General features: G+C 38.0%; 2 protein-coding genes across 2 annotated transcripts; one reads left to right on the top strand and one right to left on the bottom strand.

The window, feature by feature from the left end:
* Positions 1–25,967: 25,967 nt before the first annotated feature.
* Positions 25,968–32,945, top strand: LOC114688672 (odorant-binding protein-like). Its single transcript, XM_028863213.1, has 6 exons — positions 25,968–26,024; positions 26,473–26,612; positions 27,522–27,592; positions 29,359–29,469; positions 30,155–30,256; positions 32,917–32,945. The coding sequence occupies exons 1-6, from the start codon at positions 25,968–25,970 to the stop codon at positions 32,943–32,945; spliced, it is 510 nt and encodes a 169-aa protein (XP_028719046.1).
* Positions 32,946–38,468: 5,523 nt separating this feature from the next.
* LOC114688671 (odorant-binding protein-like) lies at positions 38,469–42,735 on the bottom strand. Its single transcript, XM_028863212.2, has 6 exons — positions 42,641–42,735; positions 42,051–42,190; positions 41,074–41,144; positions 39,514–39,624; positions 38,738–38,839; positions 38,469–38,485 (listed from the first exon to the last, which is right to left on the bottom strand). Exons 1-6 carry the CDS (start codon positions 42,695–42,697, stop codon positions 38,469–38,471), a joined length of 498 nt encoding a protein of 165 aa, XP_028719045.1. The 5' UTR covers positions 42,698–42,735.
* Between the last annotated feature and the right edge of the window lie 29,354 nt (positions 42,736–72,089).

Raw genomic sequence — 72,089 nt, 5'->3', positions numbered from 1 at the left:
GGTGGGTAGTCTGTCACTGAGAAGGGAGAAAGTGAAACCAGAAAGGCTGAAGAGGAAGAGAAGGGACTGTGGGTTAAAGCTTGTTAGTGGGATCAAAAATAGTGGAGGAATCATCTGGTTTGGACCTCATGGCAAGGAGTTGTTTTTCCTTGGATGACTTATGTCATGTGGTCACTTTTATCAAGATGGGAGGTGAGGTCACATGGTAAAGTCCATCCTTTCCAACCCTAGAAAAGATGGCTGCCAACCACATGACTACCTCCATCCCAGTGGAAGAACAGCAGCTAAAGTGGCAGCAAGACATGTTTCCTTTAAGTTTAACTATGTATAGATTTCTAACTATCATTCCCAGTGTTATGAGTTTTAAATTAACACTGTTACAGATTTTACAGGGTTTTAATCAGACCTAATATTCTTACAAATCTTGAGGTACTGAAAGTTCACACAATAGTTTTACAAATCTTGAGATAAAATTCATACCTTAGTAAAATTTTTTAGAGTTAAAGCAAAGCCAAAAGGTTATGAGATGAGTAGCAATAGTCTCTATTGGGAATGGTCTATCCCTTTATTTTGTTTTGTCCTCATTTCTCTGTCACACAGCAGGTGGCTCACCTGATATGGGAAAGAGATTTTGGAAGAAACATTTAAACAAGCATATTTGGGTCTAGAGGGGTGGAGTCATACCCTAACTTTAGAATCAGATTTTAACCCAAGTGGGATAGCATACAACAATAGTCTAATGCCACTCATCCCCAAAAGACACCTGAATCCCTCTAAAACTGAATCTAGTAAGCTGAGAACAAAGAAGGCTTAGAGATAGGAAATTTTTGACTCCTGGTTATAGAGAAAGGATGCTGCAGGAGGGAGCTGAGTCACCAGCCAGTGAAGAATGTGTACAGAGTGTGTGCACATTGCTGCTGGCCTACTCCTTTACTTCCTCCCTTTCCTGTGAGATCTCATTCCTAGCACCCACTTTGCAACAAACTTCCAGATTCATCTATGGTAACTAAAAAGACAGGACATTTACTCACTGGAGGGGCAGGGAGGGGAACTTAGCAAAAACAAACAGGACTTAGAGCAAATAAACAGGGAGTGGGGGACTCTTTCCATTTCCCTGATCACTCACAGTATTTGTAAAGGTCCCAAATAGTATTAAGATCTAAGGTGCCACTAGGTAGCCCTTTGGATTGATTATCTAAAGGATATTTGTTAGTAAATTGCACCAAAAATGTTAGTAAACTGGTTGCAAAATGTGCAACTCTGTGGGTTTGGTGTCCTGACTACCTGGGGAGTCAGGCAACACCTTGAGCTGTGTAGCACAACTGTGATGGCTGAAACTGCAAGGAGACAGTTCAGCCCTGGAGGGCAAGGTATCCCGGACACCTCGAGCTGCTCAGAACAACAGCTCTGCCCTGAAGGTGTCCCAGACACCTAGAGCTTTTTAGCACAGCTCTGACAGCTGGGACTGCAAAGAAACAGCCCAACCCTGGAAGGGAAATTTTTCTGACTTATCCGGAGAGTCAGGCCTGAAACTGCTTTAGCAGGGAAGGGTATCCTGACTCTTCCAGAAAGTCAGAGTATCCTGACTCTTTGGGAAAGTCAGGCTATACCTGGTGTGATGGGGGATGGTCTCCCTGCAGGATACAGCAATCCTGCACCTCTCCTGGAGAGCCGCAATCTCTGGCTCAGTGTTACCAGCTCTCTTTTGCTCAGTCCACTATGGGATGTCTTAGCAAGGTTCTTCTGTTCAGCTCCCCCTTGCTCAATTCACTATGGGATGTCTTATCAAGGTTCTTCTGTTCAGCTCCCACTTGCTCAATCCACTATGGGATGTCTTAACAAGGTTCTTCTGTTCAGCTCCTCGTTTGCTCAATCCATGGAGGGATGGCCAAGCAAGGTTCTTCTATGCACCAGTGAATGAAGGTCTTGACCCAAAACTCTTTTGAGAAAGAGATTTATTTGAGAAGGAGGAATCCAGGAGAGTAGCTGCCTCTACCAGGGTGGAGAGAACAGCTCACAACTGACCAGGCAGGGTGGTTTATATAGGACGTCCAGGGGGCAGAGTCAACTGTGATTGGTTAGTTTTTTCCTGCCCAAGGATTGGCCAGTTTTGTGGGCAAGGGGCAGAGATGGCCCTGATTTCAGGGCCAAATTGTGTTTCTTTCACTGGCCTTTTCTGGCTTTTTGACACTACCTCTAAGGCCAGGGCACATTTCTTTCACTGACTCTAATTCTAGGGGCCAATTGTGTTATTTTGGTACTAGTTTCAGAGTCAGGGCATATTTCCTTGGTTCTGGGTTTAGGGATAAAGTGTTCATTTTTCTGGCTCAGGTCCCAAACACAGGCTGTGTTTCTTTCCCTGGTCCTGGGTCCTAGGGCCAGGATTCTGCTGTCCTGCTCTGTGATTGGTTGGTTTCACAAGTCAGTTGGACAGGGGCAGAGATGACTCTGATCTGAGCTAAACTGTGTTTCTCTCACTGGCCTTACTTAGGTTTTTGACACTACCTCTAAGGCCAGGGCACATTTCATTCACTGACTCTGATTCTAGGGGCCAAGAGTATTTCTTCGGTACTGATTTCAGAGTCAGGGCATGTTTCCTTGGGTCATTTCTCTGGCTCAGGTCCCCAACACAGGCTGTGTTTCCTTCCCTGGTCCTGGGCCCTAGGGCCAGGATTCTGATGTCCTGCTCTGTGATTGGTTGGTTTCACAAGTTAGTTGGACAGGGGCAGAGATGGCTCTGATCTGATCTGAACTGTTTCTCTCACTTATCTGAGCCATCCTTTCCTAATTCTGGGCTCCAGGGTCAGGGTGGGTTTCTTTAGCCAGCCCCTTTTTCCCTACAGTATTGAAGCTAAATTTGATTGAAAAAGTGAATAAATTTAGTGCCCTTCAGGTCAGGTGTCAGGTGGAGAGGCTGGAGATTTTCTAAGAGGCATCCAAAGGGGGAATGAGAGGGTATAGAAGACACATTCCCATGGATGAGAGAGGTTAGGAAAAAAGTTATTGCAGGCTGTAGTCTGTGGCATCCCCTGGACTCAGGGAGGACCGAATGAGGACCAAGTCATTCAGTTGGTTGTCACCACACTTACCGGGGGTCAAACTTAGCCTGGCTAAACCAGCAAAGAGACTCATTGCCTGGTACCAGGACTTCCTTAGATGCAAGAAGGCAAGAAAAAAACCAAGCTCTAAGGGGAGGGTCTCATCCACAGGAAAGTGTTGGGATTGGGGTCACATAAGTCATGAGGACCTAAAGGAGCTGTGTGATTATGGGCAGCTTCGAGAAGAATGTGGGAGAAGAGGGCAGGAAGGGGCACAACAGCCTGGTTTAGCTTAAGGAAACTGCAGGATTGCAGCTCCAAGGGAGGGGGACTGGAGTCAGGTAAAGAGGGCCAGTCAGCCTTAAAGACAGCGGCTGAGGGTACCTCTGCCTCCAAGAGTACCAGAGGGGTGCCGGACACTCAACAGTCACTTCCTCAGACTCAGAGGAACATTTACCTGGACCAAAGGGGCAATGTACCTAATTGCTGCTGGTGGATGGGGTGCTGAGCAATTGGTGAGCCAGAAGGTGAGTGAGTCTGTTGTGGGTGGACTGGAGATAAGGGATAGGGCTCCAGTGCAGCTTAGACCATGAGGGAAAATGCAGGCATTAGGAGAGCCTATCAAAGTCACAGCACCAAATATAAGCAAGGTATCCTTGCAGCTAGAAGCCAAGGTACACCACAAAGTCACACAGCACAGAAAACCTCACACAAGAGATTTATTGAGAGGGAAAAAAAAACCCAGAAGGGCAACTGCCTCTGCCCAAGCAAGAAACATCAACAAGATGAATAGGATACAGGGTTTATTTAGAGCTTTGGGGGAAGTGGTTGGAACTTTTGAGGGTGGAGCTTTACAGGATGGAAATTGGTGGGGTTTTATGCCCAGAGATTGGGTTTTTCACTCTGTAGGATGGGTATAGGATCTACCAGTTAGGGCAGCTGGAATATACTGGAGTCTGACAGTCAGAGGTCCCCAGGAGAGGAGCCTAGCCACTCATGTGGCTTGAGGGACTTGCAAATAGTTTCAGCACATGATTCTTTACCTCTCTTGCAGTCTTATATTAATAAAATAGGCCTCATTTTGTCACAAGTAAAAAAAAATACTCCTCTAACAGATGAGGAAAGATTCAGACTCAACTGTATTGCCATTAACACTTAAGTAAATAAAAAATTCTCTCCAAATTGTTCAATAATAAATTTCATGTTCAGATCATCCTGGTAAACATGATTGCCTTTATCCCTTTGGAAAAAAAAGTTTACATTTTTAAAACACACTCAATGGATCCTCCCTTCTAAACCTGCTGCTTCTCCTATTATTAATATTCATTTCACAGATTAAACAAAAAAAATCATTACTTCATGAATCTGATCAATCTGTTTTTTGTACTAATTATTCCTCAGCCCTTCAAAATAAATTATATACAAGAAAAGTGTTCTTAGAGAATCACCCTTTTCCAGAAAATATTTTCACTGATTCCACTTATATAGCCATTACTATTCTTATGTTAAAAAGTACCTATATACCACAAACTAATAAGGTTATATATAAACTTTTTCTCCAGGCTCAACAAGTAATTCATTCCAAGTCTTTATAACTCATGTACATTACTATTCATGATTGCCTGAGCTCTTGCCACACATGAATGCTCAGATACTTTAGTTTCCCCTCTCTCTTTACTGTTACCTATTCAAAAGGCCACTGATGGACACACTCTTATTCACAGTCCTGTGCAATTTCTTCAAAATTTCATCTATCCAAAAGCAGACTAAAAAAAAAAAGAAATACAAAAAGACAAATAGATCTACAATGTCATGAACAAACCAAATAATATTTGACAAACACACAATATCAGGATGCTATATAACTTTCCAAGACAAGCCATTGTAAATCACAAACACTATACCATTAAATGATATTTGCAAAAACAAAAAGGGAAATTAATTAGACTGTAGAACACAACTATAGACATTTGTAGTATTAGACACATAAACATATTATTTAGGAAAATGGCCTTTCTCCAACAGAGATTCACTATTTTAGTAACTCAAAATTCCTGATTATCAAGTGCTATAGAGGGCCAGCCTCAATGCCCTCTCAGGGTTCAGAGGGAAGGTTATAGCCAGCGTAGGGCTCAAAGGATCTGAGGGCAAAGAAATCTCTCACCCAGTGCTTCTTAGTGCCAATTTCTTTATTCTCTTCTTTTTGCTGCAAAGTTTTTCAGTTTATATATATATACACAAAACAAAGGCAGTTCTCTGATAACCACAAAGTTACTGAACTAGTTTTTTTTTAATTTTTAAAATTCTCTTAAAATATTTTTTTTCTTTTTTTCTTTATTAAGAAATTTTTTTATTCATTTTACATACCAATTACAAGTCTTCTTCTCATCCCTCCTCCCAATCAACCCCCAGCCTTCCCCCTCCCCCACCTTATCCCCCGTCCCCTTTTCTGAAAACATGTCCTCCCATGGGGAGTAAGCAAAGCCTTGTATATTCAGGTCCAAGCCCCTCCCCCCTGCATAAAGGATGAATAAGGTATCCCACCATAGGTAATGGGCTCCAAAACGCCCACTCTTGCATCAGGGATAGATCCCTTAAACAGACCAAGCTACACAACTGTCTCACTTATGCAGAGGGCCCAGTCCAGTCCCATGAAGGCTCCACAACTGTTGGTCTAAAGTTCATGAGTTCCCACTAGTTTGGTTCAGTTGTCTCTGTAGATTTCCCCATCATGGTCTTGATCCCCTTGCTCATAGAATTCCTGTGAGGTATCTTTCTCTCACCACAGTCAATCTGACTGCCACGGTTGTCATCTGAGGTCCATGATGGTTTGGATGTAGTGAGAGCATCAACATCTTGGTCATCGTAGCTATTTTTCCACCTATTCAGAGGGCCTGATCCAGCTGGGGGCCCCTCAGCCTTTGGTTCATAGTTCATGTGTTTCCATTCATTTGGCTATTTTTTTCAATAATTGAGTAAAACTGAAATTTATTATAAGCCACAGTCGTCCTAGGGACCTCCATGCTATATATATAGCCTCTATGGTTCTATGGGTTGTGGTCTGATTGTTCTTTATTTTATATCTAGAATCCACCTATGAGTGAGTACATACCATAACTGTCTTTCTGTATTTGGGTTACCTCACTCAGGATGATTTTTTCTAGTTCCATCCATTTGCCTGCAAATTTCATGCTTTCATTGTTTTTCTCTGCTAAGTAGTACTCCATTGTGTATATGTACCACATTTTTTTCATCCATTCTTCCGTTGATGGGCATCTAGGTTGTTTCCAGGTTCTGGCTATTACAAATAGTGCTGCTATGAACATAGCTGAGCATGTATCTTTATGGTATGAATCAGCATTCCTTGGGTATATGTCCAAGAGTGGGATGGCTGGGTCTTGAGGAGGTTCGATTCCTAATTTTCTGAGAAACCGCCATGCTGATTTCCACAGTGGTTGTACAAGTTTATATTCCCACCAACAGTGGAGGAGTGTTCCCTTTGCTCCACATCCTCTCCAACATTGGTTGTCATTGGTGTTTTTGATCATAACCATTCTAACAGGTGTAAGGTGGTATCTCAGAGTCGTTTTGATTTGCATTTCTCTGATGATTAAGGATGTTGAGCATTTCTTTAAATGTCTTTCAGCCATTTGTAGTTCTTGTTTTGTGAATTCTCTGTTTAGCTCTTTAGCCCATTTTTTAATTGGACTGTTCAGTATTTTGATGTCTAGTTTCTTGAGTTCTTTATATATTGTGGAGATCAATCCTCTGTCAGATGTGGGGTTGGTGAAGATCTTTTCCCATTCTGTTGGCTGTCTTTTTGTCTTATTGACTGTGTCTTTTGCCCTGCAAAAGCTTCTCAGTTTCAAGAGTTCCCATTTATTAATTGTTGTGCTCAGGGTCTGTGCTGTTGGTGTTTTATTTAGGAAATGGTCTCCGGTGCCAATGCGTTCAAGAGTGCTTCCTATTTTCTTTTCTATTAAGTTTAGTGTAACTGGATTTATGTTTAGGTCTTTGATCCACTTGGACTTGAGTTTTGTGCATGGTGACAGATATGGATCTATTTGTAATCTTTTACATATTGACATCCAGTTATGCCAGCACCATTTGTTGAAGATACTTTCTTTGTTCCATTGTATAGTTTTGGCTCCTTTGTCAAAAACCAGGTGTTCATATGTGCATGGATTAATGTCAGGGTCTTCAATTCGATTCCATTGGTCCGTATGTCGGTTTTTATACCAGTACCAAGCTGTATTTATTACTATAGCTCTATAGTAGAGTTTGAGGTCAGGGATGGTGATGCCTCCAAGGGTTGCTTTATCGTATAGAATTCTTTTAGCTATCCTGGGTCTTTTGTTTTTCCATATAAAGTTGAGTATTTTTCTTTCCAAGTCTATGAAGAATTGTGTTGGGATTTTGATGGGGATTGCATTGAATCTGTAGATTCTTTTGGTAAGATTGCCATTTTTACTATGTTAATCCTACCTATCCATGAGCATGGGAGATCCTTCCATTTTCTGATATCTTCTTCAATTTCTTTCTTTAGAGATTTAAAGTTCTTATCAAAAAGGTCCTTCACTTGTTTAGTTAGTGTTATCCCAAGGTATTTTATATTATTTGTGGCTATTGTAAAGGGTCATGTTTCTCTGATTTCTTTCTCAGCCCTTTTACCATTTGTGTATAGGAGGGCTACTGATTTTTTTGAGTTGATCTTGTATCCTGCAACTTTACTGAAGGAGTTGATCAGTTGTAGGAGTTCCCTGGTAGAGTTTTTGGGGTCACTTATGTATACTATCATATCACCACCACTGGGCCTACCTGCCTCTGCCTGTCACCACCGCTGGGCCTGTCTACTTCTGCGGGCTGCCGCTGGGCCTATATGTCTTTGCCTACCACTGCTGGGCCTACCTGCCTCTGCCTGTCATGGCCACCGGGCCTGTCTCCAGAATTCTTACAACTGATGAAAACATCCTAGAGCCTTGTGGTGGAGAGGAATGAATATTTCCAGAAAGCCTTGGCTAGGAGGCAAAAACTTGGAGTCTTTAAGGAAGAGAAGAACAGTCCTGGATCCCAAGTACCAAATAGCAAAGATTCTAGAGAAAATCTCTGAGGCAGTTGCAAATTTTTGACAATCCACTGAGTGGGAAGAAAATAAACTTTCCTATTCAAATTGCAAAGATGTCAGAGAACCTTTGGAAAGAAAGAATAATCCTGAGTGCCACAGGAAGATGTCAAGTGTTCTATAGTGTTGAATGTTCCAGAGATCTTTGTGTAGATGATAATGGTTCTAGGGTTCCCTTATAAGATAATAAAATATAGAATTCCTGGGAAAGAAAATGATCTTTCTAACACCACTGGATGGGAGAAAAGAAATCTAAAATCTCTAAGAAAGTTTTATAAGTTAACATAGACCAGTAAACATATGAAAAACATTTTATAGGTATTAGTGCGGAGGTATAGAGTCTGAGAAACTGATTAGAAAGAAGGGAATGTCTGACAGACAATTGGTTAGATGGGAAATGCTAGAGATTCTTTGGAAGGAGGGAAATGTCAATAAAATCTATATGCAGATGTAAACTTTCCCAGGAACCATAGGCCTGATAGTTAATGTCTCAAAGATCCAGCTGGAAAAAAAAAGAATATCCAACAAATGCAGAAGTCCCTTGATTTGACTCCAAAGATGTATATGGTTCCAATATTGCCTGAGAAGGAATGGTAGGGCTCATAACCGTGGAATAGATTGTAAAAGATGCATACTACTGAATGACAAAGTGAAAATTCTAGAAGAACTGAGGAATACAGGAAAGTTTAGAGAAGGCCTTAAGAATATAGCAAAGGTCCTCAATACTCCTAAAAGAAATGTTGATATAAGATATTTTGGTCAGCTGATGATGTGGTCAAGAACACTATTTGGAGGGAAATATTACAAACTACTTTTCTTTATTTTTCTTCTTTTTTTTAGAATTTTATGTTCTCTTTATTTTATTGGTAATGAAAAATAATCTGCATATTTTACACCGAATTAAGAATTAGTGTCATTAAAATGCCTTCTTATTAACTTCTTTTTGAGATAGCCTCTGAATTTAAAATATAATTTATTTACTTGAATTTCCCTAAAAAATGACATGCCATAATCATAATTATCACAATCATGCCGATATTATCTTAACAGTACATTTCTATTACACTGAATAGATAATAGTGTTTGTGAGGGTTATTGTTAATTGTCAAATTGACAGAATCTAGAGTCATCTGGATGATAGGTCTCTGGAATGCCTGTTAAGGAATACCCCAGTTGTGTTTTTTTTTTCTTTTTTTAAATTTTATTTTATAATTTAATTTAATTTTACATATCAACCTCGGATTCCCTTGTTCTGCCCCTCCCAGCCCCCCCCGCCTGCCCCCCAGCTCACCCCCCCCCATTTTCATATCCTCCAGGGCAAAGACTCCCCTGAGGATTGAGTTCAACTTGGTAGATTCAGTCCAGGCAGGTCCAGTCCCCTCTTCCCAGTCTGAGCCAAGTGTCCCTATTGATGTAACCAACCGTCTTATTAAATAAGAAACACAGAAACAATGTAAAGGAGAAAGCCGAGAGGTCAGAGCTCAGAGCTAAAATCTCACCCTTCTGCCTGCGGTGTCCCAGCTTCCCGAAAGAGAGCTATTTCCTGTCTGTTCGTCTATTTATAGTATTTTGTTCTGCCTTCTCATTGGTTGTAAACCCAAACACGTGACTGCCTCGTCACTGTCTGAATGTACAGCCCCCTAGGTCTTAAAGGCATATGTCTCCAATGCTGGCTGTATCCCTGAACACACAGAGATCTATGGGATTAAAGGCATGTGCCACCACCGCCACACTCTTGCTATGGCTCTAATAGCTCTGACCCCCGGGCAACTTTATTTATTAACATACAATCAAAATCACATTTCAGTACAATTAGATTACCACCACATTTCCCCTTTTCTATTTTAATAAAAAGAAAAAAAGCAAAAGGTTATAACTAACAAAAGAAAAACTATATACAAAAGTACAATAACTATATACAATATATACAAGTAATAAATACCTAAACAGGTATTTGACAAATCAGAGAAAATAATTCCATTATCTATCCTATTTTGGTAAATCCAAAATGTATCTAATGCACTTTCTATCCTAATTAATTTTCAACTATAACTAACTAATCTTCAACCATAACTAACTAATCTTCAACTCCCTCAGAGACCCAAGAAGGGAATAATATTACTAACAAAAATAAAAACAGGAAGTGCATGCAAGCAACTTCCAAAAAATTTTGTGAGTTGACAGAAACAGTCAGCTGCCTGGGCAGTCACCTGAGGTTTCTCCGCAGTGTTGGGGCATCATCTTCAGCCTATAGGCTTAGTGTATCTGACAGACTCATTTGTGAAGTAGGATGTACACAAGGTCAACAGTTCAACCTCACATTGGATGAGAGCAGTCCATGTACCAGAAACACCTGAATTCCACTAGTGTCCTGTCATGATTCAGGATTTTAAATTCTGGAAATTGTTGACAGTTTTTTAATTCAGCTGTCCATTCTTCTTGGCTGTGTATATATGGCTTCATCTCAGCATCCCCTTCTTCTCCACATCCCTCTATTAAATGCCAGTCTACTTTCGAGAGGCATGAGCTTTCAGCTGCTGTTCCATTGCACAACAAAAGCCATCGGCCCTCTGCCTGTTAAGCTGCCTTCGAAGAAAAGGGCACCGTACCTTTTCCGGATGCAAAGGCCACTTCAGGGATGGGGCCATATTGTCCTGGCCTCAGAAGATGCCTTTTGATAAAGCCATAACCACACTTGTTTTGGCAAGAATCAGTAGTCCCTTGTTTCATGTTCTGTCTGTCCATTTTGTCCTGTTGATTCGAGGATACTTTGTTGTCCAGTGGCTAACTTTTGCCACAATGAAAGTTGACTCCATATGCAGTTTCTTCAATGCCCATATTTTCTCTGAAGTAGATTGGTACTGCCAGGAGCCGACATGTCTCAAAAAAGAAAAATTTTCTAAGTTATTAAAACATTTTAAATGCCATATTCTGTAGATCTCTGAAGGGTTTGAAGATGACCTGTCTAAAATATCTCTGCTCAATTTTTAAAACATATCTAATATGACTACAAGTTCTATTGTAATGTCTAACTACTAACTTTAATTTCTTTATATCCTAAGAGTTGGTAATAATAACATTCAAGGATCAGAAATTTGCATTACATTGTTAAATGAATGGTATACATACAATTAGAAATATACATATAGCATTTTCTAACAATATCAGTTTCAAATTTGTATACAATATAAAACAATCCAATCCAATGTAAAGTATTTAAAACTAGTAATTGTTTTTTTCTTTTCTTTCTTTCTTTTCCTTCCTTTTTTTTAAATAAGAACCTTAAATCTAATCTCCTTTGCTTAGCCTTTTTCCTAACCCTTGACAACAACTTGTAACCAACCCCCCTAAATACTGAAAATTATCCCAGACCCAAAACCCATTAAAAAGACCAAAAAACCCTCTTCCCCACACCACCTCTTTGGGAATGTGGGCGTCGTATTCTTAAAATTGCTTCCTGCTGGGTATGGGCGAAGTTTTCTTTATCCTGAAAGAAAAATTTTAGGTTAATTGTCAAATTCTAGGAGAGGTAACTATATCCTTCATTATCCAGTCTGTGTATAATGCCAAAGTTCAGGGTTTATCTCAAGACCTTATTCAAGTAGTCTTTGAGACTGGATCATCTCAGCTAGTCATCTCAAAATTGCTCTGAGCACCTTGTAGTTCAAAGCTGATCTGTGGATGATGTTTGTCAGCTTAATGATATTATTATTGTCCACGTGGAATTGTTGTTGTTGTGGGGCCCCATCTTCTTCCTGGAGACATCAGTTGATGTTAGGCCTGGCCGTGATTTCCTGTAGAAAACTGATAAGAGACTCGAACACAAAAACATATATATGCAATTAGCCTTTTTTCTAGAATTAGCTAGTACTCTATATGGCCATTCATATCTTAACAAAGTTTAAAATGTATATATATATATATTAATCTTGTAAATTTTGATATAAAATTTATACTTTAAGAAAAGCTTAAAGAATTAGAATAGAATCAAAAGAGTTGAGATTAGTAATAGAATAGTCCCTTAATTAATTTTGCCTTTGTCCTGTACCATAGCAGAAGATGGCTCTTTTATTCTGGCATGATACAGGGAGTTTGCATTTTCCTTTTAACAACATGCTTGATTTTAAAGAAGGAGAGAGCCATTCTCCAACTCCAAAGTCAGCTTTAAATTTTAATTGAACTGGGACTATTAGAAGACCAATAGTGTTAAATCTTTAGAGAAAAGCAGAAACAAATATTTAGGAAGACATAAAATTTTTTAGATAATATATACCCATACACCGTTTCATTCTGTTTCTTGGGATAGATGATTTGTCCCTTTTCTTCAGTTGTCTCATTTGTCCAGTGTTCTTCAAATTCCTTAACCTTCATTCTCCTAAAAGACAAAAACAAAAACCTTTCCCCAAGACTAATTTTGGGGATGTTTCCTTTTGGCAAGTTATTATCTGGTTAAATGAAAAGGCATGTGTTACTGGTACAAGTTAGTTTAAATTGGATGTTCATGCTGGTTGATGAGCTATCACCTCCTCTAATTAAGAGGTCTCTCTTGTTCAAATCGAACCTTTATCAATTTTGATGGTACCCACAGCTTATCTTCTCCTGTAGAAACAAAAGCAAAACCTCGTCCCCAATGTAATACATACCCTGGTTTCCATTCTGAGGTCAGCACATCCTTAAAGTATATAAGCTGATTTAATTCTGTAGTTTTTTCTATTATGCAGTATCTCTCTGCAGCTGTTGTTCCTTTCTCATTGGCATTCAGAAAATTCAAAGTAAGAAGAGCATTATGCAGTCTATTTCTGGGGGTTTTTGTTACCCATTTCTGTTTATTTAGCATATCTTTTAGAGTTCTGTTTGATCTTTCTATAACTGCTTGACCTGTAGGATTATGTGGTATACCTGTAATATGCTTTATATTGTAATAAGCAAAAAACTGTTTCATTTTAACAGAGACATATGATGGAGCATTGTCAGTTTTGATTTGTGCAGGTATACCCATGATGGCTATAACAGAATCAGCTTTTTCAGAACTCAAAGCAGTTGCCCATTGAAATCCTGAATAAGTACCGATAGTGTGGTGTACATATTTCAATTTTCCAAATTCTGCAAAGTGAAACACGTCCATCTGCCAGATTTCATTTCTCTGAGTACCCTTTGGGTTACATCCTACTGGTAATGGCGTTTGATTGTAGAAGGAACAAGTAGGACATTTCTTTACTATTTCTTTGGCTTGTTGCCAGGTTATGGAAAAATCCTTTTTTAAACCTTTACTATTGACATGATGTTTTTTTATGAAATTCTGAGGCCTCCAGCACATTTCCTATCAATAATTTATCAATCTCATCATTGCCTTGTGCTAGAGGGCCTGGCAGACCAGTATGGGATCGAATGTGAGTTATATATAAAGGATGATTCCTTTTCCTGATTGTATCTTGTAATTGAATAAATAGTGAAGTTAATTCTGAAGCATCAGGGATAAATTCTGCAGTCTCAATATGTAACACCACTCTTTCAGCATACTGAGAGTCAGTTACTATGTTGAGAGGTTCTGAAAAATCCATTAATACCAATAGAATAGCATACAATTCTGATTTTTGAACTGAATTATACGGACTTTGAACCACTTTACTTAAATTTTCTGATTTGTAACCTGCCTTTCCTCTTTTGTTGGTATCTGTATAAAATGTATGAATTCCAGATATGGGTTTTTGCCGTACAATTCGAGGCAAGATCCAATCAGCTCTCTTTATAAGATCAGTTCTATTGCTTTTGGGATATTTGCTGTTAATTTCTCCCAAAAAATTACTGCAAGCTCTTTGCCAAGGTTCACTTTCTGTCCATAATTTTTCAATGTCCTCCTTAGTTAATGGTATGACAATTTCTGCTGGGTCTATGCCTGCTAATTGACGAAGTCTCAATTTTCCTTTGTAAATCAAGTCAGAGATTTTTTCCACATAAGTTTTTAATTTTTTATTTGGTTTATTTGGTAAAAATATCCATTCCAATATAATATCTTCCCTCTGCATTAATATTCCAGTAGGAGAACGCCTAGAAGGTAAAATAACCAAAATGCAATCCAGCTTTGGATCAATACGATCCACGTGTCCTTCATGCACTTTCTTTTCTACCAAGGCCAATTCTTTCTCAGCTTCAGGTGATAATTCTCTTGGACTATTTAAGTCCTTGTCACCTTCTAAGGTTTTGAACAAATTAGTCAGTTCATCATTTTTTACCCCAACAATAGTTCATAGATGAGAAATATCTCCAAATAATCTTTGAAAGTCATTAAGAGTCTGTAGTCTATCTCTCCTAATTTGCACCTTTTGGGGTCTAATTTTTTGTAGCTCTATTTTATATCCTAAATAATTAATAGAATCTCCTCTTTGTATCTTTTCAGGAGCAATTTGTAATCCCCAGCAAGGCAAAATTTTCTTTACTTCTTCACACATTCTTTCTAAAGTATCTGCATTTGAGTCAGCTAGTAAAATATTGTCCATATAATGATAAATTATAGATTTAGGAAATTTTTTACGTATCACTTCCAATGGCTGTTGTACAAAGTATTGGCACAGAGTTGGGCTATTCAACATTCCCTGTGGGAGGACCCTCCATTGAAATCTTTTAACTGGTTGAGAATTATTATAAGTAGGTACTGCAAAAGCAAATCTTTCTCTGTCTTTTTCTTGTAAGGGTATTGAAAAGAAGCAGTCTTTTAAATCAATAACTATGAGAGGCCATCCTTTTGGTAACAGAGTAGGCAAAGGCATCCCAGATTGTAGAGAGCCCATTGGCTGAATTACTTTGTTAATTGCTCTAAGGTCTGTTACCATTCTCCATTTACCAGATTTCTTTTTAACAACAAATACAGGAGAATTCCAAGGGCTGGTTGATTCTTCAATATGCTGAGCATTTAACTGTTCTTCTACCAGCTCTTCTAAAGCCTGGAGTTTCTCTGTTGTTAAAGGCCATTGTTGGACCCATACAGGCTTGTCTGTTAACCATTTTAAAGGTAGAGCTGTTGGTGTCTTTGGAAGATCATCAGTTATTGTGCCCTGTTCTTGTATAATATGGATGGCTGGTGACCACTCATTTGAACAATATCTTCTAATATTTCTCTCAGTAACATGTGCTAGTTTATGATTTGTTTCTGAGATTGGAGGGATGTTAATCTAAGTATTCCATTGTTGCAACAAGTCATGACCCCACAGGTTCATAGTTATGTTAGCCACATATGGTTTTAATTTTCCTCTCTGTCCTTCTGGACCTATACATTCGAGCCATCTTGCACTCTGTTTCACCTGAGATAATGTCCCAATTCCTAACAGTTGAACGTTTACCTCCTGAAGAGGCCAAGTTGGATGCCAAAATTCTGGTGCAATTATGGTAATGTCTGCACCTGTGTCTACCAGACCAGACAACAAAACACCATTTATTTTTATCGTTAATTTTGGTCTTTGTTCATTAATAGAAGTTTGCCAAAAAATTTTCTTTATGTTTTCTCCTGAATTTGCTATTCTCTCTGTTTCATCATCCTGACCAGCATGATTTATTCCAATAGGCATTTGGTTATTTAATCGCTCAGAGCAGGGATTTCCTCTATGGCTGCAGGAAAGGTTTGAACTGGATTTGCAACCGGGGCCTGCGTGAGGCCCCTCTGGGAGTTTCCCGAAGACTGAGGCAAAGGATTACCCTGTCTGTCCTTTGTTGATCTACATTCGTTGGTCCAGTGTTTTCCCTTACCACACCTTCTGCATACTCCAGAAGGAAGGGGCATTCTGTTGCCATTGTTCCTTGAAGAAACATTTTTTCTAGGAATGACCTGTCTACAGTCCCTTTTCAAATGTGCTTGCTTTCCACATCCAAAACATCTAACACTCCTCAAAGCTTTTGAAATTACTTCTCCTACCCACATATCATCATGCTCATCAGCCTCAACATTAATTGTTTCTCTAATCCAATCTTCCATAGGTGCAGATCTTGCCCTTAATGGCTTGATTATTCTTTTGCATGCTGCATTTGCATTCTCAAAGGCCAAAGATTCAATTATTGCCTTACCAGCTTCTGAATCCGAGACCATTCTCTTTACTGCTGAAGCCAGTCTTTGTAAAAAATCTGTAAAAGACTCTTTTGGGCCTTGCATCACCTTTGTAAATGACTCAGATTTTTTTCCTGGTTCCTCAACTCTGTCCCATGCATTCAAGGCTGCCGTTTGACATAAAATTAGGGTTTGGACATCATATAAACATTGTGTTTGTACTGAAGCATATTGGCCTTCTCCAATAAGCTGATCCTGGCAAACTTGTATTCCTTTATCCCTCCATTGTTTTTCTATGTTTTTAGCCTCCTCCTTAAACCAGGTCAGAAATTGAAGTCTCTGGCTGGGTTCCAGAACACCTTGTGCAAGGTCAAGCCAGTCCTGTGGTACTATCCTATTATATGTTGACCAAGAGTTTAACATTTGCTTTACATATGGGGAATGCATGCCATAAGATACTATTGCCTCCTTAAACCTTTTTAAATCCAACATTTCAATTGGAGCCCAAATATTTTGTGTAGCCATTTGATCAGGCATCTGCTGTATGGTTACAGGATAAATTAAGGGTGACTGTGTGAAAACAGGCTTTCTTTCTGCAACCTTATGATCCCGACTTGAAACAACTTCACTGTTAATTTCTTCTGTCTGAATTTTTACAGGTTTAACAAGTTCTTCTAAAGCTGTTATCCTGGCACTTAAATTGACTATCTTTTTAAATATTAAAATGTGGATTAGCATAGTGATAAGCTGCATAATTCCACCAATACTAATATTATATAGTTGTTCCATTGTCAGACTGCCTAAAATTTCAAACAAAAACCAATTTTCTTCCAATGTACACATAAAACCCATTTGTTTTTTAATGTGGAAAAAAAATTCTCTTTTAGATAGTTTCCTTTAAAATATCTGATATGTTATGACTTACCAAATCTGCGTAGAACAGTAGAAATCCGAGGGGATTTTCAAAGCAGCCACCTTGTGTCCCACATGTAAATCCAGAGAGAGAGAGACAGAGAGAGAGAGACAGAGAGAGAGAGAGAGAGAGAGAGAGAGAGAGAGAGAGAAGAGAGAGAACGCACAAAAAGCGTAGCCAGCTAAAGCTTAAATCCAGCCACGAGTTCCCTCTTGTGCCGAGTCAAGGCTTGGGTCTGGCTTAATCTCCTTATGTTGTCTTATTGCTCTGGATAGAACTTCAAGTACTATATTGAATAAGTATGGGGAGAGCGGACAGCCTTGCCTCGTTTCTAATTTTAGTGGAATCACTTTGAGTTTCTCTCCATTTAATTTGATGTTGGCTGTTGGCATGCTGTAAATTGCCTTTATTATGTTTATGTATGTTCCTTGTCTTCCTAATCTCTCCAAAACCTTTATCATGAAGGGGTGTTGGATTTTGTCAAATGCCTTTTTTGCATCCAGTGAGATGATCATGCTGTTTTTTTCTTTGTGTTTGTTTATATGGTGTATTACATTGATGGACTTTCGTATGTTGAACCACCCTTGCATCCCTGGGATGAAGCCTACTTGATCATGGTGGATAATTGTTTTGATGTGTTCTTGGAGTCTGTTTGCCAGTATTTTATTGAGTATTTTTGCATCAATGTTCATGAGGGAGATCAGTCTATAGTTCTTTCTTTGTTGCATCCTTGTTTGGTTTAGGAATCAAGGTAATTGTAGCCTCATAGAAGGAGTTTGGTGATGGTCCTTCTATTTCTATTGTGTGGAACAATTTAAAGAGTATTGGTATTAACTCTTCTTTGAAGATCTGGTAGAATTCTGCACTGAAACCATCTGGTCCTGGCCTTTTTTGGTTGGGAGACTTTTAATGACTGATTCAATTTCCTTAGGGGTTATTGGACTATTTAAATAGTTTATCTGGTCTTGATTTAACTTAGGTATGTGGTACCAGAAAATTATCCATTTCTTTTAGATTTTCCAGTTCTGTGGAGTACAGGTTTTTGAAGTATGACTTGATCATTCTCTGGATTTCCTCAATGTCTGTTGTTATGTCCCCCTTTTCATTTCTGATTTTGCTAATTTGGATGCTCTCTCTCTTTTGGTTAGTTTAGATAAGGGCTTGCTGTTAAGTCACTAGTGCAGCATTTTTCCAACTTCTTTATGTGGACATTTAGTGCTATGAATTTCCCTCCTAGCATTGCTTTCATATTTTCCCATAAGTTTGGGTATTTGCTGTCTTCATTTTCATTGATCTCTAGGAAGACTTAATTTCTTTCTTTATTTTATTTATTTATTTATTTATTTATTTATTTATTTATTTGGTTTTTCAAGACAGGGTTTTTCTGTGTCGCTTTGCACCTTTCCTGGAACTCACTTTGGAGTCCACGGTGGCCTCGAACTCATAGAAATTCCCCTGCCTCTGCCTCCCGAGTGCTGGGATTAATGGCATGTGCCATCACTGCCTGGCTATTTATTTCTTCCTTAACCCATTGGTGATTCAGTTGAGCATTTTTCATTTTCCATGAAATTGTAGGTTTTCTGTAGTTTTTGTTGTTGAAATCTAACTTTAAACCATGGTAGTCTGATAGAAATGCAGGAGGTTATTCCAATTGTTTTGTATCTGTTGAGATTTGCTTTGTGGCCAAGTACGTGGTCGATTTTAGAGAAGGTTCCATGGGGTGCTGAGAAGAAGGTATATTCTTTTTGTTAGGATGGAATGTTCTGTAGATATCGATTAAGTCCATTTGAGTCATGACATCAGTTAAGTCCTTCATTTCTCTGTTAAGTTTCAATCTGGCAGATCTGTCCAGTGGTGAGAGTAGGGTGTTGAAATCTCCTACTACTAATGTGTGGGGTTTTATATGTGGTTTAAGCTTTAGTAATGTTTCTTTTACATATGTGGGTACCCTTGTTTGGGGCATAAATGTTCAGCATTGAAACTTCATCTTGGTGGATCTTTCCTGTGATGAATATGTAATGTCCTTCTTGATCTCTTTTGATTGATTTTAGTTTGAAATCTATTTTGCTGGATATTAGGATCGCTACACCTGCTTGCTTCTTAAGACCATTTGGAAAGTATTTTCCCAGCCTTTTATTCTTAGGTAGTGTCTATCTTTGAATTTGAGGGATGTTTCTTGTATGCAGCAGGAAGATGGGTCCTGCTTTCATATCCACTCTGTAAGCCTGTGTCTTTTTAATGTGTGAATTGAGTACATTGATATTAAGGGATATTAATGAGCAGTAATTGTTCATTCCTGTTATTTTTGGTGGTAGTGTGTGTGTACATCTCTTCTTTGGGGTTTACTGTGTGGCATTATCTATTGCCTGTGTTTTTGAGGGTGTATCCGACTTCCTTAGGTTGGAATTTTCCTCCTAGTGCTTTCTGTAGGGCTGGGTTTGTGGATAAGTCTTATTAAATCTGGCTTTGTCTTGGAATGTCTTATTCACTCCATCTATAATGATTGAAAGTTTTGCTGGGTATATTAGTCTGGGCTGACATCCATCTCTTTGTTTGCATTACATCTGTCCAGGTTCTTCTGACTTTCAAAGGCTCCATTGAGAAATCGGGGGTTATTCTGACGGGTTTGACTTTATAAGTCACTTGGCCTTTTTCCTTTGCTGCTCTTAATATTCTTTCTTTATTCTGTACATTTAGTTGTTTAATTATTATGTGGTGTGGGGACTTTTTTGGGGGGTCTAGTCTGTTTGGTGTTCTATAGGCTTCTTGTGTCTTCATAGGCATTTCCTTCTTTAAGTTGGGAAAGTTTTCTTCTATAATTTTGTTGAATATATTTTCTGTGCCTTTGAGTTGGTATTCTTCACCTTCTTCTATCCCTATAATTCGTAGGTTTGGTCTTTTCATGGTGTCCCAAATTTCTTGGACATTTTGGTTCATGACTTTGTTGGCTTTAGTGTTTCCTTCGACTGATGAATCTATTTCTTCTACTGTATCTTCAACGTCAGAATTCCCCTCTTCCATCTCTTGCATCCTGTTGGTTATACTTGCATCTAAAGTTCCTGTTTGTTTACTCAGATTTTCTATTTCCAGCGTTCCCTCTGTTTGTGTCTTCATCATTTTTTCTATTTCCCTTTTCAGGTCTTGGACTGTTTCCTTCAACTGTTTCATTGCTCTTTCATGATTTTCTTTCAGGGATTTATTTTTTTTCTTTTACTTTATTTGTCCTTTCCTCTAGTTTTTTTTATAGCATTCTTCCCATTTTTTATTTGTCTTTTCCTCAGTTTCATTTGTGATTCCTTCTATATAATCCTCTACCCTCTTCATGTTGTTATTCATAAGGTTGATTTATTCTGCTTCTTCCATTTGTGATGTTCATGTCTAGCTGTTGGAGGAGGGCTAGGTTCTGGTGATGCTGTATTGATCTTCGTTTTGTTGTATGTACTTCTGCCTTGACACCTGCCTATCTCCTTGTGGATTCATTCTTGGTCTTATTAGTGTTCTTGGTCCAGACAGGGCTGACAGATTCAGGAAGCCTCTCTTTCTTGTCCAGAGCTCAGGGCAGGATGGGAGCTGGGGGCTGGTCTCTAAGTCTCAGTAAGTAGCTGGGGTCTCAGGCAGATGGGTGTGAGGGCAGGGGGGTGGAGATTGCAGGATCTGCTGGGGGTCTTGGAGAAGGGGAGCCTTCCCAGCAGGAGTGGAGGGGATCCCGCCAGATGGCCAGAACCTGGGGCCAAGTTGGGCAGGTCTTCCTCCAAATGGCTGGTGCCCAGGGATGGGATCTAGGGCCAGGTCTCTCTGGGTCTGAGCCCATACACTCACCTCTTTTCCAGATGGGAGGTCCAGGGCAGGACTTAACTTCAATCTTAATAAAAGAGACAATTTGCCTTGTACTGTGGAAGAAGCCAAAGTCAAAGACATTGCAGGAGGTTGGAGACTCTCAGGGGATTTGTCACTCAAGTGAAATGAAAGTATATTAACTTTCTTGACTTGTCATGGTTGATTTGTCTTGGTTGTGTTTAAACCTTATTTTTGTCAAACAGAATTCATCTAAAGAAGTGTGCTGTCAGTAGATGTTTTATGAAGAAGGATTTTCCTAAGTATGAGTTCAATAAATCTTAGTCTTTACAAGAAGAGCTGTTTTGTTGTTGTTGTATGCTATTTTTTTCTTTTCTGGTAAATTGAAGACCTATAAGAAGAGATATTTCCCAGAGTATAGTAGAGTTGTATTGTATACAGGCATGCCATAGACTTGAATAGTTAATAAGAAATCTAGAGAAGCTTTAGTAGAAATGATAACATTTGACTTTAAGAAATTCAAATAGAAGAAATTTTTAGGGAAAATATTAAAGAGTTAATGCATTAAGTTAATGTACTAAAGCTGCCCTCTTATGACACTACTAAGCCTGAGTATCAAGCCAAGAAATACATCTGCATAGTTTTTGAGGACAAGTAGTGAGTGTTTCTTCCTTTTACTTTGAAAAGGTCAACAACCCTAAAAATACATCCATCGGTTATTAATCCAATGGTAATTTGGCATTTGAATCCCTGATTATTACTCTCTGATAGACGTAAATCAGCCTTTCAAAGGCCATGGGAGACAAACCACAGAAAACTGTGCTACATGGTTAAATATTGAAATTAATCACCCTTGCACTAATAACTCTAGAATTTTTGAAACAAACAAACATCAAGTTTTAACAAACCATATGATGTGTTCCTCAGGCAGGATGGAGGGATTTCCTGGATTCCATGTGAGTCATGTGCCATTTCCATGAATTTGAAAGCATAGAATATCTCAATGTTTCATACATTATTCAGGACTCTACAATTATTTTCTTATTTGTAAAAATACATGGTTTGTTGTGTATACCCCCAGTAATATGTATTGATTAAATAAAATTGTTCATTGACAGTTTTCTACACAGACAGATAGGCAAAGACTCACATACATATATACAGAAACAGAGACACAGACAAAAACACAAACTAAACACACACACACACACACACACACACACACACATACACACAAAGAATATTCTTTTTCTGTTTGCTATGAACTCACACTTTTCAGAACTCTATGCCAAGATAATCAAAGCTACCCCAACCAACAGGTCCCTTTCAGAGATCCGTATTTATTTTTTTTTGATTTTTAAAATAATTTCTGTCTGTCTCTGTAAATTTATCCCATCATTGTGATTATGTATAGCTTTGGAAACTAGTCGGACTCCAGGGGCCTCATCATTGGGTACAATGGTGAAGGCAATATCTCCCTACAGAAAAATCTTTCAATGACCTGTAGTTCAGAATGGAAGGGTAAAATCACATAACTGAGCCCCTCATCTAGAACTCCCCACTTATGGGAATAAGTTGAAGGCTACTGAAAACAAGAAAATGTATCAACATAGCACCTGATATGTAAAGAACACAGTTAAATATTTGACTTTTGAGTTGGGATTTTCTTTCTATTACAAAAGAGCATTGAACTTCATATATTTTACAGTCTGGACCATATGTCACTTGACTATGATTCATTTGCATCTTCTCTATATTTACTATGTCATTTTTCTCTTTGCTGAGGACTATTTACTCTTATTTCCATTACATGTCTTGAAGATTGTTTAAGGTAGTTCCATGCATACAAGAATTTCAATTGAGTCACTCCCAACTGCCTCCTTTCCTCAAAGCTGAGGCTTAGGAAGTTGTGTCTGCCAAATTTATTTGGAGAAAAGAGAAAATAGAAAGACAAGAAGAAAGTATAGAGCAGTACACTGTTTTCAGTGTGGCATGTGTGTGTGAACCAATGAACAAAACATGCAAGAAAGAGGGCAATAGCTTCATGTGTATAAAGTTGTGTATTCCATGAAAGCTACTGCCTGGGGTTTTCTCCTTCTAGCCAAAACCTTAGTATAACATCTGTCATCAGAGTGAGAGAAGGCTCTGAGAATGCAACATGTCCTTAGATAAAGACCTCATGTGTAAATATCCTGGGTGCTTTTACTCTGTGACAATGTAATTCATAGTTACTACTCTTGGATGAATTCTGAATACAATATCAAAATAAGCCCTGAAGGCTTGTCACTCATAAGATTAACATAAAATAAAAATCAGGGAATGTGAAAGAAATGAAAAAATGGATTTCAGACTGTTCAAAATAACCATAGGATTATATTTATAACAGATATTAATTTAAAATTGTGAAATCCTTTCATTTCTTCCATTTTAAGATATTATATTATAATCACATCATTTGCTCCTTACCTTTCCTCTTTCAGAAAGAACCTCAATTTCCCTCTTGTCTTCATCATTACTAAGGACTTCTTTTAAAATTGATTGTTCTCACATCAAAATTTGATGAACTAATAAGACTGTTTTATGAGTATAGATATAAACAAGGGAATAAGAATGAATGAATTTGTTTGGTGTTCCATAAAGCTTTTCAGAAAAACAACTCCTTAACTAAGTTTGTGCACATGCTTACACTCAAGCAAAGATAGGGTATTTCCTGGCACATTAATGTCAGAAGAACATTAAGATGACAGAAGAAGGAAATGTTTAAAAGCTATCCTGATTTAACCTCAACCTGAACAGATGAGGCAAATCGCCTAGGATTCAACATGAAGCCAAAACCACAGGGAACTGTTGAGGTTGGGGACTCTGAGGAGACTTGTCACTCAAATGAAAATAAAGGCTTTCATAGTTAATTCCACTTTGTACTCTTCAGTACATTTTTAAAATAATTCATGTTTCTTAAAAAAAATGGTTAGAAAAGAAGTGTACAAACACATGAGCTAGATCCTCTTCCATAATCTTGAGAAGTCAGGAAAAGGCTAGTTTATGTCTAGAATAAGCAAACATGCCAGCTTCAAATGAATACCCTGAAAATCTGACAAATTTAAAATGAAACATATAAGAAGAGAGACAATCCAGTCAAAATGTGTCCGGACAAGAAGAGAGTCATTTGAAACACACACACACACACACATACACACACACACACACACACACACACACACACACACAGAGAGAGAGAGAGAGAGAGAGAGAGAGAGAGAGAGAGAGAGAGAGAGAGACAAACACACACACAAACACACACACACTTGTACACACACAGAACAGAAAGACTACCATACAGAGCATAAGAGAGAGAGAGAGAGAGAGAGAGAACAACAAGGCCAGAGACATCCTTTGTTGGGATCACAAAATTGTATCCAATTCTGGAAAACAGTGTGGAGAATTTTTAGTTTTCTCAAAATAAATACATACCATGTGATTCAGTTATATAGCTCCTTGGAATTTGCCTACATGACTTGATATTCTGTTTCACAGATACTTTCTCATCCATGTTCAATGCTACTCTATTCACAACATAAATCATAAATGTTCTACAGCTGTCTAATGGATAATGAAATAGTGGTACTTATACACTATGTGATAATATTCCAAAGTAAAGGAAAATGAATTCATGACATTTGCAGGTAAATGGCATGCACTACAAAAGATCCTACTGGGTGAGGTGACCCAGATCTAAAAAGACAAACGTGGCATGTTAGGTCTCTTCTGTTATTCTGAGCTCCAAATCTTCAGATAAAAGTTAGCACTCACTTGTGCCCACTCAAACTCATATGCATATAACAACATTTAGTGAAGAAAGAGTCCACAAAATTGAAATAGATGAAGTAGGTACATATTGGAGAGTTTAGAGGGGAGAAAGGGGACTGCAGAATGATGTTATTATGGAATAATCTCAAAAACTGAAAAAATAGAGATAATAACAGGATATAATCTAAAGAAAATGTCATAAATTACAGACTAACTCTTTGTAGTGGTGTAGTCAGAAACCGTGGGTTGTCAAACAAAATTACCAAAGTGCTAACTGTAGGTTATTTGATGTGTTAGAGAGGGAGGCCCCAGAGGAGAAACAATAACTGCAGAGTCCTGATATTCTTCTTGGGGGTTCCTAGAAATGAATGACAAGATCCTATGGCTAAGCACAACACAGACCTTGGTTTTGATGTGTAAAGAAGTCAACTGGTTGGGGAGGATCATTGCACTAGGAAATGTAAAGCATTATTTTCAGCTTGAATGAAGGGTCCCTTTGCACAATTATAAAATTTCTCTGAGGACATTATAGGCTGATTCACTTGATTGTGTTTATTTAATCAGTGATACTTGTCTTTATTACCAGTGGACATCTAGCAGCATCTTTCCTAGTATTCACACAGTTAAGCTTTGATGATAGCTCTTGTAGCTCTGTACCATGGTAGCTGAAATGAATATATTGGAAGGCTACAGTAGTCAATGTATGGAAAGACTTAAAAGTAGCACAAGGCATATCAACACCCTTATAGGAAATCCTCTTTAAATTTAAACATCTTATTGTTTCAGAGTGTGGTTAGTCTCAAACATATGGCCCTGCCCACAGTTTTAATTCATTTAACTACACAGTATTATGCTTATATTTGGAATGTATTTTAAGTCCATGTCATGTTGGTTAAATAAATCATATAAGACATATGCATTGTGACCTTTACCCACCAGTATAGTTCTAGAGGCAAAGCCATTCCTTAATGCTCTCACAGGGATAGCCCTTTCTTTATGACAGAATGCTCAATTAATCATCCCAACATAACCTGACCTTAAGGCTAATCTTCTTAGTTTAGGGATATGAGATCATAAACCATTCAGCAGAGCCAAAGAGGAAATATTGGACAGATGTACGTTGTTGTGGTACAGAACCATTGGTTGATTCCATGAAACTCCCTCTAACTAGCTGTCTTAAAAGCTTTGTCAGTTCAGTTCCTTCACATCCACTGACCTACTTTGAGCTTCTGCAGAAGACCAAAGACAGGTGCCACCATGGTAAAGTTTCTGCTGCTGGCATTGGCATTCGGACTGGCTCATGCTTATGATGAGGTAAATTCATTTGGTCTGTGCCTATGTCTGAGGTTCCTCAATAGAGTATTTCTGTGGATGTGATTTGTCATTCAGTTAGTCCATGCAAGTTAATATCCAAGAAATAATCTTTCTGACTTTCATTCAGGTACACTTTTCCAGTCATATTTCTCTAGGATGAAACAAATGAAATAAGCAAACAATGGGTTCAATTCACAGAGTCTGAGGCCAAAACATGAGCAGTTCCACAAAGTCTCAAGTCCAAAATGCTTTGTGGAGTCATCTTATTACCCTGCATTATTCTACAGCCCTAGAAAGAGATTCTTGAACTAATATTCAAAATATTATTGATTGGTAGTTTCAGTTTGTATATATATTTCCAAGGACTGGGATCAGATATGTGAAAACCAACTCACATTCTGATGGCCTGTTTTTTCTCTTCCTTTATTTGCGTTTGTTGTTTTTTCAGCTTCAAGGAAAATGGGATACCATTGTCGTCGCTGCTAACAATGTTGAAAAGATAGAATTAGGTGGAAATCTGAGACTCTACGTACGTGAAGTTACTTGTAACAATGATTGTACTGAAATGTACATCACATTTTATGTCAAGTAAGTAAACTGTCAACCATGTAAACCGAGTAGACTATGTTTCTCAGCCTTTTAGTTGTTAAATTTACAGGGGAATGTTCTGTTTCTGGTCATGAAATCACATCTTTTAGCAATGTGATTATACTATTCCATGATGGGGTAGCTTTGGACACCACACAGAGGTTAGACACTGTCTCCAATTCCATGAGTGTTTCCTTAGAAATCCTTTTGGTTGGAGGCTTGTGGTTGAATTTCTTTGCTCTAATATAAGATGCAGGAGATTCTAAGGTTCTCATTTCTAGTAAGTCAAAAAGTATGTGTGAGCATTTGTGTCAAAGTCATACATGTTATCTTATCCAATCAATGATGTCATTAAAAAGTCTTCCACTAACAAGTCAGATAAATCTAACTTATGAATCCCTTTCTCTGAAGCTTTAGGTTCAAAGACTTTCTCTGGCATTTGGATGACTGTGTTCAATGACCGACTACATAACACCATAAGGACTAAAATGATTAGAACCATTTCTCTCTTATAGCCACAATTGTATGTTTTAGGTTACAAATAAAAGCACTTAAAACACATGCATATAAACTGGTGTCCATATTATTGCTGGACTACAACGAGAGAGTTAGCGTAATGAAAATCATACTCAGTACCTAGTGAAGTTTGGATAAGGAAGGCATCAGAACCTACAGAGCACTTGCCAAAATTGGCACAAATAAAGGAAGTCATCTGTACAATTACAAACAGGATGATATTTTCTAAACAAGAATTAGGAATAGCGAGGTAAGCATAGCAACTTCAGTCCTAGCTCTGTACACTGTTCATAGATACTATTACTCCCTCAAGTTCAATATAACACTTGAAGATTTTATCATGAATTTCAAGGTTATAAAGATTAAACTATGGTTTCTCTGTTTGATATTTAGTTTGAATGGCCAATGCTCAAAGACCACAGTCACTGGGTATAAGCAAGCCGATGGCACCTACAGAACCCAATGTAAGTACAGGATCTGGGAGTTTCCTCTATGAACAAAAGCAATGTGAGTGTGCACATTCATGCTAATACTTCAGCTACCCATAGGGACATGGATCTAGAATAATTTTGGCTACTCAGAAAGTTATCAATCCTTCCAATGAACTGAGATATGCTACAAAGTCAGATTACATTGTAGGCCATCTGAACTTTACTCGGAGAACACTATTACCTAAAAATGTAAATAATTCTAGCAAAATGTCTTCAAATAGTTTTTCTGCATGAAAATTTATTTCTAGTTAATATTCATTGTTTTTTCTTTCATACAGTGTCTCAGTTTGTTGTCGGACAGGCCTGCCACTCACCAATAGGTCTCAGTGGCCTCAAACACCTTTGTAAACTTCATGCCTCAAGCTCTCAAGTACTTACATTGCAGACATGATGTGTCATCCTTGATTCATGGACAATTTAAATTAACAGTGCTATTTCAAAGTTTCCTTTCTCATATTTTGGAGAGATCACAATGTTTAGATTATTGGATGATAAACTTCAGTTTTTAAAAACAGTTATGGGAAAAATATGTTTTAAGAATTTCAGACTGACTACTCCAATTGTATCAGAATTGCTAAAGGAATAGCAACACAATTCCACTGATTTATACATAGTTTGACTTTTGGTTTGATGTAGCTGAAAGTTTTCCTGTGTCCCCCAGCCTGGCCCGCTGTCAGGACAAATCTCTCTTAAACCCTGCTCCCTCAGCCGCTTGGACCGAAATGAACACACAAGGCTAATATTATTTTTAAACTTTGGCCATGGCAGGCTTCTTATGATCTAGTTCTTATATCTCAAATGAGCCCATTTCTATAAATGTATACCTTGCCACATGGCTTGTGGCTCACCAGGATCTTTACATCTTACTTCTCTTGGCAGTGCCTAGCAGCATCTCCTCTGTTGTCTGTCTCTTTCTTCCTCCTATCTGTTTGGATTTTCTGCCCATCTCTAAGTTGCCTTGCCATTATTTATTAACCAATCAAAGCAACATATTTTCACAGCAGTTTGATCCTAAATGAACAGAGGACACATTATTCTGGCAAGCGTAATGTTTTTCCTAACTTAACATGGGTATTAAAAAGCAGTCCTGTAATAGAAAAATGACCAGATCCTAAAATCTTTAATCTTCCCATGAACCACTTTTATCATTTAATAAGTGTCAGTAAGTAGAAATACCATACACACACACACACACACACACACACACACACACACACACACACACACCATAATATGAATGTCTGGTATACTCAAAATATTCATTTTTATATTTTTTTATAAATAATATTACAAGGTGATAACTTGTGCATATTACTAATTAGTATGGTCTATTTTTGCACATGTACTCATTTGCTCACCAAGTATTACCATGATGTGACACCAGTGTAATATACTTTCAGGAAATTGACAAATGGGCTTTAGGATCTGGTTGAAAGGGAAAGGAATAACCAAGTGACTGGCCACACATGTCTTGACAAAAGGATTTCAGAGGAAAGAGAAAGTGTCTGTACTTAAGATTCACTATCAGGTTTGAAGAGCAGAAATGATTGTTCACCATACAGTGCTGGGACATGCAAAATGAATGACTACAGGAACACCTTTGCACACATGTGTCATATGATAGTGAATCAGAGATGATTGCTAGAGTCAGAGTCAATATTATTGTTTAGCAAATAGGTGACATCAAGTAAAGTAGAAAAATGGCTGACACTGAGTTTTTAAATATTTTCATTTTACAGATGAAGGTGACAATATATTTCAACCTGTGTATGCAACATCAAAGAATTTAGTCTTCACTGGTAAAAATACGGATAGAGCTGGCAAGGAAACCAAATTGATTTTCGTTCTTGGTAAGAATGATAGTGCATTCTCTGAAATCATAGCAAAATTATCACTGTCCAAAAAAGGATTAAATCAGATTCACCCCCCAATACAGTATCATGGGATTTCCAAACTTACGTCCACTAACTAAATGGTAGTCCTGTTGTTGTGTGGACCAACTCTAACATCACATTGTAATTCAAGTAGCATGGTCATTGATGACTAGGGACTGTGGGGGAGGCTATTGGAAGAGTTTATCTTCATGTATCCTCACTGGAAAAACAGAAGCAAATATTGTTTTCCCAAAGTTCAGACCATTTTGAGTGTCATTTGATCAAGTGTTTGCAAAATTAAAACATAAACTCTCGAGTATAGACTCAGGAGAAATGTGAAGGTTCCATTGAGAGGCATTCATGACTCCCTAGTGTTATGTTTTTAAAAGTGGATAGGATTGAGATACATGAATTCTCTAGAGAAGAGTTTTTATTTTTGATGCATCATGGAACACTGGAAAGTGATGTCATACCACTATTTAGATTTCATTAAATGGAACATGGGTAAATTATTATTGATTGTATTGACCCACCCAGCATAGATGAATTTGGAGAAGTTGAGATTTTCTGCTGCATACCATGGTGGGACACTAAGGAAGCAATGCAAGTTTTATAGAATTCTACCAAACATGTCTCTGACATTGTCATTCATGAAATGTAGGAAAAAGTAAGACTTTGAGTCAAGAAGAAAATGAAAAACTTGAGGCATTGACTGAGAAAGAGGACATTCCAAAAGAAAACATTCGAGATGTTCTGGCCACAGGTAACCTCAATGAAATTTTTTTGGGCTATAGCATATATGTATGTATATATATATATATATATATATATATATATATATATATATATATTCATTAAAATACATTTCTTCAAATACTGTATCTATCTACCTATCAATCTATCTATCTATATTCCATCTACCTAATTATTAAGATCCATGATTCAGATCATATCTAGTCATATGCTATCTTTCAGTTGCCGTTTCAAGTAATAATCATTGGGAAGCTGTTATTATATTCTTTTGATAACATTTCTGTCACTCATTACCCCACTCATAATCTTTTACAGATACTTGTCCTAAGTAAAGACCTTCTGTAGGTGAGTAGAAACAGAAGTCATGCTTAATCATCTTGACATTTGAATGTATTTGTGCTTATTACATAAACAATTAGAAATAAGTCTGTGACAAAGGAAAAGAACTAAAAATTGGGCAAAATCGGGACAGAATATTATTTGCTTTTTAAAGCTGAAAATTTTACAGTGACAAAAATGAAGGATAGAATATATTTATTTATAAAACAATATGAAAGATTTTTCTCTCATTCAGAATTGCCAATATTTTTACATTGAGGAATATTATATCAAGAAAATGTGTCTTGTCATTTGAAAAATCTCAGTTGATTTATGATTGTGGAATATTATTTGCCACAGATATGGTAAAAGCCTGCTGAATTTTTCTATGTATTCTTTGAATCCTCTCAATCTCAACTTTCATGTGATGTCACAGAATGTCATTATTTCCTGTAGGCAGTGCTCCTATGGAATCCAAAGTATAAGATACTTGTAGTTTTTTAGGAAAGGAACAGTTTGTGTATAATCCCTTCTCTATACTCTATATTGTTATATTTAATTTTGTGTTCATGCACTCTCAAGGATAAAATCTTTCCTGTCCTTTCAACTATGTTTTCATTTTTGCTTTCATGTTTGCACAGAGGACAACCGGATGACAATTATACAACATATCCTCTTTACCATGGAATCAGTATCACATATAAATCACCATTTCTTTCTGAATGAATTGTCCCCTCTCTTGTGAAGTCAGCATACCACATTCCAAATTCCTGACTTACCTCTCCTTTCCTTTTTCGTGATCTATGAGCTGTTCTTACTTTTCTGAATGATTAAATAAAGTGATTCAAGAAGCAATAAGATTGTGTGAAAATGATCTCATTCAAAAAGCACATAAATATCCACTAAGCTAATTAAAATAATTAGTATAACAAATGATATCTGTGGTTTTTTTCATTTTTCTTTATTATGAAATTTTCCACTCACTCTACATACCACCCACAGATCCCCACTCTTCCCTCCTCCCACCCCACAGCCCTCCCTCCCAAGCCACTCCACATCCCCACATCCCCCAAGTCAAGGTCTCCCATGGGGAGTCAGCAGAGCCAGGCACACTGAGCCTAGGCAGGTCCAAGCCCCTTCCCACTGCACCAAGACTGCACAAGGCTTTAAACCACAGGCACCAGATTCCCAGAAGCCTGCCCTTGCACCAGGGTTGGACCCCGATCCCCCTCCCTGGGTGCCCCCCCCCCAAACAGTACAAGCCAAACAACCATCTTCCATATACAGAGAGCCTAGTCTGGTCCCATGGGGGCTCCACAGCCACCAGTCCACAGTTCATGGGCTTCCACTAGTGTGGCCGGTCATCCCTGCATGTCTTCCCATCATGATCCCTGAAGTGCCCTGCCTGCAGAATCCCTCCTCTCTCTCATCGATTGGATTCCAGGAGCGCAGCCTGGACCCTGGTCGTGGATCTCTGCATCTGCCTCCATCAGTCACTGGACAAAGACTCTATGATGACAGTTAGGGTATTTGTTAGACCAGTCACCAGAGAAGACCAGTCCAGGCACCCTCTGGACCACTGACAGCAGACCAAAGTGGGGTCATCCTTGTGGATTCCTGAGAGCCTCCCCAGCACCCAGCCGCTTCCTATTCCCATGGTCTCCTCATATATCATGGTATCTTCCTCCCTGCCTTCCCACTCTGTCCCTGCTCCAGCTTGATCCTCCCATTTCCCTATGTTCTCATCTCCCAATCCTCGCCCTCTGCTACCCCCACACACCCAGTCCACTCATGTAGACCTCATCCACTTCTCCTTCTCAGGGTCTTCCATGTGTCCCTCCTAGGGTCATTCCCTGTTAGCTAGCCTCTCTGGAGCTGTGGGGTGCAGTCTGGCCATCACCTCCCTCATATCTAGTATCCACTTTTGAGTGAGTACATACTATGTTTGTCCTTCTGAATCTGGGTTACCTCACTCAAGATGATATTTTCTAGCTCCATCCATTTGACTGCAAATTTCATGATATCATATTTTTTTTTTTACTGCTGAGTAGTACTCCATTGAGTGCCACATTTCTTAATCCATTCTTCAGTTGAGGGGCATGTAGGTTGCTTCCAGGTTCTTGCTATTACAAATAATGCTGCTATGAACATAGTTGAGCATGTGTCCTTGTGGTAAGATTGAGCATTCCTTGGGTATATGCCCAAGAGTGGTATAGCAGTATGGAAGATTTTTAGTTTTATGATGTCACAGTTTCAATTCTTGGACTCTAATTCTTGACAAATAGAATCCTGTTTGGAAAAACCCTGCCATACACTTGTAGCTTGAAAGATACTGCCTATGTTGTTTTCTAGGGTGTCCAGCGTTTCAGGAGTCAGATTGAGGACTTTGACTCACTTGTATTTAATTTTGTGAAAAGTAATAGATTGGAATTAGTTTTAATGTACTGCAAGTAGACACCTAGGTTCCTAAGGGACATTCTTTGAAGACACTGTCTTTTCTCCAGGGTAGGCGTTTTGACATTTGCTAAGGTCCACTTAGCCATAGTAATGAGTACTTGTACTTAGGTCTTCTACTTGATTCTATTGGTCTATAAGTCTATTTTTGCGCCTGTACCAGATTGCAATATTTTATTATTCTCTTTATGTTTTCACATAATGATAGTATTACTTCACTTCCCCTTCCTTTTTTCCCATCTAAACAATCCCATATGCCCTTTGTGCTCTTTTCCAAATTCATAGCTTCTTTTTTCTGGAATTGTTGTCACATAAATATATGTGTGTGTTTATTCCTATGATTTTTCCACATAGGAAAATACAAACTGTTCAGTACGTATAATGTTACTTATGTGTTTACAAGCCTACTATTTGGTATTGAATAACCAATTACTATGCTCCTCAATAGAAAGATTATATCTCCCACCCATGGCTTTCATCAGTTGCTTGTGAGTTTTATCTGTAGGACTGAGGCCTCATGATGTTTCCCCAGTCTACTCTGGCATGCCTATTGTTGTTGTCATCCTTATTCTGCTGCTATTGAGACAGTCATATAGATGACACCTTGTGGGTATAGCTTCTGATATTACTAGGATAAAGAATCTCATACCAAACTCCCTGACCCTCTGGCTCCTTCTATCTTTCTGGCCCCCCTTACACAATGTTCTCTGAACTTTAGGTATGGGGATGTTTTTAAATATATCCTTTGGGACTAGGCTCCACATCTCTGCCATCTGATTGGTTGTGGTTTTCTGTAATCATTCAGTATGTTGAAAACAGAAGTTTGATTTAAGAGAGGTGAAGAATACACTTTTCCATGGGTATAAGTACAAAATTGTGGTTGTTTTTGTGTTTATCATTGTTGTTGTCATTGGTGCTGTTAAGGGCTATGCTGATTTAATAATGTGGCAGTTATTTGTACTGTACATCACATCATTAGCGTGGGTAGTTAGCTAGGTTTTTTAACCTTCTAGCTCTATAAGGTATCTTAAACACAGCAATGATAATACCTCCTGTATTCTTCATTTATCACAGGATTCGTCATAAAATCTAGAGTCATTTCTGGTTCCATATGAAAATTAGGATGTATATTCTTTCCTATTTGTGTGAAGAATGTTATGTTTTTTGTTGTTTTTTTAATTTTGCATTGCATTATATCTGTGAATTGGGTTTTTTTGCTGGATGATCATTTCTCCAATATATGTTCTACCATTTTATGATTATTAAATGCCTTTTCACTTAGTAGGATTTTTTTCAAAACCTTTCTCCTGAGATTGGAAGTTTACTTTCTTCTTCTTGGTTATGTAACACCCAAAATATTTTCTTTTAAAGAAAGATGCTCTTTTAAATGGGATTCTGTTCATGATAACTTCCTAAGGTGGCCTTATTTTTGGTATACAAAAAGGCTGTTGATTATTGTAAACTGATTCTTTCCTTGTCATGTTGTTTAAATTGTTGAATTTACTAGACGAGTTCTGGGACAGTTTGCCTATATCTTAGGTATAATAGCGTGTCACCTGAAGTTGGAGATATAGTAAGTTCATCTTTTCATAGATCTGTGATTTTAATTTCCTTCACTTCCTGTATTGCTCGGTGTAATACCTCCAACACAATATTGTAAAGGAGTGGGGATAGTGGGCACCCTGTCTTCTTCAAGATTTTAGTAGGTTTCCCTTTCAGTATTTCTACATATAGGATGGTGTTGGCAAGTATGTTTGTCAGAGATAGTTTGTAATATTTTGAAATATGTTCCCTACATTAATACTCTCTCTTGGAGTCCTATTTATAAAGCATGAGATATGCTGTCTAAGGCTTTTTCTTCATCTATTGAGTTAATCCTGTACTTTTTTGCCTTGATTACATTTTATGATTTATTGAATTCTGTATGTTGAACCATGCCTGAACCTCTAGAATAAAGACACTTTAATCATTTAGAAGATCTTCTTGAAATGGGCAAGTATTCATTTTTCTAGTTTCTCTGTTCTTGGGCATCTCTCTCTCTCTCTCTCTCTCTCTCTCTCTCTCTCTCTCTCTGTGTGTGTGTGTGTGTGTGTGTTTTCTATGGTGGGTATTAAATTAAATGGCTCTTTATAATATATTTTGATGTGATTCTTTGTATTCTATGTTGAAAATAAAATGCTATGAGTTAGGTTGTAATTCTTCTTTGAAGGAATTGTGGTATGAATGGTGTCTTTTTTATGAGTCTCCCCATTAATTTTAAGAGCAACTGAACAAGTTTTCACTTTCACCAATAAGGAACAAATGCAGCCCTTTGTATCCTCATCAGCTTGGGATATCATATCTTGGTTATTCTGACTGCAGTAAGACAAAATCTCTAAGGAGTTTTACTTTTTTTCCCCTGATGGCTAAGACTTTTATGTTTTTCTCAGCCATTTGTATTTCACTTTCTGAAAACATCCCTTTTAGCTCTATAATCCATACTTTGAAATAGAGTCATTTGTTTTCTGAAGTTCATTTTGCTGGCGGGGCAGAGAAAGGAGGTTCGGTGGGCATTGTTAACTTGCAAAACTGGCACCTTTGGGAGGCTTCAGGTTGGTATGAGAACTCATCTGCAAAAAAAAAAATCTGCATTGTGATGCATGAAGATTATCCCTGACCACCATAAAAGTACTACCAACTAAGACTGGTATTTAAATCATCTCTCTAGTATTCTTGATTTAGAAATTACAATTCAGGATACACTTAGAAATTATACTGCTTGATGAACAGAACATTGGTAGTTGGATATGTTCATGAAACCAAGCATGATTTACCTTCTATAACTCAGGACATAAGTTCAACTAATCACCTTTGAGTTACTTCTAAGAATGGGCATACTTTACCCATGTGGTCACTATGTAAATGCTGTGCATTATAACTTCCATGCCATTTGAAGACTTAGCAGCTTAGATAGCAACTTTTGATAGTAAAAGAAGTAGTCATATTCCATTTACCTCTAAAATGACCACTTATAAGTAATTGAAGACCAAGGGGCCAGGACTGAACATGAATGCATATTAGAAGCATCAACAGGACACAGTTGGGCTACAAATTTCTGGGTAAATCTCTCACTCTCAACACACACACATACACACACACATTCAAGTAAATATGAAATTTCATGATGAAGATGGAAAAATGGAAGATTTTGAGGGTACAGAAATAGTAGTTATTAGTTGGAGGATAATGGTAAAATTGATGCAAATAGACACTGAATATACAAAATTTTCAAAGAAACAGTCAGTATTTTTTCTAAAGTAACATGGTTTTACAAGTCAAACAACAAAAGATTAAATAACAGGAGTGTTTGGATTTTTTTTACAACAAAAACAAGGTCATTGTTCCTTATTCAATCTTTTGCTGATAAATATTGAATGTAATTTGCATCTGTTATATATTTACACTTCAAGAAACTGGATGTAGCAACACTGTCAAAAATTTTTTCTTTTTCTTTCTTCCAAGCCCTTTTAAAAAGATTGCATCTGTCTTTTCTATTTTGATAGCTAGCTACATTCTAAGGAATCATTTTAATACAAACAGAAAATTATAATATATACACAAATATTTGTAGGGCTTGGTATCTATGGAATATACTTCTCATGAATTTACTCTATTCTTCAAATGTGAATGACTCATGTGTACCCTAGTAAAGCATATCCAGATTAATTTGCTTACTGAAGTCATTTAACAAAAGATAATCTCCTCACATGTACTTTTGAAAACAGATTTCATCCTCTTTTTTAAATAATGTGGAACACAGAGGCAGACCCAAAGAGTTTGTTATGTGAAACCTTTTATTGTGTTAGGACCATTCAAACACAAATCACAATTTACAGCTGAAAGAGGAAATATGAAGCATAACATAAAATTCACTTCTGCAGTGTTCTTGTCCATGGTTCCAGTAATTGTGACATTTCCAAATATCACAATAGTTTTCAGTAATGCAAATATTATATTGCAGAAATCTACGGCCAGGGGCCAGGCTACACTCTTGGAATCCAATCAATGAGAGAGAGGAGGGATTCTGCAGGCATGGCACTTCAGGGATCATGATGGGAAGATAAGCAGGGATGACCGGCCACACTAGTGGAAGCCCATGAACTGTGGACTGGTGGCTGTGGAGCCCCAATGGGACTAGACTAGGCTCTCTGGATATGGAAGATAGTTGTTTGGCTTGTACTGTTTGGGGGGGCACCCAGGGAGGGGGATCGGGGTCCAACCCTGGTGCAAGGGCAGGCTTCTGGGAATCTGGTGCCTGTGGTTTAAAGCCTTGTGCAGCCTTGGTGCAGTGGGAAGGGGCTTGGACCTGCCTAGGCTCAGTGTGCCTGGCTCTGCTGACTCCCCATGGGAGACCTTGACTTGGGGGATGTGGGGATGTGGAGTGGCTTGGGAGAGAGGGCTGTGGGGTGGGAGGAGGGAAGAGTGGGGATCTGTGGGTGGTATGTAGAGTGAGTGGAAAATTTCATAATAAAGAAAAATGAAAAAAACCACAGATATCATTTGTTATACTGATTATTTTAATAAGCTTAGTGGATATTTATGTGCTTTTTGAATGAGATCATCTTCACACAATCTTATTGCTTCTTGAATCACTTTATTTAATCATTCAGAAAAGTAAGAACAGCTCATAGATCATGAAAAAGGAAAGGAGAGATAAGTCAGGAATTTGGAATGTGGTATGCTGACTTCACAGGAGTGGGGACAATTCATTCAGAAAGAAATGGTGATTTATATGTGATACTGATTCCATGGTCAAGAGGATATGTTGTATAATTGTCATCCGGTTGTCCTCTGTGCAAACATGAAAGCAAAAATGAAAACATAGTTGAAAGGACAGGAAAGATTTCATCCTTGAGAGTGCATGAACACAAAATTAAATATAACAATATAGAGTATAGAGAAGGGATTACACACAAACTGTTCCTTTCCTAGAAACCACAAGTATCTTATACTTTGGATTCCATAGGAGCATTGTCTACAGGAAATAATGACATTCTGTGTCCTCACATGAAAGTTGAGATTGAGAGGATTCAAAGAATACATAGAAAAGTTCAGCATGCTTGTAGCATATCTGTGGCAAATAATATTCAACAATCATAAATCAACTGAGATTTTTCAAATGACAAGATACATTTTCTTGATGTAATATTATACAATATGAATGTATTAGTAATTCTGAATAAGATAAAATTCCTTCATATTATTAAAAATATTCTATCCTTTACTTTTGTCACTAAGATGTTTAGTTTAAAAAGACAGATATTATGCTGTCCTGATTTTGTCTAATTTTGTGTTCATTATTTTTCTTTGTCACAGACTTATTTCTAACTGTTTATGTAATAAACACAAATACATTCAAATATCAAGATGATTAAGCATGACTTCTGTTTCTACTCACCTACAGAAGTACTTTACATGGGACAAGTATCTGTAAAAGAAAGGGAATGGGGTAAGGAGAGACAGAAATGTTATCATAAGAATATAAGAACAGCTCCCCAATGATTATTGCTTGAAATAACAACTGAAAGATAACATGTGACTAGATATAATCTGAATTAGGTGTCTAATTGAGTATATATATATATATATATATATATATATATATATATCAACATACATATATACACATATATATATATATATCTATGCTATAGCCAAAAAAAAAATTCATCGAGGTTACCTGTAGCCAGAACATCTTGAAGGTTTTCTGATGGAATGTTGTGTTTCTCAACATAAGCCTCAACTTTTCTATGTGCTTCTTCAGTCAAAGGCTCACCTTTTCCTACATTGCATGAATGACAATGTCAGAGACAAGTTGAGTAGAATTCTGCAGAATTTACATTGCTTCCTTAGTTTCCCAACATGGTATGAAACAGAAAATCTCAACTACTCCAAATTCAATTTTACTCGGTGGATCCAGACAATCAATAATAATTTTCCCCATGTTCCATTTAATGAAGTCTGAATGGTGGTATGATATCACTTTCCAGTGTTTCATGATACATCAAAAGTAAAAACTCTTCTCTAGAGTATCCATGCATCTCAATCCTATCCACTTTTAAAAACATAAAACTAGAGAATCATGAATGCCTCTCAATGGAACTTTCACATTTCTCCCAAGTCTGTACTTCATATTTTAATTTCATACACTCTTGATCAAATGACACTCAAATGGCCTGAACTTTGGGAAAACAGTATTTGTTCCATTCTTTCCAGTGAGGAAACATGAAGATAAACTCTTCCAATAGCCTCCCCCATTGTCCCTACTTGTCAATGGCCATGCTACTTGAATTACAATATAGTGTTAGAGTTGGTCCACACAAAAATAGGATTGTCATTTAGTGGACAGGAAGTTAGAAATCCCATGATACTGTATTTGGGAGTGAATCTGACTTAATCCTCTTTTGCAGAGTGATACTTTTGCTACAATTTCAGAGAATCCACTACCATTCTTACCAAGAATAAAAATCAAGTTTGTTTCTGTGCCGGCTCTATCCACATTCTTACTCTTAAAGACTGCATGCGTTGCTGTTAAATACGTAAGTTCAAATTTGTTGTCACCTTCATCTGTAAAATGAAAATATTTAAAAACTCAGTCTCAGTCATTTTTCTACATTATTTGATGCCACCTCTTTGCTAAATATTAATATTGACCCTGACTCTAGCAATCATCTCTGATTCACTATTATATGACACGTGTCCAAAGCTATTCTTGTAGTCATTCATTTTGCATATCCCATCATAATACAGTGACCAATCATGTCTTCTCTTCAAACTTGATAGGGAATCGTAAGTACAGACACTTTCTCTTTTCTCTGAATGCCTAGTGTCAAGACTTCTATTATGACCAGTCACTTGGTTATTCCTTTCCCTTTCAACCAGATCCCAAAGCCCATTTTTCCATTCACTGAAAGTATGAAACTATGGTGTTTTACCATGATACTTGGTGGGCAAATGTGTACATGTGCAAAAATAGATGGTACTAATTAGTAATATGCACAAGTTATCATCTTGTAAGATTAGTAATGGAAAAGATGTAAAGATGAACATTTTGCATATACCAGACATTCATGTTTTGTAGTCTGTCTGCCTGTGTGTTTATGGGTTTAAGTGTCTGTCTGTCTGTCTGTCTGCCTGTCTTTCTGTCTCTGTGTGTGTGTGTGTGTGTTTTTTTTTTTGTGTGTGTGTGTGGTATTTCCCCTTGTTGACACTTATTAAATGATAAAAGTAGTTCATGGGAAAATAAAAGGAGTTAGGATCTGAACATTTTCTATTACAGCAATATCTTTTAATATCTATTTTAAGTTAGGAAAACATTAGACTTGCCAGAAGAATGTGTCTTCTGTTCACTTAAGATGAAATCAAAAGTCAAATTGTATATAATTCAGTGGAATGGTATTGATATTACTTTAGCAATTCTTACAAAATTGAAGTGGTCAGTCTGAATTGCTTAAACAGATTTCCCCCTAATTGCTATTAAAAATTGAAGTTTATCATCCAATAATATAAATGTTGTAATCTCTCCAAATTATGAGAAAAGGAAACATTGAAATAGCACTCTTAATTTAAATTTTCCATAAATCAAGGATGACACATAATTTCTGCAATGTAAGTACTTGAGAGGCTAAGGCATGAAATTTGAGAAGATGTTTGAGGCCATTGAGGCCTATTAGTGAGTGGCAGATCTGTCTGATAACAAACTGAGACATTGTATGAAAGAAAAAACACTCAATATCAACTAGAAATAAATTTTCATGCAGGAAAATGATTTGAAGACGTCTTGTTAGAATTATTCACATTTTTAGGTAATAGTGTTCTTCTCCATGTAAATTTCAGATGACCTACAATATACTCTGCCTATGTAGCATATCTCAGTTCTTTGGAAGGATTGATAACTTTCTGAGTAGCCAAAATTTTTCTAGATTCATGTCCCTATGTGTGGCTGAGGTATTAGCATGAATGTGCACACTCACATTGCTTTTGTTCATAAAGGAAACTCGTAGATACTGTACTTACATTGGGTTCTGTAAGAGCCATCTGCTTGCTTATACCCAGTGACTTTGGTCTTTGAGCATTGGCCATTCAAACTAAAAATCAAACAGAGAATCCATGGTTTATTCTTTATAACGTTTAAATTCCTATTAAAGGTTATAAAGAACTTCAAATGTTATAAAGAACTTGAGCCAGTCTATGAACAGTGTATAGAGCTAGGACTTACCTCACTATTCCTATTTCTTGTTTAGAAAAGATCATTCTGTTTGTAATCATACAGATGACTTCCTTTATTTGTGCCCATTTTGCCAAGTGCTCTATAGGCTCTCATGGCTTCCTTATCAAAACTTTGCTCTTTACTGAGTATGACTTTCATTATGCTAATTCTCTCATTCTAGTCCAGAGATAATATCGACACAAGTTTATATGCATGTGTTTAAGTGCTTTTATTTGTAACCTGAAACATAATTGTGGCTACAGGAGAGAAATAATTCTAAGCATTTTAGTCCTAATGGTGTTATGTAGTCTTTCACTAAACACGGTTATCCAAATGCAAGAGAGAGAGAGAGAGAGTCTTTGAACCTAAAGCTTCAGAGAAAGGGATTCATAAGTTAGACTTATCTGACCTGTTTGTGGAGGACTTTTCTCTGACATCATTGTTTGGATAAGATAATATATATGGCTTTGACACAAATGCTCACACATACCTTTTGACTTACTAGAAATGAGAAACTTAGAGTCTCATACATCTAATATTAGAGAATAAAATTCAACCACAAGCCTCCAAACACAAGAATTTCTAAGGAAACACTCATGGAATTGGAGACAGTAACTAATCTCTGTGTGGTGTTCAGAGATACCCCATCGTGGAATAATATAATCACATTGCTAAAAATGTGATTTCATGACCAAAAACAGAACATTCCCTTATAAATTTAACAACATAAAGGCTGGGAAACATAAATAGTCTGCTCAGTTTACATGGCTGATCATTTGCTTACTTGACATAAAATGTGATTTCCATTTCACTGCATTCCTCATTACAAGTAATTTCACGAACGTAGACTCTCAGAGGTCCTTCTAGTACTACCTTGTCAACATTGTTAGCAGCGATGGCAAGTGTTACCCAATTTCCGTCAATCTGAAAAAAGTAAAAGGCAAATAAAGGAAAGAAATAAAACAGGTCATTGAAATATGATTTGGTATTCGCATCTCTGATCCCAGTCCTTGGAAATATGTAAACAATCTAAAACTATAAATCAATAATGTTTTGTTAGTTCAAGATTATGTATCTACAGCTCTAGAATTACACAGGGTAGTATGATGACTTGATTAACACAGCATTTTGGACTTGAGAATTTGGGGAATTGCTCATGTTTTGGCCTCTTATGCTCTGCAAATTCAAACCATTGCTTGCTTATTTCATTTGTTCCATCCTAGAGAAATATGATTGGGAAAGCATACCTGAGTGAAGGTCAGAAAGCTTATTACATTAATACAGACTTGCAAGGACTAACTGAACGACACATCACATCTACAGAAATACACTATTGAGGAACCTCAGACATTTGCACAGACCATATGATTTTACCTTAACTTGAGCATGGGCCAGTCCAAATGCCAAAGCCAGCAGCAGAAACTTTACCATGGTGGCACCTATCTTTGGTCTTCTGCAGAAGCTCAAAGAAGCTCAGTGGATGTGAAGGAACTGAACTGACAAAGATTTTTATACAATTAGTTAGAGGGAGTTTCATGGAATCAACCAATGGTTCTGCACCACAACAACCTACATCTGTCTGGTATTTCCTCTTTGACCCTGCTGAATGGTGTATGATCTCATATCCCTTAACTAGTAAGATTAGCCTTAAGGTCAGGTTATGTTGGGATGATTAATTGAGCATTCTATCAGAAAGAACGAACTATCCCTGTGAGAGCATTAAGGAACGGCTTTGCCTCCAGAACAATACTGGCCGGTGAAGATTATAATGCATATGTCCTACATGATTCATTTAACCAACATGACATGTGATTAAAATACATTCTGAATCTAAGCATAATACTGTGCAGTTAACTGAATTTAAACGGTGGCCTGAGATATATGAGCCCGAGTAACCACACTCTTAGAAGAAAAGATTTTAAAACATTTGGAGGATTTCTTATGAAGATGTTGATATGTCTTGTGCTACTTTTAAGTCTTTCCATACATTGACTACTATAGCCTTCCAGTATATTAATTTCAGCTACCATGGTACAGAGCTACAAGAGCTATCATCAAAGCTTAACTGTGTGAATAATAGGAAAAATGCTGCTAGATATCCACTGGTAATAAAGACAAGTATCACTGATTAAAATAAACACAATCAAGTGAATCAGCCTATAATGTCCTCAGAGAAATTTTATAATAATTGTGCAAAGGGACTCTACATTAAAGCTGAAAATAATGCTTTACATTTCCTAAAGTGATGCCCCTGCCCACACAGTTGACTTCTTTACACATCAAAACCAAGGTCTGTATTGTGCTTAGCCATAGGATCTTGTCATCCATTTCTAGGAACCCCCAAGAAGAATATCAAGACTCTGCAGTTCTTGTTTCTCCTCTGGGGCCTCCCTCTCTAACACATCAAATAACCTACAGTTAGCACTTTGGTAATTTTGTTTGACAACCCACGGTTTCTGACTACACCACTACAAAGAGTTAGCCTGTAACTTATGACACTTTCTTTAGATTATATCCTGTTATTGTCTCTATTTTTTCAGTTTTTGAGATTATTCCATAATAACATCATTCTGCAGTCCCCTTTCTCCCCTCTAAACTCTCCAATATGTACCTACTTCATCTATTTCAATTTTGTGGACTCTTTCTTCACTAAATGTTGTGATATGCATATGAGTTTGAGTGGTCACAACTGAGTGCTAACTTTTATCTGAAGATTTGGAGCTCAGAATAACAGAAGAGACCTAACATGCCACATTTGTCTTTTTAGATCTGGGTCCCCTCACCCAGTAGGATCTTTTGTAGTTCATGCCATTTACCTGCAAATGTCATGAATTCATTTTCCTTTACCTTGGAATATTATCACATAGTGTAAAAGTACCACTATTTCATTATCCATTAGACAGCTGTAGAACATTTATGTTGTGAATAGAGTACCAATTGACATGGATAAGAAAGTATCTATGAAATAGAATATCAAGTCATCTAGGAATATTTCAAGGAGCTATATAACTGAGTCACACAGTATATATTTACCTTCAGAAAACTAAAAAATTCTCCACACTGCTTTCCAGAGTTGCTATACAAATATGTAAATCCCAACAAAAGGTGTCTTTGGGCAACACAATTGTACAATCTCTCTCTCTCTCTCTCTCTTCTCTCTCTCTCTCTCTCTCTCTCTCTCTCTCTCTCTCTCTCTCTGTCTCTCTCTCTCCTGCTATTGCTTTCTCACGTTTTTGCTCTGTGTGGTTGTCTGTGGGTGTATACATGACTCTGTGTGTGTGTGTGTGTGTGTGTGTGTGTTTTCAATTGTCTCTTTTCAGGTCCTGGACCCATTTGACTGGACTTTCTCTTTTCTTATACGATGTGTTTTAAATTTGTCGGGTTTTCTGGATATTCATTCACACCAAGCATGTTTGCTTATACTGGACATAAAGTAGCCATTTCCTGTCTTCTGAAGATTATGGAAGAAGACTTTGCTCATGAGCTTGTACATTTCGATTCTAACCTAGGGGCCACTGATGGGTTGAAACTAGGAAAAACGTTGTCCAGCCCTATTCTTTCTGCTTGTGAAAACATTAGGGCCCAAGCGTTAGTGCCAAAATGAAGGGCACACATGTAGCCCTGATTAAACTCAAACTCATAGAGCCACAAATAAAATTAAAATAAATGATACTGTGAAAGGGACTTGTTTGGGAGGGAGGACTTGACAAGATTGAAATGGCATCAGAGAGAATTATCAGAAAATTTTATTTATGTGGAAAATTGTCAACAAACAAGTTTTTAAAAAGCATGTTACTCGAGGTATTCATGGAAAATCACTTTTTTGGAAAAAAAAAATTAAAAGGAAATATTGTGGAGTACAGAATGAAATGTGAAATATTGAGACATTCTGTACATTCAGGTTCACAGACCTGGGCCCCTGAGCCGCAAATATTCTTTCTTCCATAAAATCCCTCCACTCTGTCCCAAGACCCAATCTTCTGTTTAGTGACACTCATGGACTGTGTGTGGTCCCCGTATTCTACAAATATGAAAATAACAGTGGAAGGGACACTAGTTCTCATTTTTTCATCATGTGCTTTTGTTTTCTGTTACCAGTCAGTAACAATGAGAGGAGAATCCACTTTATAATCCAATTACAGACTGATGATGTACTTCTCTGTTTGTCGACCTTTTCAAACCAAGTTGATGATTCACTGACTTCTGTTTCTCAAGAACTCAGCTGCTGTATTTCTTGGCTTGATGCTCAGGAACAATAGGAACAGAGGCAGGCACCTGTATGACTTAATTGCCTCCATCATTTGGCCAATACTCAGCCCTTGGGGACAGATGCACTGTAAAACATTTTTGTGGTTTCCAATGCAAGTTTTATTTTATATTTTCAGAAAGAATAAACTGACTTGTTACATGATTGCTCCTTCACTATTTTCTATAGTCCTCTGTTCAAATCACTACTCATTTATATTAGCTGTGTTCTTTTTTATTAATGATATTAGGGATTTTGTTGTGCATTCTGAATACATGTGCTGTTAGAAACAATGTATTCAATTATCTTCTCAATATATGAACTTTCTATCAACTATTTCTTCAGTGCACCTCAATGTCCCAAATATCTAAATTTTGATAAAATTCACCTCTGTCCGACTGTCTCTATCTCTGTCTCTCTTGTCTCTGTATCTTCCTGTCTCTCTCTGTCTCTATTGTCTCTGTCTCTCTCTCTGTCTCTCTCTGTCTCTCTCTCTCTCTCTCTCTCTCTCTCTCTCTCTCTCTCTCTCTCTCTCTCATAGGGCAATCCAGAGATTCAATGATGACTTTCCTAAAACAATTTTCCTCTAGCCTATATCCAATATTTTATTTTTTTCCTTTTATTTTATTTTACAATACCATTCACTTCTACATATCAGCCACGGATTCCCTTGTTCTCCCCCCTCCTGCCCCACTCCCCTTCCCTCCAGCCCACCCCCCAATCCCACCTCCTCCAGGACAAAGCCTCCCCCGAGGCCTGAGATCGACCTGGTAGACTTAGTCCAGGCAGGTCCAGTCCCCTCCTCCCAGGCGGAGCCATGCCACACTGCATAAGCCCCAGGTTTTAAATAGCCAACTCATGCAATGAACACAGGACCCGGTACCACTGCCTAGCTGCCTCCCAAACAGATCAAGCCAATCAACTGTCTCACCTATTCAGAGGCCTGATCCAGTTGGGGCCCCTCAGCCTTTGGTTGATAGTTCATGTGTTTCCATTCGTTTGGCTATTTGTCCCTGTGCTTTATGCAACACTGGTCTCAGCAATTCTCGCTCATATAAACCCTCCTCTTTCTCGCTAATTAGACTCCCGGAGCTCCTTCTGGGGCCTAGCCGTGGACCTCTGCATCCAGATTCCTCAGTCCTTGGATGGGGTTTCTGGCACAACTATTAGGGTGTTTGGCCATCCCATCACCAGAGTATGTCAGTTTGGCTGTCTCTCGGCCATTGCCAGCAGTTTTTTGTGGGGGTATCTTTGTGGATTTCTGTGGGCCTCTCTAGCACTTTGTTTCTTCTTTTTCTCATGTTGTCTTCATTTACCATGGTCTCCTATTCCTTGTTCTCCCTCTCTGTTCTTGATCCAGCTGGGATCTCCCACACCCACAGGCTCTCTTTCCCTCGCCCCTGCCCTTCATTACTCCCACTCATGTCCAGGTTGTTCATGTAGATCTCAGCCATTTCTCCATCATTGCGCAATCCTCGTGTCTTTCTTGGGGTCCCGTTTTCCAGGTAGCCTCCTGGTGATGTGAGTAGCAGTTCAGTCATCCTTGTTCCACCTCTAGTATCCTCCTATGAGTGAGTAAATACCATATTTGTCTTTCTGAGTCTGGGTTACCTCACTCAGGATGATTTTTTCTAGATCCATCCATTTCCCTGCAAACCTCATGATGTCATACTTTTTCTCTGCTGAGTAGTACTCCATTGTGTATATGTGCCACAATTTATTTATCCATTTTTCAGTTGAAGGGCATCTAGGTTGTTTCCAGGTTTTGGCTATTACAAACAATGCTGATATGAACATAGCTGAGCAAGTGCTCTTGTGGTATGATTGAGCATTTCTTGGGTATATGCCCAAGTGTGGTATAGCTGGATCTTGAGGGAGATTGATTCCCAATTTTCTAAGAAAGCGCCATATTGATTTCCAAAGTGGTTGTACAAGCTTGTATTCCCACCAGCAGTGGAGTAGAGTTCCCCTTGTTCCACATCCTCTCCAGCATAAGTGTCTTCCAGTGTTTTTTACCTTAGTCATTCTAACAGGCATAAGGTGGTATCTCAGAGTTGTTTTGATTTGCATTTCCCTGATGATTAGGGATGTTGAGCAATTCCTTAAATGTCTTTCAGCCATTTGAGTTTCCTCTGTTGAGAATTCTCTGTTTAGTTCTATAGCCCATTTTCTTAATTGGACTGTTGGTCGTTTTGATGTCTAATTTCTTGAGTTCCTTATATATTCTGGATATTAGTCCTCTGTCAATGTGGGTTGGTGAAGACCTTTTCCCATTCTGTAGGCTGTCACTTTGCCTTGTTGACCTTTGCTCTACAAAAGCTTCTCAGTTTCAAGAGGTCCCATTGATTGATTGTTTCTCTCAGTGTCTGTGCTACTGGTGTTATATTTAGGAAATGATCTCCTATGCCAATGCGTTCAAGACTACTTCCTAATTTCTCTTCTAGCAGTTCAGAGGAGCTGGATTTATGTTGAGGTCCTTGATCTACTTGGACTTAAGTTTTGTGCAGGTGACAGATATGGATCTATTTGCAGCCTTCTACATATTGTTATCCAGTTATGCCAGCACCATTTGTTGAAGATGCTTTCTTTTTCCATTGTACACTTTTGGCTTCTTTGTCAAAATTATATGTTCATAGGCGTGTGGGTTAATGTCAAGGTCTTCAATTCGATTCCATTGTCCACATGTTGGTTTTTATGTCAGTACCAAGCTGTTTTTTATTACTGTAGCTCTATAGTAGAGCTTGAATTCAGGGATTGTGATGCCTCCAGAAGTTGTTTTATTGTACAGATTCTTTGTCTATCCTGGTTTTTTGTTTTTCTGTATGAAGTTGAGTGTTATTCTTTCCAGGCCTGTGAAGAATTCTGTGGTATTTTGATAAGGATTGCATTGAATCTGTAGATTGCTTTGGTAAATTGCCATTTTTACTATGTTGGTCCTGCCTATCCATGAGCATGGGAGATCTTTCCATTTTCTGACATCTTTTTCAATTTCTTTTTCAGGGACCTACAGTTCTTTGTCATATAGGTCCTTCACTTGCTTGTTAGTGTTACCCCAAGGAATTTATGTCATTTGTGGCTATTATAAAGAGTGATGTATCTCTGATTTCCTTCTCAGCTTTTTGTCCATTGCAGATTTCAACAACAACAAAAGTTACAGAAAGCCTACAATTCATGGAAACTGAATAATGCTCAACTGTATCACCAATGGGCTAAGGAAGAAATAAAGAAATTAAAGACTTCCTAGACATCAACAAAAATGAAGACACCACATTCCCAAACGTATGGGACACTAAGAAAGCAATACTAAGAGGTAAATTCCTAACACTAAATGCCCACATAAACAAGTTGGAGAAATCTCACACTAGTGACTTAACAGCACACCTGAAAGCTCTAGAACAAGAAAAAGCAAAGTCTCCCAGGAGAATAGACTCCAGGAAATTATCAAAGTGAGAGGTGAAATCAATAAAATAGAAACTAAGAGAACACTACAAAAAATTAATGAAACCAAGCGTTGTTCTTTGAGAAAATCTACAAGATAGACAAGCCCTTATCCAAACTAACCAAGAGACAGAGAGAGAGAGAACTCCAAATCAACAAAATCAGAAATGAAAAGGGGACATAACAACAGACATTGAGGAAATTAGAGAATTATCAGGTAATATTTCAAAAACCTCTACTCCACAAAACTGGAAAACCTAAAAGAAATGGACAATTTTCTGGACAGGTACCACATACCTAAGTTAAATCACGACCAGATAAACTATTTAAACAGTCCAATAACCCTTAAGGAAATAGAAACAGTCATTAAAAGTCTCCCAACCAATATTTTAAAGCTTCATATGATTAATTCTCCTAAATCTTTTAGAGCTTTGTCTCTTAAATGTAGGATCTTGCATTTTCTTGACTGTAGATCTATTGCCATGGGAATTAACTTAGGAGTTTCTGATTACATATGTTGATTTTTCCCTGAACAATAAATATGTTGTAAGGTGATTTTATTACTCAAAGTTTATCAAAATCCTTCAGCATAGAATATTCACCAGCATGTGCTCCTTGACATATTTAATAAAAGATTTTTTTACTATTCCCAAATTAATAACTATATTGGACCCTGCCTCATCTTTCAGGTGAGATTAAATCAGGATAGTTTTTAAATATTTCCTTCTTCCAACATCTTAATCTTCTTCTGCATTAATGTGCCAGGAAATTCCCTGTCTTTGCCTGAGTGTAAGCATATGCACAAACTAGTTAAGATTTGGTTTTCTGAAAAGCTTTATGAACACCAGTCAAATTCATTCATTCCAATTCCCTTGTTTCTATCTATACTCATAAAACAGTCATCAAATTTCACAATTTTTAATGTGACAACAATCAATTTTAAAAGACATTCTCAATAATGACAAAGACAAGAAGGAATATGGGTGATTTAGAAAGGGGAAAGGTAAGGAGCAAATGATGTGATTATAAATATAATATCTTAAAATTAAAGAAATGAAAAGATTTCCCAATTTTAAATTGATATCTGTTATAAAATATAATCCTCTGTTTTTTGAACAGTCTGAAATCCATTTTTCATTTCTTTCACATTCCCTGATTTTATTTTATATTAATCTTATGAATGACAAGCCTTCAGAGCTTATTTTGAAGTTGTATTCAGGATTCAGCCAAGATTAATAACTATGAATTCCATTGTCACAGAGTAAAAGCACCCAGGATATTACACATGTGACCTTCATCTAAAGACATGATGCATTCACAGAGCCTCCTCTCACTCTGATGACACACCTTATACTAATGTTTTGGCTAGAAGGAGAAAACCCGAGCACTAGCTTTCATGGAAAATGCAAGTTTATGCACATGAAGTTTTTCCCTCTATTTGCATGTTTTGTTCGTAAGTTCACACATCCTACACTGAAAACAATGTACTGCTCTATACTTTTTTCTTGTCTCTGTCTACACTGAACCTGTACTAGACTTTGTCCAAAAGTGGGCGTTCTAGATGAGGAGCTCAGTTATGTGATTTTTACCCTTCCATTCTGAACCATGGACATTGAAAGATTTTCTGTAGGGAGATATTGCAGTCACCCAATGTGAGGCCCCTGCCGTCCTACTGTTTTCCAAAGCTATACATATTCACAATGGTAGGATAAATTTACAGAGTCAGACAAAAAAAATTAAAATAATAAAGTTAAATGCAGATCTGTAAAAGGACCTGTTGGTTGGGGAAGCTTTATTATCTTGCATAGAGATCTGAAAAGTGTGAGATCAGAATAAACAGGAAAGAAATATTCTTTGGGTGTGTGCGTGTGTGTGCCTGTTTTTGTCTGTGTCTGTGTCTGTGACTGTGTCTGTGTCTGTGTCTGTGTTGATGTTTGTTTGCATGTCTTTGTGTGTCTGTGCCTGTGTGTTCAGGTGTGAAACTATCAATGAACAATTTTTTTAATCAATACATATTACTGGGATATATATGACAAACCACCTATTTTTACAAATAAGAAAATAATTGTAGAGTCCTGAATAATGTATGAAACATTGAGATATTCTATGCTTTCAAATTCATGAAAATGGCACATGACTCACATGGAATCCAGGAAATCCCTCCATCCTCCTTGAAGAACACATCTTACAGTTGATGTTTGTTAGTCTCAAAAATTGTAGAAATATGCAAGTGTGGTTAATTTCAATATTTAACCATGTAGCACAGTTTTCTGTGGTTTGTCTCCCATGGTCTTTGAAAGGCTGATTTCCATCTATCAGGGAGCAATAATCAGGATTCAAATGCCAAGTTACCATTGATTAATAACTGTTGGATGTATTTTATAGTTGTTGAAATTTTCAAAGTTTAAGGAAGAAACACTCACTACTTGTCCTCAACAACTGTACAAATGTATTCTTGCTTGATACTCAGGCTTAGTAGTGTCATAAGAGGCAGATTTAGTGCATTAAACTTAATGCATTAACTCTTTGATATTTTCCCTAAAAATTATTCTTCTCCCTACAATTGAAATTCTTAAACTCTAATGTTATCATTTCACTAAAGCTTCTCCCGATTTCTTCTTAACTATTCAGTCTATGACATGCCTGTACACAACTCTACCCTACTCTGAAATACCTCTTCTTATAGATCTTCAATTTACTAGAAAAGAAAAAAATAGCCTACAACAACAACAAAACAGCTCTTCTTGTAAAGACTAAGATTTATTGAGCTCATACTTAGAAAATCCTTCATAGAGTATCCATGGACAACACACTTCTTTAGATTTCCATTGAAGCAGAGAATTTTACTATTCCCAAATTTATATCTACATTTGGCACTTTATATTATGAAAGAGATATGAATTATGTTGACAAAAATAAGTTTAAACAATAACTAGACAAATCAACCATGACAAGTCTAGAAACTCAATATACTTCCATTTCCTTTGAGTGACAAATCCCCTGAGAGTCTCCAACATTAAGCACCTCCTTGCTTTGTCTTCTCCCACAGTCCAAGCACATTGTCTCTTTTATTAAGATTGAATTTAAATCAGAACAGATTTAGTTATCATTTCTTCATCCTTATTGTTATACTTCTGCAGACAGGAATACTCCATGGCATTTTCTTGTCCTTGCATGAGTAAAAGCATATACACAAACTCAATGCTAGAAAAAGCAGGTAGACAACAGTCAGTTGTAAAAAGAAATGAAGAATAAAAAATATATAAAAGAATAAATTTCATTTCTGCAAAGTTTTTTGAACACTGAAATGGCCTTCATTCATTGTTTTTCTCTTTCCTCCATGTATCACAGCATATTGATAGTAGTTCACCAAATAGCCACAGCTTTTAAATTAAAAAAAAGACTTTATTATATCACTACTTCTGTTTATTTGAAAAATAAAAATCCAATGGGCTTCCATTTCTTTCAAATTCCCTCATTTTTGTTACATTTATACTAATTGTTTTTTATTTTTATTTTATTTTATTGATGACATTTTTCTTATTAAGAAAATTTTATTCATTTTATATACTAATCACAGATCCATAGATTCCCATACCTTCCCTCTTCCTGCTCCCTTCCAAAGTCCCCCCCCAATCCACCCATCACCTGTTCCCTAATCCAAAAATGTAAGCCTCCCCATGGGAGTCAGCAAAGCCTGGTACATTCAGTTGAGCAGGTCAAGCCACACACCCTGCATCAAGGCTGTACAAGTATCATACCATACGCAATCGGCTCCAGAAAGCCATTCATACACCAGGATAGATCCTGATCCTACTGCCAGAGAACCCTTAAGCAGACCAAGCTAAACAACTGTCTTGCTTTGTGCAGAGGCCTGGTGCAATCTAAAGCAAGCTCCACAGCTGTGGTTAAAGTAGTTCATGAGTTCCCACTAGCTTGTATGGTGATCTCTGTAAGTTTCCTCATCATGATCTTCATGACCTTTACTAATGGAATCCCTATTACCTCTCTTAGACTGGACTTCTGGAGCTTGCCTAGTATGCCGTAGATCTCTTAGTATGCTACCATCAGTTATTAGATGAAGGCTCTCTTAGTCTAATCAGGAACTTTCAAGCTTATTTTATCTGGTTTGCAAGATTCAACTAACAAAAATAACTGTGAATGACAAGTTCAGTGAGTGAAAATTCCCAGAATATTGAAACCTGAGAATCCTTTGTTTTCTTTTTTCTTTTATTTTATAATTTGATTTAATATTACATATCAGCCACAGATTCCCCTGTCCTCCCTCCTCCCGCCCCTCGCCCTCCCCACAGACCACCCCCCATTCCGATCTCCTCCAGGGCAAGACTCCCCCGGGATTCAGCTCAACCTGGTAGATTCAGTCCAGGCAGGTCCAGTCCCCTTCTCCCAGGCTGAGCAAAGTGTCCCTGCATAGGCCCCAGGTTCCAAACAGCCAGCTCATGCACTAAGGACAGGTCCCAGTCTCACTGCCTGGGTGCCTCCCAAACCATTCAAGCTGATCAGCTGTCTCACTTATCCAGAGGCCTGATCCAGTTGGGGGCTCCTCGGCTATTGTTCTTAGTTCGTGTGTTTTCACTAGTTTGGCTATTCATCCCTGTGCTTTTTCCAATCTTGGTCTCAATAATTCTTGCTCATACAATCCCTCCTCTTTCTCGCTGATTGGACTTCTGGACCTCTACCTGGGCCTGGCCAGGGATCTCTGCATCTGCTTCCATCAGTCATTTTTTGAGATTTCTAGCATGACATTTAGGGTGTTTGCCATTCTATCTCCAGAGTAGGTTAGTTCGGGCTTTCTCTCAACCATTGCCAGCAGTCTATTGTGGAGTATCTTTATGGATTTCTGGGAACTCTATAGAACTTTGCTTCTTCCTATTCCCATAAGATCTTCATTTATCATTGTCTCTTTTCCTTGTTCTTCCTCTCTTCTTGATCAGCTGGGTCTCTCGCTCCCTAAATCTCTTTCCCTCGACTCTTGCCCTTCATTACCCCACCCCCCACGTCCAGTTTGCTCATGTAGATCTCATCCATTTCTCTGTCATTGGGCGATCCCTGTGTCTTTCTTAGGGTTCTGTTTTCTAGGTAGCCTCCCTGGAGTTGTGAGTAGGAGTCTAGTTATCCTTTGTTTTACATCGAGTATCCTCCTATGAGTGAGTACATGCAATGACATTAATCCACACACCTATGAACAAATAATTTTTGACAAAGAAGCCAAAAGTGTACAATGGAAACAAGAAAGCATCTTCAACAAATGGTGCTGGCATAACTGGATGTCAACATGTAGAAAGCTACAAATAGATCCATATCTATCACCATGCACAAAACTTAAGTCCAAGTGGATCAAAGACCTCAACATAAATCCAGTTACTCTGAACCTGAAAGAAGAGAAAGTAGGAACTAGTCTTGACTGCATTGGCATAGGAGATCACTTCCTAAATATAACACCAGTAGCACAGACACTGAGCGAAACAATCAATGGACCTCTTGAAACTGAGATCCTTTTTCTTATACTTACACACAAGCTAATTTTCCTTTTACTTCCCTCTTCCAACCCCCTTCACCAACTCCCATCTCTCCCCTAGCCCTAACCACTGCTCCTCCAATTTTTCTCTTCAGATGCAGGCCAGCATACCCTAGATGTCAGCTAATCATATACACATGTTCTTGATGTGTATATGGTTTCAAGGCTGATCTTTCTGCATTGGACAACTTTTCTAGGGTCATTCCTGGGAGAGGCTGATTCTCATTCTCCTAGCCACCTTTAGTTACCTGTAGTTTATAGCTAGGGTGGGAAGCTGCAAACTTTTCTCTTTTCCATGTTATCATGTCTATTGATATTATCGTTGTCCTAGTGTTTATTATGCAGGTATTTCTAGGATACACGGATTCACAGCCATCAACCTTATTTTCTAGCTCTAAGAAACTTTCTGCTCCCAACTTTTTCTGTGTTCCTTGAGCCATTGGTGCAGGAGATTTGTTGTAGTTGTATCCATTGGTGCTAGGCAAGAATTGTCAAGATACCCTCAATGATGCAACAGTGGCACTTTCAATAGTGGGTAACCAACAACTATCTATTGATTTATATTTCCTGATTGCAGACTGGAAATTTTCAGTGTTCTAAATGATAATCTGTTAATCCACAATTCCTGGGAGGTTTAAATAGTATGGAAATTTGTTAGTATTTTCAGATTGAACTGCATACATAAAATGTTCCAATAAGGACGTTTTTTTCAATTTAATTAACGTTGAAACAAAACTTAACAAGTGAAATTTAAATTTACTACAGACATTGAGTTTTAGACAAGCAAAGTGAACTGAATACGATGCCTCTTCATTTTCCCAAGACTTACACATTTTTCAAATCCTCAATATTGTGCTTAAATGGCATGCATTTGGAGAGCAAAGTTTATCCTCCTGTTTCAATTCTCAGGAGCCATCCAGCCACTTTTCCAGACATGTTCTTTTATTGCACTGAGGCTTCTCAAATACCTGAGTTTAACTGTTTACCAGGGCCCAGGGATCATCCTGTTTCCATTTCCCCAGGACAAGATTGCCAAGTATATGGTCCACATCTGCACATCATATGGGAGAGGCAGTGAACTTAGATCTACAGGTTTACCCTGAAAACACATTACTGAATGAGGTATCTCCCATGAAATTCAAATGATAAAAATTTGGAGACAGACTCTCCATGTGTAGCAGGGTTTTGTGTGCATCTCTGCAACCACTGTGGTCAGCAGGGTAATGATCCACCAGAGGAAACAAGGCGGTTTGGTTCAAAAGGACTAAACAAACTTTGTTAGTCTGGCCCCATGTAGTTTATTGTAGCTATATTTAAGCACCACACAATTTAGTGAAAACTTGCCTGATGTTTCTTAACTCAATGCCATGTACATAATAAAGCACAAAGTAAACTAAAGATCAAACATGGATACATCAAAACTCTATAAAGTGTATGTGACACCTTCCATAAAGATTGGTTCTACAAATTGATTACATGTGACACCTTTCATAAAGATGGGTGTTATAGATTGACTACTACACGCGACACCTTCCATCAGGATAGGTTCTGTAATCTGATTGATAAAAACAAGATCATAATAAGGGTCTAACTGAAGCTTTGGTCTGGTCTCTGTCACAATGATAGTACAAAGGTCACCTAAGCCTTCTGGGATGATAACAGGTTATGCAGTATTATCTTGGAAGGAACAACCATGTGTGGTTAACATCTCAGGTTCCCTATTACTTTTCATGAGCACAAGGAACTCAGTTCCTCCTACACTGTTAGACCTTGAAATCATATTCCCATGTCCCCACTTACCATGCTCTAGAATTAGAGAAGTTAATCACACCATAGAGATTTTAATAGGGCTAGTACAAATAACTTTTCTAAAACTACTAAAATATAACACAATTTGTATTGTATGTAATTATGATTCCTATAATGTTTGGATTCTTGATATTTTGAAATTATGTAGTTAATATTAAAAACAAGCTACATAGCCTATTACATTATTTTCACCAAATTAATAGGATATTAATAAAACATAAAATGTATTTATAATTGTTCACATGGAAAAATCTGAAGAAAGGTTACAGTTTGTGACTAATAGTTTGGATCATCACTTACTTCCAAATTCATGCTTCTCTTCAAATTTAGAAAAGCATAACTCACATGATTCATATAAGAAAATGTCTAAGCAAAATGGCTGACCATTGAAAAAATCTTAGCAGAGGGGTAATTCACTTTTAGTCTTCATGGAGTTCTGTTTCCTGTTACCAGTGAGTTAAAGTAAGTGAAGAATTCCCCTAGCACTCTTATTTCAAATTGGTGATATGCTTTTGTGTTTGTTGACTTTTTCAAAACAAATGGAACAATTGTGTAGATGTAACAGTCTTATTCAATAAGAAACACAGAGCCAAATGCAGAGTTAAAAGCCCAAGAGGTCAGAGCAGAAGCTGAGAGCTGAGACTTAAAACTGCCTTCTTATCACCCGCTGCTGCTACAGTCCTTCCCCTCTGAAAGAGACCTACTTCCTGTGTGTCTGTCTTTTTATTGACTTTCTGTTATGACTTCTTATTGGTTGTAAACCAACCACATGACCTCCTCATAACCGCCTGTCTATACAGACCTCTAGGTCTCTATGGTTGGTATTGAGATTAAAGTTGTATGTCTCCAAGCTGGCTGTATCCTTGAACACACAGAGATCTGTCTGTCATGTGATCAGGATTAAAGGTGTGCGCCACCACCGCCCAGCTTCTGCTATGGCTCTATTAGCTCTGACCCCCAGGCAACTTTCTTTATTAACATACAAATAAAATCACATTTCAGTACAAATAAAATATCACCATACTTCCCCTTTTCTATTTTAATAAAAAGAAAAATTTTAGAAAGTTATAACTACTATAATAAAAACTATATACAAAGTATAATAACTATATACCATATATACAAGCAATAAATACCTAAACAATGTATAGTCCATTTGCATTTGACAAATTCAGAGAAAATAATTCCATTATCTATCCTATTTTGGTAAGTCCAAAATGTACCTGATTCACTTTCTATCCTAACTTATATTACTAACAGAACTATTTTATAACATCTATCAAATTTGTACACTTACTCTTTAGTGAGTTTCTTTTCTAAAATTCTTCACAAGGAAAACTATAACTATCTAAACTTTAACTATAACTATCTAATCTTCAACTCTCTCAGAGACCCAAGAAGGAAATATTATCTAACAAAAGTAAAAAACAGGATGTGCATGCAAGCAGCTTCCAAAAAAAAAAATGTGAGTTGTCAGAAAAGGCTAGCTGCCTGGACCGTCACTTGAGGTTTCTACGCAGTGTTGGGGCCTCATCTTCAGCCTATAGGCTTAGCATATCTGACAGACTCATTTGTGAAGTAGGATGTACACAAGGTTAACAGTTCTAGCTCACATTTGGTGAGAGCAGTCCATGTACCAGAAACACCTGAATTCCACTAGTGTCATGTCATGATTCAGGATTTTTAAATTCTGGAAATTGTTGATGTTTCCTGAATTCAGCTGTCCATTCTTCTTGGCTGTGTGTGGGTGGCTTCATTTTGGCATCCTGTTCTTCTCCACATTCCTCTATTAAATGCCAGTCTACTATTGAGAGGTGTTAGCTTAGTTACTCTTCAAGATTAACTGTTTCAGCTGCTGTTTCACTGCACATCAGAAGCCCTTGGCCAAATGCCTGTTCAATTGCCTTCGAAGAAAAGGGCACTGTACCTTTTCCAGATTGCAAAGGCCACTTCAGGGATGGTGCCATATTGCCCTGGCCTCAGAAGATGCCTTTTGTTAAAGCCACAACCACACTTGTTTTGGCAAGAATGGGTAGTCCTTTCTTTCATGTCTTGTCTGTCCTGTTTGTCAGCAGTCAATTCAAGGATACTTTGTTGTTCAGTGGCTAACTTTTGCCATAATGAAAGTGAACTCCATATGCAGTTTCTTCAATGCCCATGTTTTCTGTGAAGTAGATTGGTACTGACGGGAGCCGACATGTCTCATAGACATAACAAAAAAGAAAAATTTTCTAAGTTATTAAAACATTTTAAATGCCATATTCTGTAGATCTATGAAGGGTTTGAAGATGACCTGTTTATCTAAAATATATCTGCTCAATCTTGAAAACAATGCTAATATGACTACAAGTTCGACTGTAATGTCTAACTACTAACTTTCATTTCTTTATATCCTAATAGTTGGTAATAATAACCTTCAAGGATCAGCAGTTTGCATTACATTGTTAAATAAATGGTATAAGTACATTATCTTGAACAAGAGTAGATATATACATATAGCATTTTCTAACAATATCAATCTCAATATATGTAATTTGTATATAATATAAAAAATCCAATCCAATGTAAAGTATTTAAAACTAGTAATTGTCTTTTAAAAGTAGATTCAATAATCTATCTTTTTATCTATATCATATCTATATCTTCTCTTTATTTTTCTGAGTAGATTCAATAATCTACCCTCTATTCTATCATTTCTATGTATCATTTTTTTCTTAACCAAGAACCTTAAATCTAGTCTCCTTTGCTTAGCCCTTTTCTTAACCCTTAACAACTTGTAACCAATCCTCCTAAACAATGAAAATTATCCCAGACCCAAAGCCCATTAAAAGACCAAAAAAAAAAACACCCACCACACACCACCTCTTTGGGAATGTGGGTCTTGTATTCTTAGATTGCTTCTTGCTGGATATGGGCGAAGGTATCTTTATTCTGAAAAGAAAAATTTTGGGTTAATTGTCAAATTCTAGGAAAGGTGGATATATCCTTTGTTTTCCAGTCTGTTTATAATGCCTAAGTTCCGAGTTTATCTCAAGTCCTTATTCAAGTAGTCTTTGAAACTGGATCATCTCAGCTAGCCCTCTCAAAATTGCTCTGAGCACTTTGTAGTCCAAAAGTGATCTGTAGATGATGGTTGTCGCTTAGTGGTAATATTATTGTCCATGTGGAATTATTGTTGTTGTGGGGACCTATTTTCTTCCTGGAGACTTCAGTTTTTATTAGGCCTGGTTGTGATTTCTACAGAAAACTGATAAGAGACTCGAACACAAAGCCATGTATAGGCAGCTAATTGCAGCCTTTTTTTTTTCTAGAATTAGTTAGTACTCTATATGACCATTAATATCTCAACAAAGTTTAAAATGTATATATATATATATTAATCATGCAAATTTTGATATAAAATTCATACTTTAAGAAAAGTTTAAAGAATGTGAATAGAATCAAATAATTGAAATTAGTAGTAATAGAATAGACCTTAATTAATTTGTTTTTTCTCCTGTCCCATAGCAGAAGATGGCTCTTTTATTCTGGCATGATACAGGGAGTTTGCATTTTCCTTTTAACAACATGCTTGAGTTTAAAGAAGGAGAGAGCCATTCTCCAACTCCAAAGCTACCTTTAAATTTTAATTGAACTGGGACTAGAAGAAGCCCAATAGTGTTAATTTTTTTTTTATTTTTCTTTATTAAGAAATTTTCTGCTCACTCCACATACTATCCACAGATTCCCCCCTGCTTCCTCCTCCAAAATCCAAACACTCTTTCCCAAGTCACCCTGCATCCCTACATCACCTAAATTGAGGTCTCCCATAGGGAGTCAGCAGAGCCTAGCACACTGAGCCTAGGCAGGTCAAACCCCTTCCCACTGCACCAAGGTTGTGCAAGGTGTCATACCACAGACACCGGGTTCCAGGAGCCTGCCCATAGGCCAGGGACAGTTCCAAATCCCCCTGCCTGGGTGCCCCCGCAAACAGTTCCAGCTAAACAATCATCTTCCATATCCAGCGGGCCTAGTCCATTTCAATGAGGGCTCCACAGCCACCAGTCCACAGTTCATGGGTTTCCACTAGTGTGACCTGTCATCTCTGCACATCCTCCATCATGATCTCAACGTCCCTTGCTTGCAGTATCTCTCTTCTCTTTCACCAGTTGGATTCCTGGAGCTCAGCCTGGTCCCTGGCCATGGATCTCTGTACCTGCCTCCATCAGTCACTGAACAAGGGCTCTATAATGACAGCTAGGTTATTTGCTAGGCTGGTCACTAGAGTAGACTGGTCCAGGTACCTTCTGGACCACTGCCAGCAGACCAAGGTGCGGTCATCTTTATGGATTCCTGAGAGCCTCCCCAGAACCCTACCTCTTCCTATTCTCATGATCTCTTCATCTATCATGGTATCTTCCTCCTTGCCCTCCCACTCTGTCTGTGTTCCAGCTTGACCCTCCCATTTCCCTATGTTCTCATCTCCCACTCCTCGCCCTCTGCCATGCCCCCCACACCCAGTCCACTCATGTAGATCTCATCCACTTCTCCTTCATAGGGTCATCCATGTGCCCCTCCTAGGGTCTTTCCCTGTTAGCTAGCCTCTAGTTGTGGGTTGCAGTCTGGCCATCCCTTCCCTCACATTTAGTATCCACTTATGAGTTAGTACATACTATGTTTGTCCTTCTGAGTCTAGGTTACCTCACTCAGGATGATATTTTCTAGTTCCATCCATTTGCCTGAAAATTTCTTGATATCATTGTTTTTCTCTGCTGAGTAGTATATGTGCCACATTTTCTTTATCCATTCTTCAGTTGAGGGGCACCTAGGTTGTTTCCAGGTTCTTGCTATTACAAATAATGCTGCTATGAACATAGTTGAGCATGTGTCCTTGTCGTAAGATTGAGCATTCCTTGGGTATATGTCCAAGAGTAGTATAACTGGGTCTTGAGGAAGACATATCCTCAGTTTTCTGAGAAACCACCATACTGATTTCTAGAGTGGATGTACAAGTTTGAATTCCCAACAAAAGTGGTGGAGTGTTCCCTTTGTTCCACATCCTCTCCAACATAAGCTTTCTTCAGTGTTTTAGATCTTAGCCATTCTGACAGGTGTAAGATGGTATCTCAGAGTTGTTTTGATTTGCATTTCCCTGATGACTAAGGATGTTGAACATTTCCTTAAATGCCTTTCAGCCATTTGACATTCTTCTCTTGAGAATTCTGTTAAGCTCTGTAGCCCATTTTTAATTGGGTTGTTCAGTATTTTGAAGTCTAGCTTTTTGAGTTGTTTATATATTTTGGAGATCAGCCCTCTGTCAGATGTCGGGTTTTTGAAGATCTTTTCCCATCCTGTAGGCTGTCTTTTTGTCTTATTGACCATGTCCTTTCCTCTACAAAAGCATCTCAGTTTCAGGAGGTCCCATTTATTAATTGTTGCTCTCAGTGTTTGTGCTACTGGTGTTATATTGAGGAAGCGGACTCCTGTGCCAAAGTGTTCCAGACTACTTCCTACTTTTTCTTCTATCATGTTCAGTGTAGCTGGATTTATGTTGGGGTCTTTGATCCACTTGGCCTTGAGGTTTGTGCATGGCGACACATATGGATTGATTTGTAATCTTCTGCATGTTAACATCCAGTTATTCCAGCACCATTTGTTGAAGATGCTTTCTTTTTTCCATGGTACAGTTTTGGCTTCATTGTCGAAAATCATATGTTCATAGGTGTGTGGATTAATATCAGGATCTTCAATCGACTGCATTGGTCCACATGTTGGTTTTTATGCCAGTACCAAGCTATTTTTATTACTATAGCTCTATAGTAGAGCTTGAGGTCAGGGATCATGATGCCTCCAGAGGTTTCTTTGTTATACAGGATTCTTTTAGCTATCAGACTCTGTAACCCAAACCACACCTCCCCCAAATCCCACCCACCTTCTGAGACTGCAACTGTTCCCTGAGACAGAGCCTACCAGCATCCAACTGGACTAAGAAGTGAATCTTTATCCTCATACTTGAACACCCCAGCCTCCAAGTTTGGGTCCAGGGGCACAACCTTGTGCCCCTACACTACCACCCATTGTAGTTCCAGTTTCAGGCCAGTTGGCAGGCAGACCTCCTGCACACAGGACAGACCACCACCATCCCTCATCAGACCTTGTAACCCAAGCCCCACCTCCCCCAAATCTTACCCACCCTCTGAGCTGTAACTGTTCCCCGAGACAGAGCCTCCAAGCACCCAACTGGACTAAGAGGCCAGTTAGTTGGCAGACCTCCTGCAGACAGGTCAGACTCTGACCATCTGCCATATGCTAAGACTGTAGCTACTTCCTGAGTCAGATCCCAAAGTGCCAGTTGGACTAAAAACTGCTACCTAAGACAAAAATCCATCAGCATTGACTAGACCAAGAGCTCCCACTGGATCAAGAGTATCAATTAGACAAAGAGAGGCTCCCTCAGACACAGACACCACTTGCACCAAGTGGAGAAGGAGATGGGTAGACATCAGTGCAAAAATACAGTCAACAACATAAAAAACATTATGACTCCATTAAAACCTACATCAGCAAGACCTGAACATTGCAACACAGAAGAAACAGAAGATATCTACCATAAAAATAACTTTAAGAGGATATTAGAGATCTTAAAAGAGGAAATGAAAAATTCCCTTAAAGAAATCGAAGAAAAGTCAAACAAAAAATGGGAAGAAAGCAGTAAATCCCTTGAAAGCCAAGAGAAAGCAACTAAACAAGTGAGGGAAACAGTTCAAGATTTTAAAACTGAAATGGAGTTAATAAAGAAGACATAAACTGAGGTAATGCTGGAAGTGGAAAATCTGAGTAAACGAACAGGAACTACAGATACAAGTATAACCAACAGAATGCAATAGATGGAAGAGCAGATCTCTGGCATTGAAGACACGGAAGAGGAAATAGATTCATCAGTCAAAGAAAACACTAAAGCCAATGAAGTCATGACTGAAAATGTCCAGGAAATTTGGGACACCATGAAAAGACCAAACCTAAGAATAATAGGGATAGAAGAAGGAGAAGAATACCAACTCAAGGGCACAGAAAATATGTTCAACAAAATCATAGAAGAAACAGTCTTTTAAATCAATAGCTATATGAGGCCATCATTTTGGTAACAGGGTCGGCAAAGGAATTCCAGATTGTAGAGAGCCCATTGGCTGAATTACTTTGTTAATTGCTCTAAGATCTGTTACCATTCTCCATTTACCAGATTTCTTTTTAATAACAAATAAAGGAAAATTCCAAGGGCTGGTTGATTCTTCAATATGCTGAGCATTTAACTGTTCTTCTACCAGCTCTTCTAAAGCCTGGAGTTTCTCTGTTGTTAAAAGCCATTGCTGAACCCATACAGGCTTGTCTGTTAACCATTTTAAAGGTAGAGCTGTTGGTGTCTTTGGAAGATCATCAATTGTTGTGCCCTGTTCTTGTATAATATGGATGGCTGGTGACCACTCATTAGAAAAATATCTTCTAATATTTCTCTCAGAAACATGTGCTAGTTTATGATTTGTTTCTGAGGTTGGAGGGATGTTAATCTAAGTATTCCATTGTTGCAACAGGTCTCAAACCGACAGGTTCATAGCTATGTTAGCAACATATGGTTTTAATTTTCCTCTCTGTCCTTCTGGACCTTTACATTCAAGCCATCTCCCACTATTTTTCACTTGAGATAATGTTCCAATTCCTGACAGCTGAACGTTTACTTCCTGAAGAGGCCAAGTTGGATGCCAAAATTCTGGTGCAATTATGGTCACGTCAGTACAAGTGTCTACCAGACCAGACAACAAAAAAAACCCATTTATTCTTATTGTTAATTTTGGTCTTTGTTCATTTATAGAATTTGCCAAAAATTTTTCTTTATGTTTTCTCCTGAATTTTCTGTTCTCTCTGTCTCAGCTGTTTCATCATCCTGAGCAGCCTGGTTTATTCCAATAGGCATTTGTTTTTTTTTTGTTGTTGTTGTTTTAGAAGTTTTTTTTATTATTATTATTTTACAACACCATTCAGTTCAACATGATAGCCACAGATTCCCCTGTTCTCCCCCTCTCGCCCACCCCTCCCCCCAGCCCACCCCCCATTCCTACCTCCTCCAGGTCAAGGCCTCCCCCGAGGACCGGGGTCGACCTGGTAGACTCAGTCTAGGCAGGTCCATTCCCCCCTCCCAGACCGAGCCAAGTGTCCCTGCATAAGTCCCAGGATTCAAACAGCCAACTCATGCAATGAGACCAGGACCTGGCACCAATGCACAGCTGCCTCCCAAACAGATCAAGCCAAATGACTGTCTTACCCGTTCAGGGGGCCTGATCCAGTTGGGGGCCCCTCAGCCTTTGGTTCATAGATCCTGTGCTTCCATTCATTTGGTTATTTGTCCCGGTGCTTTATCCAACCCTGGTCTCAACAATTCTCGCTCATAGAAACCCTCCTCTTTCTCGCTAATTAGACTCCCAGTGCTCCACCAGGGGCCCAGCCGTGGATGTCTGCATTCAGATTCCTCAGTCCTTGGATGGGGTTTATGGCACCACTATCTGGGAGTCTGGCCATCCCATTGGCATTTGTTTATTTAATTGCTTTGAGTAGGGGTTTCCTCTACGACTGCAGGAATTGTCTGAACTGCATTTGCTGTGGGGGCCTGCCTGAGACCACTCTGGGATTTTCCCAAAGACCGAAGCAAAGGATGACCTTGCCTGTCCCTTGTTGATCTACATTCATTGGTCCAGTGTTTTCTCTTACCACACTTTCTGCATACTCCAGAAGGAAGGGACATTCTGTTGCCATTGTCCCTTGAAGAAACATTGTTTCTAGGAGTGCCCTGTTTACCGTCCCTTTTCAAATGTCTTTGCTTTCCACATGCAAAACATCTGACATTCCTCAAACCTCTTGAAATTGCTTCTGCTATCCACATATCATCATGGTCATGAGCCTCAACATTAACCGTGTCTCTAATCCAATCTTCCAAGGGTGCAGATCTTGCCTTTAATGGCCTGATTATTCTCTTACATGCTGTATTCACATTCTCAAAAGCCAAATATTCAATTATTATCTTGCTAGCTTCTGAATTCTGGACCATTCTCTTTACTGCTGAAGTCAGTCTTTGTAAGAAATCCGTGAAAGTTTCTTTTGGGCCGTGTATAACTTTTGTAAATGACTCAGTTTTCTTTCCTGGTTCCTCAACTCTGTCCCATGCATTCAAGGGTGCCACTTGACATAGAATTAGATAGAGTTTGGATATCATATAAACATTGTGTTTGTATTGCAGCATTCGGCCTTCTCCAACAAGCTGATCCTGGGAGATTTGTATACCTTTAGCTCTCCATTGATTTTCTATGGTATTAGCTTCCTCTTTGAACCACATTTGCCACTGCTGCTGTGCCCTGGGTTCCAGAACAGCATTTACCAGCTGTTGCCAGTCCTGTGGTATATTCTTATTGTATGTTGACCAGGAGTTTAACATTTGCTTTACAAATGGGGAATGCATGCCATAAGATACTATTGCCTCCTTAAACCTTCGTAAATCTAACATTTCAATTGGAGTCCAACTATTTTGTGCATTCACTTGACCAGGTAGCTGCTGTACGGTTACCGGAGAAGTTAGGAATGATTGTGTGAAAACAGGCTTTCTTTCTATAAACTTATAATCCAATCCTGAAACAATTTCACTGTTAATATCTTCTGTCTAAATCTGAATTTCTCTATAATTCATTTTAACTGGTTTTTCTAAAGCTTTTATCATGACACTTAAATTGACTATCTTTTTAAATAATAAAATAAGGAGAAGGAAAGTAATAATGTGCATAATCCCATCAACATTAATCTTCTCATATAGTTGTCCCATTTCCAGACTGCCTAAAATTTTATCAAAGGCCAATTTTCTTACAATTTATACATAATACCCATTTTTTAAATGTGGAAATTTTTTTTTCTCTTTTAAATAGTTTTTTTCTTTAAAATATCTGATATCTTAATTGAGTTACCAAGTCTGTGTAGAACAGTAAAAATTTCAAAACAGCTACCTGGTGTCTGAGGTGGGAAAGAGAGAGAGAGAGAGAGAGAGAGAGAGAGAGAGAGAGAGAGAGAGAGAGAAATAAAGCAAGAAAGCATAGCCACGAGTTCTGGCTAAAAGCTGAAATCCAGCTACGTATTCCCACTTGAGCTGAGTCGAGCCTGGTTTCCAGCCTCTTCAAGCTCCAACCACAGGTGTTGGCATTCGGTCAAAAGCAGCTCTATCTGCAGTTGCGTGTAGCTGTTGCAATTACAGTTGAGTGCATCCTACTGGTAACTCTGGCAGGTCTGAGTTGTTCATAGCACCAGCTGCAAGTAACTGCTTATAGCTATGGTCAGTTGGGCCTGGGGCCTAGGCTGAGCTAAGTTCAAGCAGGGAGCCAGGCCCGCTGAGGCAGGGAGCTGAGCCAGGCCGCTGAGCCAAGCCCATCTGAGCAGTTTTTTAATGAATTCTTGCCACATTGGCTGCCAAATGTAGATGTAACAATCTTATTAAATAAGAAACAAAGAGCCAAATGAAGAGTTAAAAGCCCAAGAGGTCAGAGCAGTAGCTAAACTGAGACTTAAAACCGCCTTCCTGCCACTGTCATCCTTCTCCTCAGAAAGAGACCTACTTCCAGTGTGTCTGTCTTTTTATTGACTTTGTGTTCTGACTTCTTATTGGTTGTAAACCCAACCACATGATCTCCTCGTCACTGCCTGCCAATAACAGACCTCTAGGTCTCTATGGTTGGTATTGAGATTAAAGGCATGTGTCTCCATGCTGGCTATATCCTTGAACACACAGAGATCAGCCTGTCATGTGATCAGTATTAAAGTTGTATGCCACTGCCACCCAGCTTCTGCTATGACTTGCTATTAGCTCTGACCCCCAGGCAACTTTATTTATTAACATACAGATAAAATCACATTTCAGTACAAATAAAATATCACCATACAACTGTTTACTAAATACTGTTTTCTCAAGCACTCTGTGACACTCTTTCTTGACACGATGGTCAGGATCAATGCTGACAGAAGAAAGAATGTGATAGGTATATCTATGGGCATTAATCTCTCCCAATCTATTGATATTTATTTACACCATTTATTATTTCCATGGCAGCATGGATGATTTTTAGTTTCATTAGGTCACAGTTGAAACGTTTTTGGCCTCTATTCCTTAGCAAATGGAATCCTGCCTGGAAAATACTGTCTTATACCTGCCTATATTGTCTACTAGGGTTTCTAGTATTTCAGGATTCAGACTGAGGTCTTTGATCCATTTCTATCTAATATTTGTGAAAAGTAATAACGTGAGTCCAATTTCATTATACTGCAAGTAGATACCCAGTTTTCTCAGCAGGATCCTTGAAGATGCTGTCTTTTGTCCAGTGTAGGTGCTTTGCCTTTTGCTAAGGTCCACATGGCCATAGTAATGAGTACTTGTATTTGGCTCTTCTACTTGATTATCTTGCTCTTTAAGACTATTTTTGTGCCTGTATCAGACTGAAACTTTCTCTCTGACAATGTTTTAAGATTATCATGGACTTACTTAACTTCCCCTTCCTTTTTTCCCACCTAAACCATCCCATATGCCCTTTGTGCTCACTTCCAAATTCATAGCTTCTTTTTTTGGAATTGTTCTCACATAAATATATGTGTGTGTTTATTCCTATGATTTTTCCACATAGGAAAATACAACCTGTTCAGTATGTATAATGTTACTTATGTGCTTACAAGCCTACCATTTGGTATTGAATAACCAATTACTATGCTTCTCAATAGAAAGATTATATCTCCCACTCATGGCTTTCAACAGTTGCTTGTGAGTTTTATCTGTAGGACTGAGGCCTCATGATGTTTCCCCAGTCTACTCTGGCATGCCTATTGTTGTTGTCATCCTTATTCTGCTGCTATTGAGACAGTCATATAGATGACACCTTGTGGGTATAGCTTCTGATATTACGAGGATAAAGAATCACATACCAAACTCCCTGACCCTCTGGCTCCTTCTATCTTTCTGGCCCCTCTTACACAATGTTCTCTGAACTTTAGGTATGGGGATGTTTTTAAATATATCCATTGGGACTAGGCTCCACATCTCTGCCTTTCGATTGGTTGTGGTTTTCTGTAATCGCTCAGTGTGTTGAAAACAGAAGTTTGATTTAAGAGAGGTGAAGAATACACTTTTCCATGGGTATAAGTACAAAATTGTGGTTGTTTTTGTGTGTATCATTTTTGTTGTCGTTGCTGCTGTTAGGGGCTATGCTGGTTTAGTAAAGCGGCAGTTATTTATACTGTACATCACATCATTAGCCTGGGTAGTTAGCTAGGTTTTTTTTTTTTTAACATTCTAGCTCCATAAGATATCTTAAAGACAGCAATAATAATACCTCCTGTATTCATCATTTATCTCAGGATTGGTCTAGAGTCATTTCTGGTTCCATATGAAAATTAGGATGTGTATTCTTTCCTATTTGAGTGAAAAGTGTTATGTTTTTTGCTTTCCTTTTTTAAATTTGGCATTGCATTGTATCTGTGAATTGCTTTTTACTGGATTATCATTTTTCCAATACAAATTCTACCATTCTATGGTTATTAAATACCTTATTTTTGGTATACAGAAAGGCTGTTGATTATTGTAAACTGATTCTTTCCATGTCATATTGTTAAATTGTTGATTTTACTATGTGTGTTCTTGTCATATTGTTAAATTATTGATTCTACTACACGTATTCTGGTACAATTTGGCTATGTCTTAAGTATAATAACATGTCATCTGAAATTGGGGATAATGTTAGTTCATCTTTCATAGATGTGTGCTTTTAATTTCCTTCACTTCTTGTATTGCTCAGTGTAATATCTCTAAAACAACATGGTAAAGGAGTGGGGATAGTGGGCACCCTGTCTTCTTCAAGATTTTAGTAGATTTCCTTGCAGTATTTCTACATAGTGAATGGTATTGGTAGTATGTTTTTCAGAGATAGCTTTTTATTTTTTGAAATATGTTCCCTCCATTACTACTCTCTCTGAAATTTCTACTTATAAAGCATGAGATATGCTGTCTGAGGCTTTTTCTTCATCTATTGAGTTAATCCTGTACTTTGTTGCCTTGATTATGTTTTATGATTAATTATATTTATAGAATTCTGTATGTTGAACCAAGCCTGAACCTCTACAATAAAGATACTTTAATATCTCTCTCTCTCTCTCTCTCTCTCTCTCTCTCTCTCTCTCTCTCTCTCTCTCTCTCTGTGTGTGTGTGTGTGTGTGTGTGTGTGTGTGTGTGTGTGTTCTTTAATGGGTATTAAATTAACTGGCTCTATGTACCATATTTGGGAGTGATCCTTCATATTCTATTTCAAATAAAATGTTAACAGAGTTTGGTTGTAATTCTCCTTTGAAGGACTTGTGGTAAAAATGGTATAGTATTTATGATCCTCCCCATTGATTTTTGAGAGCAACTGAACTAGTTTTCACTTCCACCAATAAAGAATAAGTACAGCCCCTACTCTGTAACCTCACCAGCTTGGGATATCATTTCTTTTAGTGATCTTGGTTATTCTGACTGCAGTAAGACAAAATCTCTAAGGAGTTTTACTTTTTTTCCCCTGATGGCTAAGACTTTTATGTTTTTCTCAGCCATTTGTATTTCACTTTCTGAAAACATCCCTTTTAGCTCTATAATCCATACTTTGAAATAGAGTCATTTGTTTTCTGAAGTTCATTTTGCTGGCGGGGCAGAGAAAGGAGGTTCGGTGGGCATTGTTAACTTGCAAAACTGGCACCTTTGGGAGGCTTCAGGTTGGTATGAGAACTCATCTGCAAAAAAAAAAAATCTGCATTGTGATGCATGAAGATTATCCCTGACCACCATAAAAGTACTACCAACTAAGACTGGTATTTAAATCATCTCTCTAGTATTCTTGATTTAGAAATTACAATTCAGGATACACTTAGAAATTATACTGCTTGATGAACAGAACATTGGTAGTTGGATATGTTCATGAAACCAAGCATGATTTACCTTCTATAACTCAGGACATAAGTTCAACTAATCACCTTTGAGTTACTTCTAAGAATGGGCATACTTTACCCATGTGGTCACTATGTAAATGCTGTGCATTATAACTTCCATGCCATTTGAAGACTTAGCAGCTTAGATAGCAACTTTTGATAGTAAAAGAAGTAGTCATATTCCATTTACCTCTAAAATGACCACTTATAAGTAATTGAAGACCAAGGGGCCAGGACTGAACATGAATGCATATTAGAAGCATCAACAGGACACAGTTGGGCTACAAATTTCTGGGTAAATCTCTCACTCTCAACACACACACATACACACACACATTCAAGTAAATATGAAATTTCATGATGAAGATGGAAAAATGGAAGATTTTGAGGGTACAGAAATAGTAGTTATTAGTTGGAGGATAATGGTAAAATTGATGCAAATAGACACTGAATATACAAAATTTTCAAAGAAACAGTCAGTATTTTTTCTAAAGTAACATGGTTTTACAAGTCAAACAACAAAAGATTAAATAACAGGAGTGTTTGGATTTTTTTTACAACAAAAACAAGGTCATTGTTCCTTATTCAATCTTTTGCTGATAAATATTGAATGTAATTTGCATCTGTTATATATTTACACTTCAAGAAACTGGATGTAGCAACACTGTCAAAAATTTTTTCTTTTTCTTTCTTCCAAGCCCTTTTAAAAAGATTGCATCTGTCTTTTCTATTTTGATAGCTAGCTACATTCTAAGGAATCATTTTAATACAAACAGAAAATTATAATATATACACAAATATTTGTAGGGCTTGGTATCTATGGAATATACTTCTCATGAATTTACTCTATTCTTCAAATGTGAATGACTCATGTGTACCCTAGTAAAGCATATCCAGATTAATTTGCTTACTGAAGTCATTTAACAAAAGATAATCTCCTCACATGTACTTTTGAAAACAGATTTCATCCTCTTTTTTAAATAATGTGGAACACAGAGGCAGACCCAAAGAGTTTGTTATGTGAAACCTTTTATTGTGTTAGGACCATTCAAACACAAATCACAATTTACAGCTGAAAGAGGAAATATGAAGCACAACATAAAATTCACTTCTGCAGTGTTCTTGTCCATGGTTCCAGTAATTGTGACATTTCCAAATATCACAATAGTTTTCAGTAATGCAAATATTATATTGCAGAAATCTACGGCCAGGGGCCAGGCTACACTCTTGGAATCCAATCAATGAGAGAGAGGAGGGATTCTGCAGGCATGGCACTTTGGAGATCATGATGGGAAGATAAGCAGGGATGACCGGCCACACTAGTGGAAGCCCATGAACTGTGGACTGGTGGCTGTGGAGCCCCCATGGGACTAGACTAGGCTCTCTGGATATGGAAGATAGTTGTTTGGCTTGTACTGTTTGGGGGGGCACCCAGGGAGGGGGATCGGGGTCCAACCCTGGTGCAAGGGCAGGCTTCTGGGAATCTGGTGCCTGTGGTTTAAAGCCTTGTGCAGCCTTGGTGCAGTGGGAAGGGGCTTGGACCTGCCTAGGCTCAGTGTGCCTGGCTCTGCTGACTCCCCATGGGAGACCTTGACTTGGGGGATGTGGGGATGTGGAGTGGCTTGGGAGGGAGGGCTGTGGGGTGGGAGGAGGGAAGAGTGGGGATCTGTGGGTGGTATGTAGAGTGAGTGGAAAATTTCATAATAAAGAAAAATGAAAAAAAAACACAGATATCATTTGTTATACTGATTATTTTAATAAGCTTAGTGGATATTTATGTGCTT

This window comes from Peromyscus leucopus, chromosome X, assembly GCF_004664715.2.
Source record: "Peromyscus leucopus breed LL Stock chromosome X, UCI_PerLeu_2.1, whole genome shotgun sequence".
Lineage (NCBI taxonomy): Eukaryota > Metazoa > Chordata > Mammalia > Rodentia > Cricetidae > Peromyscus > Peromyscus leucopus.
This window is presented reverse-complemented; position numbering and strand designations above follow the sequence as displayed.

Excerpts from the sequence above, each read along its gene's own strand:
- LOC114688672 (XM_028863213.1), top strand. The coding sequence starts at position 25,968 with ATGGTAAAGTTTCTGCTGCTGGCATTGGCATTCGGACTGGCTCATGCT. Across the intron at positions 26,025-26,472 it reads TGGCTCATGCTTATGATGAG|CTTCAAGGAAAATGGGATAC; the intron begins GTAAATTCATTT and ends TTGTTTTTTCAG. Across the intron at positions 30,257-32,916 it reads TCGAGATGTTCTGGCCACAG|GGTGTCCAGCGTTTCAGGAG; the intron begins GTAACCTCAATG and ends GTTGTTTTCTAG.
- LOC114688671 (XM_028863212.2), bottom strand. The coding sequence starts at position 42,697 with ATGGTAAAGTTTCTGCTGCTGGCTTTGGCATTTGGACTGGCCCATGCT. Across the intron at positions 42,191-42,640 it reads TGGCCCATGCTCAAGTTAAG|ATTGACGGAAATTGGGTAAC; the intron begins GTAAAATCATAT and ends TACTTTTTTCAG. Across the intron at positions 39,625-41,073 it reads TGGCTCTTACAGAACCCAAT|ATGAAGGTGACAACAAATTT; the intron begins GTAAGTACAGTA and ends TTCATTTTACAG.